This window comes from Heteronotia binoei, chromosome 11 (genome assembly GCF_032191835.1).
Source record: "Heteronotia binoei isolate CCM8104 ecotype False Entrance Well chromosome 11, APGP_CSIRO_Hbin_v1, whole genome shotgun sequence".
NCBI lineage: Eukaryota > Metazoa > Chordata > Lepidosauria > Squamata > Gekkonidae > Heteronotia > Heteronotia binoei.
Window position 1 is genome coordinate 62,473,247 of NC_083233.1, and position 72,089 is coordinate 62,545,335.

Here is a 72,089-nt window from a genome sequence, read left to right on the forward strand (position 1 = left end):
AGTGAGAGGGCAAGCCACAGGAGAAAGGCCCATGGCTCACTGGTAGAGCACATGCTTTGCATGCATGATGTTATTCTAGCAGGACTCTGAAGAGGTGGCATAGAAATCTCCTAAATAAATATAACTTCAGCATTTCTAGTAAAATAATTTTGAGTAGAAAGGCTGGGAAAGATGTCAGCCTTGTACTTGGGAGAGCTGCTGCCAATTCATATATGACCTTGTGGTCACATGTGTGCAGCCTGGTTTGCCTTATGCAGGAGAACTGGCTTCTATTAAAAGGTAAATCAATGCATGAAGTTCAAACGGGACAACTCCTATAAAAGTCATATAACATCTAGCCAGAGAACCCTGTGCAGTAGATGCCTCTTTTCTTGTCTTACCGTCTCCCAACTGTAACCTTGTTGTGGAGCACCCTCTGGTGGCAACTGTCACAAAAATTCTAGCCAAGGACAAGAAACTTAACATACCTCTGCCTGTTTGAGCCAGTCATCTGGGCACAATTTGCTTTCTGTTCTCACATGTTCCTCCCACTTTCCACGTATGGAGGACAACTGAAAGCACCTGGATTGGAAAGCCATGAATCATGCTCCAATTTGCTGCAATGTCCAAATTCATGCGACCAATCAGGACTGTTTCCTTCCCACAAACCAGGATTAATATTGATGAACGCTCAGAATTTACTGGACCAGTCTAATTTTGACCCACATTTAAAAAAATCATTATCGTTTAGAAAAGAACTACCATTACTTGGTGGCAGTGTGAGACTCCTAGTTTGGGAGGAGGTAACATACTCTGATTTGTCCAGAAGGACTTTGAATGAAGGTCTCCCAAACCAGGAACTTAGTCACAATTCAGGCAGGAGAGAAAAAGAGGGAGGATGCAAGCCCAGCAAACAAGCCATATCTGTGCCTGTAAAAAACAAGCAGAATTGTCTGTTCTGATAGCTGAATGTGGTCTCTTTCTAAAGCCAGATAGTTAACACAATTGACTTGGTCAACCTAGATGCTTTGCCAGATACTTCTGTGTTTGTGAGGTGATAGGGAAAGTAGTTCCCCCCCAAAGAGGATGTAAGTTCTCCAAAGTAAAACTGCTTTCCTCTATCTAAACTTTTTGGTTGGGTTTTTTTTTAACACTCAGAATCAGGTGACTTAGCCTTTCTTTTTTTCTATTCAGGGATGGAACAGTCAAAGATGACTTGTGATGGATCTATCAATATCAAAGGAGGTTTCAATACAGCCAGTGTCAAAACTGAATCAGACATTTTGTGAAACACAACAACAGCTCAGTCCCAGAGCCGTGGATGGAACCTTGAGGGATTATTTTTCCTAGTCTGTTTAAAAAAGTGCTTACAAGCTTCAATATAATGGATTTCACCAAACCACCAGTCATACCCATCAGTCAATGGAAGTTTACATCCAGAAGAGCAGCAGATCTTGAAGGTGGTGGATAGTCACAGACAGCTGGCACTTCAATTTGCCTCAAAGGCAGAGAAAAAAATTCTTCCCCATAGACAAATGTTTGAGGACAGAACTATACACAACTTTATCTAAACTAAGAATATTAACTAACCAACTATATACCTGGAGAATGAGGATTGTGTAATTCACCTGCAGGCAAAGCAGGACCTCTGCTACTGAGTCAAAGGCAAATGCCCCTATTCTGCTACTAAACCTTTCCTTAGATAATTAGTCTTTAATTTTAAAAAAAACATAATCTACCCTCTCAATAAATTAGATGGGAAAGTATGAATGAAGTCTTATAATTTTAAAGGTTCTACTTCCATCTAGTGGTGTACTGCAATACTACTTTTAAAAAATTGATTAAATGTTGCTTTATGAAAGGCAGTCTGTATGAATGTATTTCTGGCCAACAACAAATTCCATAGAATATAAGTAAATATTTCCTGTGAATCAAGCTCAAAATCCAGAAGCCCGTTTGTTGTTTAACTTAGTAGAGGATTCCGTAAGAACCACTTTTAGCCACAGTTTAAACTAGAGCACATATGAAACTTAAGTCATTTATGAAAAACTCAAAACAACTCCCCCAAAATAGCAAAATACAAAGCTACACACACCATTCCACACAGGAAAACCTGTCTTGAAGAACAATCAAAAATAGAAATTGAGCAACCTACAGAAATACCAAAAATATCCAGACCAGACCCCAAACAAAATGAGTTGCAATCTGAACATACGTACTTACTAGAAAGTAAGTTTACTGCACTAAGTAAAAGATACTTCTGAGTAATCATGTTTAGGATTGAGCTGTCTTACTGAAACACTAAATAATTATGACTTACTTAATATCCACTGTTTTCATTGCAACTTAACTTTAGTTGAATCAGAGCATGAGCTTGCAGAGAACAGGGGAAAATTCATTTCTGAGGGGAGCAATCTCAGCTAACACATTAGAATCTTCCTTACAGAAACATCTTCTATACATGCAGGAGTAAGGACCATACAGCACCATCCAACAGCTTGGGGATAAAACACTAATAAGAGGCAATTTAAAATGGAAAAGCAGCCAAGGACAGAAGGAAGTGTTTTTCCCCCCTGTATCCGCTGCTTCTCAGTTCCTAAACCACTCCTTTTCCCTTCATAAGATTTAAAATACATGCTTTTAAACAGTAAAGGTATTTGGAACCCCATAAGAAAAAAATGCATTTTGGAGCAGAGAAATGGCAGTTGGGGTTATGAGTTGGATCCAGTGTTTCCACTGGTGATAGTTGGAGATAACACTTTTGACCACCCAACATGACTATGCCGGGGATCTTGGAACCTGTAGGGACAAAAATATGAGTCAGGAGCTTTATTAACAGGGAAAAGTGGAAAAGAATGAACACCAAAAGCTGACTGGATCCAACCCAGCATTTTCAGTTATTCCATTTGTTTTGTTTGACAGATGTCATGGATGTAACATCTTTGTCACTAATATTTTTACTGCAACCAAGAATGTTGTACATTCCCATTTTCAAGGTAGGTTAGTATTATAAAACTGCATATAGTATGTGATAACTCTGATTCCAAGAATCCAGATGTTTTTACTTGTAACTACTCAGGTTTTTCAGACAGAAGACTGAAGCGTTCACAAACTGACATATATTGATTTTCCAGCTCTCACCTGAGTACTTCCAAGTAGCTTCATATTCTTTTTTTCATTGTACTTGCTGCAGTGATATTTATTTATTTATTTTATTGCATTTATATCCTGTCCTCCCCTATGGGGCTCAGGGCGGCTAATAACAGTTAACAATTTGGTAACATTTTTAATTATTACAATAAAACATTATTAAAATATTAAAAGCAATTTTAAATACAGTTTCAGTTTCAAATGGCGTTCTGTCTGGTTCAAAATAATTTATGTTAATGCTATGGGATGGTGGGTACTGTGCACCCCCGTAGATGTTGGGAGCACCTCCAGTTAGTTATTAAATGCCTGCCTAAACAGGTATGTCTTACAGGCCCTGCAGAACTGTGGCAAATCCTGCAGGGCCCTGGTCTCTTCAGGGAGGGCATTCCAGAGGGCAGACGCCGCCATAGAGAAGGCTCTTGCCCTTGTAGTAGTCAGACGGGCATCCTTTAGCCCGGGGATCTTTAACAGATTTAATGAACCTCTTTCTTTCACAGCACTCTGTCTTTCACAGCACTTATACTACAAACTCAGGTGGGTAGCTGTGTTGGTCTGAAGCAGCAGAATAAAATTTTAGTCCAGTGGCACCTTTAGGACCAACGAAGTTATACTCTAGGTATAAACTTTCATGTGCAAGCACACTTCTTCAGATACCAAAAACCACTACATTATGTTCAGATTCTTGCTATTACTACTTTTCTGCAATGTCTTTCATGTTTTAAGTACTTGTTTTAAATTCTCCACTTTGATTTCAAGTTCCTTTGTCAAGTTAACAGAATTTTGATCAACTGCCTGAAGTAGTTTCACCTTTAGCTCAGCATTTTCACTTTCAGTCTTCTTCCCCCACCCACACATATTCCCCCTGAAGATGGCAGTTCTTTTCAGAGTCTAGCATTTTCCCTCAATACACTAAGCTCCATTTCTATCACATCCTATCTGTCTACTCACTTTGTGTTTATGGATTTCATACTGCTTAAGGTTTTTAGCACTTTCCACCCACCCAAAATGATAGTCTGAAGTTGCCTTCAAAGTGCTTTTAAGCCCACCCCCTTCCCTAAAGGCAATACTTCCAGTTCTGTGCCTCTTACAAAGTGCCTAATGTTTTTGTTGTCTCATTTGAGTTCTTTAAATGTATGTCTATGTTGATGCTTCCTGCATACCTTATGAAGTAACATTTGAAGTTCTTTTTGAAGATTAAAAACATTTCCTCTGAATGTTAAATCTATCTTAGAAATCATAGCTGTTTGCGACTTGCAGCAAGAGATGAAAATCACTAATAGTGAGCAAACAGGTGCTATCTTTTGTCTGTAGATAATTAGCCTCATGCTCCTAAACTTTTCTAAGGCTTCTAAGTGCTGATCCTTGGCCAACAGGGCAATGGCTTGCTCACTTAAAACTGCTGCCTGATAACTAGTCTTGCAGCTTCTGCAAAAGGATTTCTTAAAGCACTTTTTGCAGTAAATCTCCAGTAGCTCAGTTTTGGGAATGGAGGCAAACCTGAGCTCTATTACTTGGCTTCATGCTCCATATGAAGGCCGTCTTCTCCAGCTGCTCTATACAGCACTATCAGCAGGGGTAGCAGCAAGGGAGCCTCACATCCACTTAGGCTCCTGTCTAGGAAACAGGGCTTGGAGGCAGAGCTGCTAACAGGCCTGGAAAAGAATGTCCTGTTAAAGATGTTTAGTGTAAGGAAAGTCTGAACTGGATGGCCCAGGCAAACCCAATCTCATCAGGTTTCAGAAGCTAAGCAAGGGACCAGATCTAGTTAGTATTGGATAGAGTTGCCAGGTCTGGGTTGGAAAATACCTGGAGATTTTGGAGGTAAATTCGAGAGAAGGTGGGGTTTGGGGAGGGGAGGGGCATCAGCTTGGTGCTATGCTGTAGAATCTACCCTTCAAAGCAGCCATTTTCTCCAAAGAAGCTGATCTCTGCCAGCAGAAGATCAGTTGTAAAAGCAGATCTCCACGCCCCACCTGGAGGCTGGCAACCCTAGGGGACCACCAGTCCAGGGTTGCTGCACAAACTGCTGAAGCTTCTCATGGCATGGAGGACCAAATGTGCAGTTTTTCTTGCACCATATGTTTTTGGGATGGACCAAGCAGGGATTTCACCCACTGAGGCTTCCGATTGACTGTTGGAGATTTGATTGGGTGTGCAGTTTTTTGGAGGTTTTTTTGTTACTCTGGCAGTAGCCGCCTTCACAAAAGAAGGACCTGCAATGTGTTACTGAACTGAGCTGCGGCAATCATCTTGTGGCTGATTCTGCTTCCTGTGGTATCCATTTTGCTACCCCCTACTATGTCATGTCAGAATTCCAGATGTGCCCACAGGCTCAACAAGGCTGGGGACCCCTGGTTTAGAGGATAAATATCTCTATTAAAAGGGACATTTCCCTCCTCTCTAGGCAGTTAGCAGGTTACAACCATGCTTGAGGTCTCTGAATGTCCAGCAGGTAAACTGGTCCTCTCAAAGCATTCCAGAATATACATGAGGGAACAGACTCCCTTGCAGATGCAGGCAGCCTGGCCTGCATCTTTAAGACCAACCAAGTTTAATTCAGAACGTAAGCTTTAGTGTGCTCTCTAAGCACACTTCATCAGATGAAGGAATCAGGTACAGTGGGCTGAAATACATGCAGTTTGTTAATTAAGAGGGCAAACTGACTGTGATCACATGGTAAAACAGAGTGGCTTGGCCATTTGGATAGCCATAAAAGGTAATAAAGTTTCCTGCCAGTTGGTGTTTCTGCAAATCTAGGTAAATCACAAAAGGACATGTATTTCCTAGTTGTAGTCCACCTAATTTACTTATCAACATCAATCTATACATTATAAACATCATTTTAGTCTGCCATTGAAAAACAAGAATACATAAAATGAAAATGGGTTAAGTATATGTAATGCAATAAATAGCCAATATCTCTTATTTTTATCCCTGGGAAAGTGTTCCAAGTTTCATAATAATTTGTAATTCATCATTTTCTCTCTCCATTCGGTTATTGAAGTTCCTTTGCAGTAAAACAGCTACCTTGAAGTCATCCATTGAATGCTTTGGAAGATTAAAGTGTTCTCCCACAGATTTCTCAGTTCTGTAATTCCTAATGTCAGATTTGTGACATCCTTTGGCGTAGGATTTGTACTATTTGCTCTATGTAGAGAACTGAAGGGCATTGTTGGCATTTAATGGCATATATAATGTTGGAGGATGAACAAGTGAATGAGCCTGAGATGGTGTAGTTAGGTCCAGTGATTGCATTGTCTGGGTGTATGTGACAGCAAAGTTGGCACTTGGGTTTATTGTAAGCTCTGGTACCGGTGTCCATGCTCAAATGAGATGCTGTATTGTTGTGGGGGGCTGTCTGTGTGCAAGAAAAGTTTTACCCCCAGTACTTCTGAAAGAGAGCTGTCATTGTCCAATAGAGGTTGCAAGTTGTTGATACATTGAACTGTTTTAAGTTGAGAGTTGTGTGTGTATACTGACATACTCAAATAAGGGATATTGGCTATTTATCTCATTACATATACTTAACCCATTTTAATTTTATGTATTCTTGTTTTCCAATGGCAGACTAGAATTATGTTTATAATGTATAGATTGACGTTGATAAGTAAATTAGGTGGACTACAATAAGGAAATACATGTCCTTTTGTGATTTACCTAGATTTGCAGAAACACCAACTGGCAGGAAACTTTATTACCTTTTATGGCTAACCAGACCAAATGGCCAAGCCACACTGTTTTACCATGTGATCACAGTCAGTTTGCCCTCTTAATTAACAAACTGCATGTATTTCAGCCCACTGTACCTGATCCCCTAGTCTGATGAAGTGTGCTTAGAGAGCGCGCGAAAGCTTACGTTCTGAATTAAACTTGGTTGGTCTTAAAGGTGCCCCTTGACTCCGGCTTTGTTCAACTGCTTCAGACCAATACGGCTGCCCACTTGGATCTATTCTGAATAAAACTTTGTTGGTCTTAAAGGTGCTACTGGACTCCTACTTTGTTCTACTGCTTCAGATCAATACGGCTGCCCACTTGGATCTATTCTGAATAAAACTTTGTTGGTCTTAAAGGTGCTACTGGACTCCTACTTTGTTCTACTGCTTCAGATCAATACGGCTGCCCACTTGGATCTATTCTGAATAAAACTTTGTTGGTCTTAAAGGTGCTACTGGACTCCTACTTTGTTCTACTGCTTCAGATCAATACGGCTGCACACCTGGATCTATCCGACCTTAACAGTTTGGCTCGCCACGTTGGCCCCCAGCAGCGGCCGCCTCCTCCTCCATCTTCTCAGCGGGGGCCAAGGCTGACCTGCTCCCACACCGCGGGCGAACAAGCGGGCGCTGCGAGTCCTCCCTCGCCTACCACACGGCGGCGTCGCGCTCCCTCACCGGGCAGCCGTTCCCCGGCCGTCCTCGGCTCCGCCTCCTCCCAGCTCAGGAGGCTGCCGGATCTGGCCTTCGTTCCGCTTCCCTTCAGCGGTGGAGCTAAGAGGTCCGCTGTTGCTTGGAGCGCCGTAGCAGGGTCGGTAGTTTTGCGCAGGCCTCCACAGCGCAGCGGTGCCGGGCCTCGAGATCTCACGGGCACTCCGCTTCCCGCTCTGTCCTTTGAGTCTCCGCATCAGCTCCCGCCGGTGGCTTAGGCTCGCCGGCCCGGCCTGAGGAGGGACCGCCCTTGGTGGCGTGTGAGGAGGAGTGGAGCGGCCCGAGCGAGGGAGCGGTGCCCGTCCGCCCGCGCGGGAAATGGCGGGGAAACGGTTGCCGCCAACTGCCGCTATGGAACGTTCGAACCCCTCCACCGTGGCCCTGGCGCGCGCTCGGCCTCAGCAGCACCTGAGGAGGGGCCGCGACTTGCGCCTGTTGTCATCCGCCGGCTCAATCGAAGTCTTGAATCATGGATGTGACTGGAAACATTTCCCATACAAGTGCCGGAGGCGACTTCAGTTGAGCTCGTCAGACGACCGAGTGTTTCAGCTTTACCTCTGTAATAAACTCGTCGCCCTCACAATCTCAGATATCAGCCATAGCACAAGGATAAAGCAGCGAGAAAACACAACATTGCTGTTGTTTGAAACTGGCTCCTAAAAAAAGGAATACTTTCCTCAGCAAGGAGCGCCATGCCAAACGTGGCCCCTCCTCACCGAGGAGAGCCATGGGAAAAAAAATTGAATAGTAGTAAACGTTTATTGCTTGTGGCCAAAGGCGATGACAAAGTTGGCCTAAATAAAAATAGGAAGAATAAAAACAGTCATCAAGTTAAGATTCCACACAAAACAGATTACCCAAGATCTTTTTTAAGTATCAGGCACCACTTTTGCACCCATCATCTTGAAGCCAGAGCATATGGGGATGCCTATATGCAATATGCCTCTAATATCTGCAATAATGAATATTATTTTCTCCTTAGGCAGCTGTACATGCAGTCAGATATGTATATCTGGATTCCTCATGTAGAGGACAAGGCAGCATGTAGTGAAGATGATCTTGAACCTCTCCCTTCCTGCAGACACAGATAACCTGAGCAACATGTTTCCATGAATAGCAGTCTGTTAATGTCACAGCTTGCATGGTTTGGAAGCAAATGGCTGTAAAGTCTGATCTTAGGTTGTAAAACATGTTAGGCAAGTAATGGGCTCTGTCATGACTAGGCTGCACCTGGAGATCTGCTGTTACAATTGATCTCCAGATGGCCAACTGATGTCCTGGTTGCCTAGAGAAAATGGCTGTTGTGGAGGATGGATTATATGGAATTGAATTCTGTCAAGATCCTTCTGCTTTCGAAACCTTCCCAGGCTCCACCCACAAAATTTCCAGGTATTTCCTAAGCCAGACCTGGCAACCCTAGTTGTGACCAATGTGCCATGTAATCCCCCCCCCCCTCTTTAGAGGAGCAATTCACATCCCAAGCAGAATATAACTGCTGTAATGGGCAGTGCAAGGCCCTGCATGACTCCACACTGTTGTTGCGTGGGTCTTCCTCCGTTAATGAGTCGCCACTCACGCAAACTGCTTAGAAGGAACTCTGGTTGTGACCCACTGTCACAAGCAGGGACCAGGGAGGGCCTTTACTGACTGCTACCATTCTGGTATGGGTCGGTTTGAAGGGCCCAGAGCACCCACTCGATGCCTGTCCTCCTTCTCAGCAAGCACCTTTTATCTGTGACCGAAGAGGAGTGCAGACCCAGGCAGTATGACAACAGTAAGTTTATTGTAAGTGCTCAAGAACAAGTGGTTTTAATTATAAGTGCAAGGGTGAAAGTGAAAATGACACAAACAGTAAAGGTGGTACAAAGAGAATAAGAGCCCTGACGTGACTAACTACCGTATATGTTCCCTTCCTTCTTCCAACTGACTCACCACTCCTTGGATGAAGGAACTTTCTTGACTGCCACTTTCTCACCAGCCCAGTCTTTTCAGAGAGAACTCTCCTGACTGCAGCCTCTCCAAAGAGAACAACCATCCTTCTCTAGTTGGACCTTTTATTTTCTTCCTTCCAGGTCCCACCCCTCTGGTCTCCATTGGGCAAGGTTTCCCTCCAAAATTTCTACCCACCCAATCGGAGGAACAGAAGGGATCCTCCTGGGAAATGTAAGCCCTGTAGCTACTCTGATACAGACTTCCTTGGAGCTTGTAGGCCTCACTAGGTCTAGGATCATGACACCCACTTTGAGCCATGTGTACCAGGAAATAATTTGGAGCCTATTATTGTATGCCTATTCACAGAGTTTGGAACTAACCTGAGGAACCCTTCCCCCCCCCCCGCCCGAGTCAACTAGAAAATAGTATAAATTAAGAATACTATTATATCTAGTGAGTGACCCAGGTGCTCTCAATCTGGATAAGGGTGAAACATTGCCTTGAGAGATGGGAGGCTTGGACTTTTATCTGCTTACCCAAAGCAAATTAATTAAATCCACATACCCAAGTTGTTACTGAAGGTAGGGCAAGTGTACATCTTCTGTTATATACAGATTGGCACATACTTAACCACTAGCATATTAGTTGCCTTTGCACTCCAGCAATTGGCAGCCCCAGTAGCTACACCACTGGGACATGTTAACTTGTACACCATAATGGATCTGCTCTGTTGGTGTGTTTTAAGGTTGCCAACCTCCAGATGAGGCCTGTAGTTCTGGAATTAAAGCTAAACTCCAGGGTACAGAAATCACTTCCCCTGGAGGAAAGTACAACTTCAGGGGGTGGACTCTGATTCATGCTGAGCGGCCTCTGCAAGAACCACCTCAAAATCTGCAAGAATTTTCTAAGCTGGAGTTAGCTTAGAACTCCAGTGTAAATGCATGCCACGGAGGCTGTTACAGAATGCTAATGGAGGTATGCATTTTATTTATGGTTGCTTTCATGTTTGCCAGTTTGGGAGGCTATGTTGCCCAACCTGTAAGCAAGTTCTCATTGAGGTACCGTTAGGGCAGGGGCAGACTGGGAAGTAAAAGCAGTTCTGAACAGGGCCTCGCCCTCTGGCTTGTCCTTATCTCCACCAACCCCAAAAGCTTCTGCCAGCCTTGTACAAACCCAGGGCAACCAGCTCCAGCATCGTTGCAGTTTGCCCACTTGGAAACTAAGATGCCAGCTGCCAGATGGGTCCTGGGGATCTTATGGGATTAGAGCTCATCTTCAAACTGCAGAGATCAGTTCCCTGGAGGGGGGGGAGGGATGGATGATTTGGAGGGTGGACTCTGCCACTGTACCCACTGAAATGCTCATCCTTCCCAGCTGCCGGAGTTTCTCAGTCTGGATCTGGCAGCCCTACCCATCCCCAGTCAGTGACTGGGGAGACCAGGCAACCCTACCTGGAACAGGATGATTTCCCACTCCGCCACTTACAGCCATCTGGGTGACCTTGGGTCAGTCACATTTCTGTCACAGCTGTTCCTCTCAAGAGCAGTCCCTGCCAGAGCTGTCTCAGCCCCATCTACCTCACAGGGTGTTTGTTGTGGGGAGGGGGAGGGAAGGAGGTTTTAAACCACTCTGAGATTTGAAGAGCGGGGTATAAATCCAACTCTTCTTCATTGCAGAAGCCCCAAGTAAGGGGAGTGGCCTCTCAGGCTACTGAGATTTTTGTTAATGACCTTAATGGCCAGTCCACCCAAGTGTTTGGGGAGAGCCAGATTAACAATTAGGCCAAGTAGGCACTGGCCTATGGGCCCCACACCTTTAGGGGCCCCTGGATAACTCCCCCCCCCTGTTTTCTTCCAGCTTGCACATGCAGCCAGCAACTGAGCTGGTCCCTGCACAACTTGCTGGGTGTTGTGGCCAGGTTTGCCTCTCTCTGCAGCTTAGTAAAAGGGGCTTTTAAGAAGGTGGCTGCAGGCTGCAGGGGGGGCGTAGGCAGCTCAGACTCTGAGATAATTTCCATGGGGCCCCCCAAGGTTTTGACTGCCTAGGGGCCACCACAGGGTTTAATCCGGCGCTGTGTTTGGGTTACTAACCACTAGTTTGGGGCCTGAAGTTCTCCTGAAATTACAACTGATCTCCATACTCGAGAAACCATTTTCCACGGAGGAGGTTGCAGCTTCAGTGGGCAAACTCTACAGGAGCGGTTCCCAGCCTTTTTGGCACCACGGACGTTTTGTGGAAGACAATTCTTCCACAGACTGGGGGGGGTGTGTGTGCTGGGGGTTTTGCCCTGTCCCTGTTCCCACATGGGAGTCTTTAAATGGGGGGAAACTGAGGTGCTTCTGCTGCCTCCCCTACAAGGGGAGGCAGCCTCTGAGTAAGGCTGTGTTGCCTCTTTTGTCTGCCTAGGTCCTGGGCGGGTGAAAGGAGTGGTGGGGCTGCTCTGCCTCGCTTTGAGGTTAACTTCTCTGCAAGGGGTGGCAGCTTCAGAGCAAGGCTGCACCGCCTCTTTTGTCCCAGGCAGGTGAAGATTTTTAATATTCCTTCTCAGTATATAAAAAAGCATAAAAATAGAAAACAAACAGCAAAGGGAAAGATTCTACCCCCTCTCATTGCTTGTTTTCTTTTAGGAGTTTTTAACATTGGGGAAATGAAGAAAGTCCACTGGTGGTACCTCAAAGACTAAAATTTTTCTGGCATAACTTCCATTAAGTGAGGACTTACTTCATCAGCTGCATGGAGTGTACATGCTTAGCAGTTACCAAATGCCACTGGAAATCTTTTAGATTTTGTTACAACAGATTAACAGTACTCCTCCTTTAGAACATTTTAAATATATGGAATCATTCAAAAAGATGTGTTATCCTGCTTGCTTATCTGCAGTCTGAAGTGATACAGATTGTTCTAACACCTCTGGTCTCTTCAAATTCATTGCTGTCTCATTTCCTTGCATACATGAGCCATGTCTAAGACCTCTGTTATCTTTTTTTATTTATTTAAAATATTATTATGTTTTATGGATAGGTTATTGTGAAGTGCTTTAAATTTGAAGGAAAAGGAAAGGTCCCCTGTGCAAGCACCAGTCGTTTCCAACTCTGGGGTTATGTTGCTTTCACAATGTTTTCATGGCAGACTTTTTACGGGGTGGTTTGCCATTGCCTTCCCCAGTCATCTACACTTTCCCCCCAGCAAGCTGGGTACTCATTTTACTGACCTTGGAAGGCTGAGTCAACCTCGAGCCAGCTACCTGACAACCCAGCTTCCACCGGGGATTGAACGCAGGTCATGAGCAGAGCTTAGGACTGCAGTACTGCAGCTTTAACACTTTGCACCACGAGGCTCTTTTTAAATGCTTAGTTGTAGCAATAGTATTCCAGAAAAGTAGCTGCAGCAGCCCAAATAGCAGTCTTGTTTTAAAAATGAACACATTTGCTGTGGAACAAGTTTTCATGATCCAAACTTTGTCAGATACTGCAAGTTTATTAGTCTTCAAGGTGTAATTATTATTACCTTTTTTATATAGTTTTTCTCCTTTTCTTTATTAAGTTACAAATCCTCAGAGCAGAAAGACCAGTGTTTTAGCCTGTTTGAGTCTCCTGGTGATACTATACCAAAGGTATCAAACTTTGTTATGAGGGCTGGATCTGACATAAATGAGATTTTGTTGGGCCCAGCCAAGTGTGTCATAAAATGTAATGCCACATAGTGGAGATATAAGCTTTATGAAGGGCACAGACAAACACTAAGATTTCTTAAAATAAGACATGCTCACAACACCAAGCTTGCAATATTTTGTTTAACAGTCTCTGATAACTGACACCTCTTGCTCTCAATTATTGCATCAAAATTTGGAGACAATCTTTGTGCTGTAACAATCTTGAGTATGTTGTTCAGGTATGTATCTGTAAGTTACAAACCTATTTTTGATGTATTGACATTCATTACAGAAAATGCTTTGAGCCTCAGAGGAAAACATGAAATGGCTGGGCATTGTGAGCTTTTGTACATAAGTTGCTTTTTGTGTGGTGCTCAAGAACATGTGAAGGCACCATGACACGGACTGAGGTCTATGTGCTTATTTACAAAACTATAGCATTCCCCAGAAAAACAACTGCAACTCCTAAGAGGCAGTGCAAGAATAGAGAGACAGCAATGTATAGTGGTCAGTATCAGCCTACTATCTGGGAAGCATAGGTTCAAAATCCCCAGTCTCCAAAGGAAATGCGCTGGATGCACACTCTCAGCCTAATCCACCTCACTGGCTTGTTGTTATTCTTCATCTAAATAGTTCACATTGCTTTTCTATTGAGAAAGACTAGATCATTAGCACATGAATACAGTGAAAAGGGAAAGGGACTCCAGTTGTGGCTTGGCAAAAGGAGCTTAACACACACGCGCGTGCACACACACACTGTAGCAAGGCAAAAAGCTCTTTTCTTTCATAAAACTCTGTTGGTCTTAAAGGTGCTTTTTGTATTTCTCCTGTGTGATTGAGACAGCTGAGTAAAGCAACCTCTCACTCTTTTCCTCTCCCCCCCCCTTCCCCAAGAGAGGAGAAACAACCTACTTCTTCACCCAAAGGATGATTAACGTGGAATTCACTGCCACAGGAGGTGGTGGCGGCCACAAGTATAGCCACCTTCAAGAGGGGTTTAGATAAAAATATGGAGCACAGGTCCATCAGTGGCTATTAGCCACAGTGTGTGTGTATATATAAATTTTTTTGCCACTGTGTGACACAGAGTGTTGGACTGGATGGGCCGTTGGCCTGATCCAACATGGCTTCTCTTATGTTCTTATGTAGCTAATGGAGGAGCTTGACTCTAGCTCTGCTGTGTGATTGAGAAATACAAAAAACACTGGCAAAACAAGCTGCGATGAAGAAAGCAGGAGAGAGGGAGAACAAAACAGACCACAGTCAGTTGCTTGTGGGCCTGTGGGGGCCGGATGCAGCCCATGGATCACACATCTGACACCCTTGCACTATACAAATATTTACTAACATTTATATATCATTGCTAATGTCCACAATGCTCTAATACAAGAGGGGAAAGTTCCTGTCTTGAGGAGTTTATAATCTAAAACTCAACATGAAAAAAACAACAAACCTCCATCTTCATCTACCTGATGTCAAATGTATTTTAAATTTTATAAAATAACATAACGTTCAACAGAAGGGAAACAAAGAGAGTGGATGAAGACTGTGGTGGGGATAAATAGCAATTATGAGTTCTTTTCCCACCATGTCTCTGACACATGGGCTTTAGTATCATGAAATAATGCTCTAAAAATGTGTTTAAGGTACCACAAAAGCCCTGTTTATTTTTGCTGCTATCGGTCAGTTTTATCCCCGACTTCCTCCAAGGAGCTCAGTAGTCATGTTTCCTCAATTTTATCCTGACAACAACCCTGTGAGGTAGGCAATTCTGAGGGTGACTAGCTTAACTTCAGCCAGTGAACTTCATGGCTGGATGGGGGCGGTGTTGAACCCAGGTGTCCGAACCCAGAATTTTTCAGGTCTGATTTCCATGTCCTGCTTTTCAGAGGACAGTCCTCTCATTTGAAGCCTGTGCTTTGAAATGTCTGGTTTTTGCTTCTACACAGTAAAACTGACTGAAATGGAGTCCCCCCCCCCAGCATTTTAGTTGTTTTTCATAAACAATTGAGTGACAGGCTGTCACCATTCCTTAGCTCTATCTGCTGCCTCAGATAGAGCTGGCATTATGATTGTATTCCTTTTCTCTTTAAAAGATTAACAGAAAACAGAGGGTGGCTATGGTGGTTTTCATTCAGAACAGCTAGATTCAAGTCCAGTAGCACCTTCGAGATCAACAAGACTGTTGGAGTTAAGCTTTTGTCACAGAAAATATATACATGCATACACACACACCAGTTTAATTTACGACAAACATCTTGCTATAAGAATAGATTCAGCTGGGTAGCTGTGTTAGTCTGAAGCAGTAGAATAAAGTTAAGAGTCCAGTGCTTGCACATGAAAGCTCGTATCTTGAAGAAAACTTTGTTGGTCTTAAAGGTGTCACTGGACACTATTGCTGTAAGAATGCATGTTTACATCATACGTGTTATTCTTATTTTAAAACATAGTAATTTTATGTACATTTGCATTTGGGAATGTTAGCATCTGAAAAGTTTATCCTCCTTTTTTGAGCATGATCCTCTCTTTTAATTTGGGTCATTCACATATGTGGCCACCGCTGGTTGCCAATTCTGAGTTGGGGAATTCCTGGAGATTTGGGAGTGCACTCTGGGGCAGAGCGAGTTTGGGGGAGGGACCTCAGCAGAGTAATAATGCCACAGTTCGAAGTACTCATTTTCTCCAAGGAAACTGATCTTTGTGGTCTAAAGATCAGTGGTAGTTCCAGACGCTCTTCAGACACCCCCGCCCCTCCCGGAGGCTGGCAGCCCAGCATATACTTTGTATTGCAAACACCTGAAGGCAGAAATTTGTTTTCTTGTCCTTCCGTACATCACCGCGCACATGTAGATAGCATCGTTACTTTTAAAAGTGATTTGGTACTCGACCGAGAACCTCCTCGCCTCCCCCCTTTTCCCACAAGCAACTTTACCCCCGCTCCCCCACCCAGGACAGAGGCCTCCGAAGCCAAGAACATCTCCTTCCCCCCCCCGCCCTCCCCACATCAGGGCCTCCTCCTTGCAGCCCCTTCCCCTCGCTCCTCTTCCCCCCACCCCCCGGCGAGGGGCACCGGCCGCTGCTTCCCCTCCCCCTCGGCGTGTGTCAGCTCCAGGAAGCGCGCAGGGACTATGTAGCCGCCTCGCCCGCAGCCGCCGCCGCCATGCATTGTGGGGCAGCGGCAGCAGATCCAAGATGGCGGCCAGCAGGAGGCTGATGAAGGTAACATCCAGGCTTGCAGCCGGGCAGGGCCGGGGAAAGGCGAGGGGAGCGGCCCAGGAGGGTTTTCTTTTCCCTTCGTCTCGGGGGGCTCCCCTTCTTCGTCGGCAGCCGGTTCCTCGCCGCCGGCTTGGGGCAGCCGAGCCGTTTCCGCTCGGCGCTTTGGGGCCGCCCCGCCGGCGCCTGAGGGAAGGAGGCAGCGCATAGGCCGCGACGGAGAGTGGCTCTTCCTCCGGACCGGCCCTCGAATGGGGTCGCCGGGCTGGAGTGTGGAGCCTTAGAAAGGCCCGGAGCCGGTCCTAGGAGAAGCGAGGGAAGGAGTCAAGCCGTCCGGTCGCCTTTTGCCAAAAAGGGGTTTCCCGCGGTGACTAAGCAAAGGTGGATCGGGGGCGGCCGCCGCCTGAGACTCTGGCCCGTCCGCCCCCGGAGTTGTGGGTGTGCGTGCGTAAAGAAAGGCGGTGCAGGAATGACCTGCTCACCTGCGAGGCCGTGAGGAACAGGGCGAGGTGTCAGCGCCCCTGGCCCACTGGTGGATGGGCGGAGTGTTTGGGTGGGTGGTGTCTTCCTTGCACCACAAAAGAGCCGAAAACGGCCTTGGTGGAACTGAAAATTAAAGGAGGGAGAAGAGGGAGCTCTCCCTCTCTGAGGAAGATCTCTTTCCCTTTAAAATGTGGTAGTTGAAATACCGAAAGTGGGTTCAAAAGTCGCTTCAGGTGGGACGGATTGAAATATGTATACACACTTCCTGTCTTCCTAAGCTGACTTGAGGTGCAGTTTCTATTTAGAAAGCAATAGATATGTTTAAATAAAGTGTGATAATAATAATGAAGCTCTGGGATTAGGTAAAGAGAAGATTGATTGAAACTCATTCACACCTTCTTTCTCAAATCCAGGAAGTGCTGAACATTCTCAGAGGTGCACAGTTCACTTGCTTCTCCTTACCTGCCAGCAGCAAAAGCTGCACTGTGAACTTGACTTCAGTTTCTGTCTTTCTGTAAAAGCACCTACCAGGTTTTGTTTCTAGACGCCAGTCTGTATGGTTAGCGCTGTCCAGGTACAGCTTTTGCAACTGCCATATTCAGCCAGTGTTATTATAGTTGCAGTGTACTAAATAGTAATATTTGAAATTAATTTATGTCATAATTTGAATGTTCAGAGTGGTTTTATGTTCACTATTGTTACATTCCACTCAGTAAAACTGATAGGTAGGCTAGTATTATGCCCATATTGTTGATGCAGTTGTGATGTTTTGAAGCTGAGACAATGTCTTGTCCAGGGCCACCTAGTGCGTTTGTGACAGGTAAGATTTGAACTAGTCTCTATTCTCCTAGTCATTATGCTATACCAGCTCATAGACTAATCAGTAACAACAGTCACATGAACCAAAAAGGTATTCTGTTCAATTAGAAAACAGGTTCTTTACAAAAAACAACAACCTGTAAATGCAAATACTTGCTGCAACAACTGTAGGTGGTAACTGCCATCTTAGAAGACTCATTCCCTCTTCTCTGTCACACTGAAGGGAATGCCTTCTTTAAGATGCATGCTATAATGTGCATGTCATCTAAAACAAAGTGTGCTTTTTTGCTAGTGAATAAATCAGTAAAAATATTCTATTGAAACTTGTATAGGAAATCAGCTATAATCAGGAGACAGCCCTTGGTCTAAACTTAAGGTGTGCATTATTTAAAATCTTACATCAGATTGTCTTGCCATATTCAGCAAGTTTGTAGATGTTTCAGTAATGGTGTTGTTTGATATTGATTCTTCTTAAGTGAAGCCTGCTGCCCGTTGATGCAAGAGCAACTGCAGTGGTTTGCTGAAGACTCTGGTTCTTCCACCTTTTGTAGAAGAACAGTCCTCTCTCATTTGAAGCCAGTTTTAGGGTTTGAAAGGGTTTTACTTCATATGGGTATAGTATTTTGTAAGTTTAAAAACCCAGATGATTGGGATGGAATTCTATTGCAAGATAATCTGTTATCTTGATATATTGATTTTTTTAAAAAAAGATTTGGCTCTTAATTCTTTTATTGTGGCCACCAGTTGTGATGCTGCTATGTAAAAGTGGTAGTTCTGCTGTTCCCGATATGGAGCAGGTTTTTTTTTTCATTAAATAGAGAGCACAGGTAGATGGACTGGTTTACAAAAGGCTATGCAATATCATTTATTAGGATCCATCAAAATATTACAGAAAGCTGTAATATTTTATTCTAATTCTCCATAACTCTTTCTGGGTGATCCTAATAAAAGGTAAAGATATCATATGCCTTCATTTTTTAGAAAAATGAGGTTCACCTTTAGAGACTGCTGAAGGGAGGTTTGACTCTTGAAAGCTTATATTGTGGAAATCTTGTAGGTTGTTAGGGTGCTACTGGACTGGAATCTTGTTCTTTTACCCTCCTTTGGTTTTTAGATTTTTCATTAACTGAAGCTGTCTACTGTTCTCAAGTCTCATTCACTGATAGTGCCCAAAATTTGAATATGCTTTTCATGAGGACTGTTACAGTAGTGCACATGTACTGTTATGTCTGCACTATCAAGTGTTTCAGTCTGGAGAGTCCCAGAAAGTTACATAATGAATGGTAAATGAGCTGTTCAGAGAATCACAGGATAATTTCTGCAATTCTCAAGATTATGGTTCCATTGCTATGGGAGTAGGCTATCACTAATATTGGTAACTTCAGGAGGTTGCCTGTCACATGATATTCAAAATGCTGCCACAGCATATGTGTGTTAATCTTCCCTCACCGCCCATGTACATCTGCTTGTTATTGCGACGGAGGCGGTGTGACCGTCATTTGCTTTCTGGAGTGAATCAGGAAGAGGCACCACTCTGTATTAAAAAAGAAAGTGAAACATATGTCTCTTTTATCCTGATAGTTCCTAACAGCTGAAATATTCTTCCCCAGAGTCTGGTGTAATTAGCAGTTTTATAATATCTACTGATCGGGCACGAATGAAAAATCCAGTTTTAACATAACTGCCTTTAGGTTAAATGCAGTTTTAACCTCATGGCCTGCTATTGTTTTGCTGCTGGTTATATTGCTCATTGGTGCTAAAGGCTTAAGCGTGTCTCACTTTTGCCATTTGTTGGCTTGTATGTGGTGGTGCCAAGTGCCCTCAAGTCACAGCTGGCTTATGGCCAGCTCTGTGGGGTTTTCAAGACAAGAGACATTGAGAGGTGGTTTGCCATTGCCTGCCTCCACACCATGACGCTGATATTCCTTAGAGGTCTCCCATTCAGATACTAGCCAGGGCTGACCCAACTTAGTTTCTGAGATCAGACAAGATCGGACTAGCCTGGGCTATCCAGGTCAGGGTGGGTTGTATACAGGCCTCTAGCTAACCAGGGGCCCATGGGGCCTGGCCCTCTGACAGTTTGGGGGGCCCCCTCACCCCCAAACTGCCCCTCACCCTCCTGTACAATTTAAATCATATGGGAGGGGCACCCAGGAGCAGCCACTGCCCTTCCCATGCCATTTAAAGGGTCCACAAATCAGCTGATTGGTGGGGTCCAAATCATGAGGGAGGGGCGGCAGGAGCAGTCACCAGCCTCCTGCATGATTTAAAGGGCCCCCTCCCCCACAGCCCCATGGCTACGGGGCTGGTTGTATAGAAGTTGCATATAATGTTTAGCTGCAGATCTAGCAGTTAGTATCTGCCATGGACAAGCTTCACCCAAGCAGAACTTCTGTCACCTTGACTAGATTTGGTGGGAGTTAGGGTTTTGATCTAAAAGAACCTTCTACAAAAAAATTCACATTGAATCTAGCAAAGCAAAGAGGGATGCTTCACTATATGGAATAGCTGCTGTCACTTGACATTGGCCTCATTGACTTAAGCCTGATTCTAGATACAAATTAGGATGCTACGGTAGAGATGTGTAGAATCTGAGAGAAAACTCAAATCTTGCATTCAAGCTTCAGAGCCAGTGGTTAAATGCAGGGTGTAATTGAAGTAAATAAACACAGTTACAGTACTTAGGTTCCACCTGTTGCATGGGAAATTGTAAAGTGTTCCCTTTTATAGTGCTTTTAAATAAATAGCCTTTTTCTAGAAATTCAGTAGTTGTAATCTTCTTAAGTACTCCTTAAGTGCAGGAAATTTGAAGTAGTTAGAATTAGTTCTATGTTATAAAGCAAGGGTTCTCAAACCGTGTCATAGTAAGCTTCTCTATGTCACAACGTAAGACTCTAAAGAAGTGTGAAAAACAGTGAAATTAAATGTTAGCCTTTCTAACCTGAGGGTTTAACCTAATTTTGAGGTTTTGGTGCGATTAAAGGCATGTCTGTTATCCATTGTTTGCAAGCAATGTGGACATTTTCCTTAAGGATCATACTTGCATTGAGAGTTGTTTCGTATTCCTAGCTGGGAACGAATTGCATTTTTATATCTAGGAAATTGCTATCAGCATCATTCTCATCCCTCCCTAGCTAGGCAATAAGTTCATCCTCTGCTGTTGCAATTGCCATGTGGAATGTGACTGACTGCCTATGTGTCATGTGCACCTGTTGGATGATGCCTGTGATGCGAGCAGTGACAACCAACGCAAGTGTTCACCCCCACGCTTGTGCGGTTTGGGGGATTTTTTCTTCATGTTTATTTTTCTTAAATGCTTTTGTCACTGAGCATTCCTACACTGTATCACTCCAGTGTAGGAGTGCTCACCTAGCCTTTTTGTTTGTTTGTTTGTTTAAGTGCCAACCAAAGCTATTGTGCCTACCTACCCTTTGCAGCGAAGATGTGCCATTTGGTAAAGATACTGTTTTTATGTTGGGTGTTTTTCAGTTGATACTGCTGCTTTGGAAAGTAATGCCAACTTTTGCAGGGTCGCTTAGGCAACCATTTTGCCTTTGCTTTTTAAAACATTCCCGTATTTTATCTAGCTCTCTAATGTGCATCCTTTCCCAACCTGTGGCATACAAATGATTGTTTAAAGGGGCGGGGTGTTGAATGGAGCAAATTGTGGTTCTCCGCAGATATGTTACATTTGGACAAGAGATATGTTGTCAGCAAGGCTATTGTACAAGAAGCAAGGTGTGTTTGGGAATTGCAATCTTTGATTGTCTGGATGAGCATTAATTCTTCTGCATTATACAGTGTACTTTGTATGCAATGTCTGTCCTCTCCCCTCCCCCCCCCATTGCATTCTTTGTATTTTTTCTATTCTTGGGTGTGCCTAGAAATCTGGGCCTCAACAATGGCATGTAATGTGTCATGTCCGCATCATACAAGCTGAAGTTGCCCAAACATACTGGCAACAGAGCATGGACTGAAGCGCAGGCTGCCTCATGCTGTGTTTTCAAAAAATGCCAGCCCTGTCTCTGTCATAAGGCAGTAGCTTTTCCCTCTCCTGTTCCAGTGCTGGAGAACAGCTCCAACACAGGAAGTTTTTGAAGAGGGAAGGAAGTCTGCAGAGCAGGGTAGGGTCCACACTGACCAATTGTGGCACATCCTAACAGCAACCAGAGCTGTGATGGCAAGAATGAATCATATTTCAGGAAAAATGGGGCAGAATTAGCTTGCACTGCTGTTTGTTGCTTTGGCAGGTAGGAAAAGGAACACTAACTCCCAGAATTGTATACCAGAGACCATGGAGCTAGGGTTTTGTGTTTTCTGTGTATTTGTATATCAGTGTAAGAATGGAAAAAAAATATAGCAACATAATTGTGTGTAATCTCACTACTGATTTTTTTTGTGTCTTAAAACATATTGTTCTATAATGTGTTCTGTTCTTTAAATGGAAATATACATGTGATAGTTAATACCTGTAAAAGTTGTGTATAACCAGCTGTATGAACGATGTAGTGATTTCCACAGGAATAAACAGCTTTAAAGGGAGATAAGATTAGAAAGATTCATGTAGGACAGCTGTATCAGTGGCTACTAGCCATGGTGACTGAGGGAAACCTTCACATTCAGAGGCACTAAATCTCTGAATCCCAGAGCCAAGAGGCAACATCAGGGGAAGACCTTGGTCTTTATGCCCTGTTGTTGGCCTTCCAGAGGAAATGGTTAGGTATTGTGTGACAAACAAGAGAAGTCATGGTAAAGTGATATGACTTAAACCAAAGGTACCATTCCTATCCACTAATTGTACAACGACTCACAATAAAAATCCATATATCATTCATTGGCATCAAAATGCTACATAATAATAAACCATTACCATACATCAATAATTTCCAGCAGACTTCCATCATGCTTTTTAAAATGTTCCTTCCGTCCTTGTGCTGCCTTAAAGACCAGCAAAGTTACTGCCTAGACAGCAGCTCATAGAATTGTGTCACTGAGATGCATACTTCATGGCATGGGGCTAGTGCAAGCATGTGGTATTCCATCATCTAAACATCTGTAGGGGGGCCATTGGGTTTGTGTGGAGGTGCTGTTTTTATGTACCAGAGGCTGCACATGGTTCCTCTAGATGTAAACATTCCAGCACAGCTTGTACATGTAAACTGCCTGTGTTGAGGCTGCTGGTTTGCACAGAATTCCTCATGTGATGGTTATTCATGACACCCTTGAACCAGTCTATAAAATTATTGTTTCCTTTTCTGTTCTTCCCCCTGCCCCAAGTCGCTTTAGGATCAAGATATTATTGAATATTGAAATATTGAGACAAAGTTTGGTGAGAGAACATGCAATTGTATGAAAGCTGCTGTGTTATATGAAACCTTTCACATTACCAGGATCAGTTAATCCAGTAAAGGATGCTCTCTTATTTGTGTGACACATCATTTTTGGTATTAATATTCGCTATCGGTTTGACACTATCTCCTTTGAGAGATAAGTGATTGCTGAAGTATCAAGTGGTATGATTTAATCAGGATTTTGTAAGCACTTGAAAAAATTTTTCTTCAAGTCACAACTATATTTGAAATGCTAAAAGCAGCTTGTGTTTGAATTTCTGCCCCAAAATAATGCATAGAACTAGGAAACAGCAAGCAGGCCAGTTTATTTTAACAGCATTTTTGTTACATCCTTGAACTGCATCATTGTTTACTCAACAGCTGCTCTTGTGCATATATTAAACACTCTAGCCACACCCATGTTACTAACATTAGTGGTATGCGTTTGTAATCATACCATTGTAAATAGTGTGTCAACTCAACGGTGAGATTTTTCTGCTTTCGCCTAGTAATTCAGTGAAGGTCACTCAAGCCTGTTTGGCTTGAGCATGTTTGTTTCTGGGTTGCTGAGCTCAGATTGGCGCTGCTGTCCTCCCTGCAGCTCTGCCCAGGTTCACTCTGTAGAATAGAGGAGCACATCTGACTAGAAAGTAATAAAATGCCTACTTTCTAGAATGAGTTGTCCCCTACATATATATTTTTTAAAACCCTAAAGATGTCAAATTATAAAGTCTGGCTCTTGAGGGCTCAGACTTATGAAAGTGACAGTTCTGCTGTCAAAGTTAATTCTGACTAATGTGTTTAGAACTAGGTGTTAAAGAGAGGCCAACAGTTGCTCTTGAAGTTCAGGTGCAAAAGACTCCAAAAATGAAAAAAATGATCATGGCTCATGTAAACTAGTCTTAGAGGCAAGTGCTTAGTTTGCTTTTCCTGTCGTTTGAAACAAGCAATAGATTTGCTTTAGCTCAGCCATCATATTAGCCAGTGTGCAATTTTTAAAATTGCGCATCAGCATGAATTAACATTCAGATTTATGCAAAGTGAGGTGGGTGTATCTGTGTGTGTGTTTCCCGTTTGGAATGCCCGTGATGGCTGGCATGGAAATGGAGGGTGTGCATATGCATGGAAGAGTTTACATATATGTTCTAAATCAGGCATGTCAAACGTGCAGCCCAATAGCTGGATGAGGCCCCGGAAGGTTCATATCAGGCCTGCAAGCAACTCACTGTCAACTGCTTCCTCCTTTCTCTTCCTTCCTTCTGCATCACAGCTTGCTTTGCCAGGCTTGTTCAATCAAGCTACAGAGCAAAGACTCTATTTTCTCCATTGGCTGACCAGCATATGAAACAACATGTACAAAAGCTCAAAATGCCCAGCCAGTTCATGTTTTCCCCTGGGTCTTAGGCTCAGAGCATTGACCATGAGATTTCTGTAATGAATCAATGTCAAAAGTAGGTTTGCAACTTACAGACACACACCTGAACAACATACTCAGGATTGCTACAACACCTAGATTTTGATGCAGTATTTCAGAGCAAGGTGTCAGTTATCAGAAACTGTTAAATAAACAAAATATTGCAGAAGTGTTAATCTTTTAAGCATGTTTTATTTTAAGGTTGTTTTTTTAAAAAAAAAATTATGTTTGTCTGTGTCCTTTATTAAGTTTATATCTCTGCTACCTAGCATTACATTTTATGACGCACATGACCCAGCCCGACAAGGTCCCATTTAGGTCAGATCCAGCCCTCATAACAAATGAGTTGGACACCCCTGTTCTAAATGCTTGTCACAGTGTTGGCTGCCATCATATGTAAAACTGATAACTTCAGAATTGGAAGTGAAAATGCAGAGCAGCCTCCCCCCTCCCCCAGTAGAGAGCCAGTTTGGTGTAGCGGTTAAGTGTGTGGACTCTTTATCCGGGAGAACCGGGTTTGATTCCCCACTCCTCCACTTGCAGCTGCTGGAATGGCCTTGGGTCAGCCATATCTCTCGCTGAGTTGTCCTTGAAAGGGCAGCTTCTGGAGAGCTCTCTCAGCCCCGCCCACCTCACAGGGTGTCTGTTGTGGGGGAGGAAGATACAGGAGATTGTAAGCCGCTCTGAGTCTCTGATCCAGAGAGAAGGGTGGGGTATAAATCTGCAATTCTTCTTCTTCTAAAATAGATAGGACTCTTCACCTCTATTTAACAAAAATTTGATCATTTCTTAACTCTCATTTTTTTGGCTGGAATTCCTGATTCGCATTTCTAGCTAGGAGTGGCAAAACCTGACCCGCAAGCACAAAGAGCTTCCAGTAATTTTTGTATGTCGCAGCAGGTCTGCTTTTCCCTTTTCCAGGAAATATATACCTTGTGGTTGTAGCGCAAAATGATTATGATTGTATTCAGTGTGATGGTACTCAGGGCTGCGGAACAAGAAAACCAGTGAGAATATCACTTTAAATAAATCTAAGATAATCTGTGAAAATCTGAAGTATAGCAGTCACTTCATTTGATGGGTGGAGATTCATGATTTGCTGAATGTGTTTCCTGAAAAGGAAATGACAGGCAAAGTGCAGAGTGAGAGATGTATGACTGATGTGAGCAATTGAGGCTGAGAGGTTTTCATGGTAAAGATAACTGACAACAGTATATGCCTGTTTTCCCCGTCTCAATATTATCACCCAAGTATGTTTGAACTGCTGTTTTGTCTTGCATGAGAAATTTCACAAACAACAAGCTGCATTCCAATGCTCACATCCATAGTTGACTCTTGACAACCTTCTGGTACATGATATGTTTGCCCTGTGATCTTTTCTGAAGAACCAGTTGCACATTCTGAAGTCGAGCAAGGAGCGGAAGAGCATAGCAGGCATTGTGAAGCAGGGATGAAAATACTTCAGAGTTGCTCATTAAAGTAGGCAGTCGGTTTAAGGCAGGCAAAAGGGATGTATTTCCTTTCCTAATGTGAAGTTAAGCTGTGGAGGTCATTTCCACATGATTTTGTGTTTTTTAACATAAGCTGATTTAGAATAAATAGAATTACATGAATAAATGTTGGGCAGATCTGTTGGTCCTACTAGAGACACAGACAAGTAGTGCAACCTCCATACGGAGTTAGGTTGTACTTCAGAATGCTAGATAATGGGATTAATGACCAGGGTAGACATACTTTCATTATGCTTGTTTGTATGTTCTCATAAAGTTTATCTCTTGTGTCCTTCCTTCCTTCCTTCCTTCCTTCCTTCCTTCCTTCCTTCCTTCCTTCCTTCCTTCCTTCCTTCCTTCCTTCCGTCCGTCCGTCCGTCAAGTCACAGTTGATTTATGTTCACCCTGTAGGGTTTTCAAGGCAGAGAGGTGGTTTACCATTACCAGCCTTCGCATCATGACCTTGGTATTCCTTGGAGGTCTTCCATCCAAATACTAGCCAGGGCTGACCTACTTAGCTTCTGAGATCTGACAGGATCAGGCTGTCCTGGGCTATCCAGGCCAGGGCATTGTGTTTGTTTTCTGCTGTCAAGTCACTTCTGATTTACAGCAGCCCTATGAATTAATGACCTCCAAAACATCACTGACAGCCCTGCTCAGGTCTTGCAAAATGAAGGCTGTGGCTTCCTTTATTGCGTTCATCTATCACTCATCTTAGGAGACAAAATGTTGACCTAGATGGACCTTTGGTCTGACACAGCACAGATAGTTTTATTTGTAGGTAGAGCACATTTATGAAATTCATGAAATTTTCCTGAATGAATTGGTAGGCATCTGTTTTGCAATAAAATCTCTGTTGAAAGAGCATGGATGGAAGGCCACTAATAACTTATATTTTACGTTGTGTGGTAGGACTCTTTCATAGACAGATGCCAACTTGATAGACTGGACTTACACTGAAATTATTGTTCAATGTAAGAAGAGATTGGATTTATACCCCACCTTTCACTACCTCAAGGAGTTTTGGAGTGGCTCACACTCTCCTTTCCTTTCTCTTCCCACAACAGACAGCCTGTGAGATAGGTGGGGCTGAGAGAGCTCTTTTGACAACAGCTCCAAGAGAACTGTGGCTTGCTCAAGGTCACCCAGCAGCTGCATGTGGAGCAGTGGTGAATCAAACCCCAGATTAGAGTCCGTGCTCCTAACCACTACACCAAACAAGGACATCAAACTGAAGTGAGATAAAGGACTGAGTTTTCCACAACAGGTGGCCTGGATGCGGCACACACAGTTTTTCAATGAAAATTTTCTCCATTTTGGCTGAGGGAAGAAGCCAGGGACAGCACAAGTGGTTAACTTCTAAAAATAGTCCTCGCTATCTAATTCTGCTATGCCTTCCTTCTCCTTTATCTACAGCATCTGACCCACTTTCCCATATGTCACTCTTCGCCTTCCAAAATTTTATCTAATGAGAAGGTGGCCGTCGCTGTCAGCCAAGTCTCATTCTCCACCAGCAAATTCTAAACCTGTGCCACTAATCTAAATGGGACAGTGAAAAGGCTGATGTTGGTAGTGGTTGGTCCATTTTCTTCTCCTTATCATAAAGGTATTGCTGCCTAGTGTGAAGACAATTCTGTAATTTATGTGGAGCATTGGCAGGAATGCTGGGGGTCACATAGAGAGCCAGCTTGGTGTAGTGGTTAAGTGTGCAGACTCTTAACTGGGAGAACCAGCTTTGATTCCCCACTCCTCCAGTTACAGCTATTGGAATGGCCTTAGGTTAGCCATAGTTCTCACAAGAGTTGTCCTTGAAAGGGCAGCTGCTGTGAGAACTCTCTCAGCCCCACCCACCTCACAGGGTGTCTGTTGTGGGGGGAGAAGATATAGGAGATTGTAAGCCACTCTGAGTCTCTGATTCAGAGAGAAGGGTGGCGTATAAATCTGCAGTCTCCTCCTCCTCCTCATAGAGCCTGATGAAAGTATATTGGCAAAATACTGGGAGTGTGAGGTATATAAACTGCTCCCAGGCAGCCAGAACTGTTGCTGAGACTTCTCTTTGCAGTTTTTCAGTATGAATCTGGACTTATGAAGAAGAAGAAACCTGTTACATGAGCCCCGTCTAGCACTGAAGGAGCTTCTGGTATGCATGCGAGAATGACAGAGATAGTATACCTGCACTTAAAGACCTTCTGGGGCTGCTTTTTGTGTTACCTTCTGAGACCCTGTAGTTGTCTGAGCCAGGCTGCTTATTTGCAGTAGCCTGTTTACTGCCTAGGCGAGGACTTCTTTTATTACATAGTGCCTCAGGCTAGACTCTGCATGTAAGCGCTGCTTTGGTAAGTTTGTGATGATATATAGTATCTGAGCACATAATGTTGACTTTTATCTCCTTCATGTTAGGAAAGTAGTGTATTGTACCACGTATGTGCAAATGCTTATGTGTTAGCTGTTTTTGATCATCAGGAAGTCCTTTAGCTGAGATTGGTGTACCTATTTTGCTTTATGCGGATGATGCTTTGATTTTGTCCCAAACCAGGGTCAGACTGAAAAGGACCTTGCGGTCTTTCTCTAGTTATTGTTGTCAAGAAAGCCTGGTGATTGACTACCCAAAATCTAAGATCCTAGTTTTCACCAAGAGCAGAAAATGGAATCTGATTTAATGTTCTATCAATGGTTCCAATATTGAGCAAGTCAAGGCCTTCTCCTATTTCGGGATTCTGTTCTCGGCAGACCTATCTCGGCCCCCCCAATTTTGAACAGCGCTTAATAAAACAAACACTTGTGCAAACACCATAAATAGATTTCTCCACAATAAGGGAGGAAAGTATATTCCTGGAGCAGTGCAAGCCTTTAATTTGAAAACGATTCCTGTCATTCTTTATGGTTCAGCTGTTTGGATTAAAGCGTTCTCTGATAATATTGACCAACCGCTAGGCCATTTCTTAAGGAAAATATTGAATATTCCCTGTTTTGTGTCAAGCATCATATTACGAGCAGATATTTGGGCAGATATCCTTGGAAGCAAGAGCATGGCTTTTTGCCTTCAAACTGACATTAAAAGAGCTCTTTGCTGAAGATGGTTTTGTTAGCTGCTTTAAAAAGGGATACCCACAGATCAACTTATACCCAGAATTAAACTTAGTTGATTATGAGAAACTGATGAAAGAATACTGATTGATGATATTTTTGAGATGGGCAAAGCCGAAGCATTTTCTCTGCTAAAAAAGCGAGTCCTGAAAATTGACTATGGTAGTTTGAACCTGAGAGCCTGCAGAGGATGCTCACCCCTGTTTCTTGGTCTGTCTTACCCCAAACCTTTTCTCCCCTATATGTGCTATCTTACCATTCCATGTTATTGCGGAGCTTTTTTCTTTGCAAGACTGAGCATTATACCTACAGTGGTTTTGCAAGGGGGATTTTTGTATAGGCCCTACACTGATAGAATCTGCCCTTGTGGCCTTAACAGGATTGATACATCCTTCCACACTCTACTGGAATGCAGATTGTTCGAGGTTATGAGGAATTACTATATTAAGCCTTTATTCAACCAGTCATCCTCCAATACTCTGGAAACCCTGGCTCTTTTGCTCAGTGATAAGGATCTTGAGATCGCTCTAGCAATTGCAAAATTTGTCTCAGTCCTTTTAGCCCTTGCATCAAAAAATAAAAATAAATGTCTTCTGCTTCTCAAGAATCATGAATCAATGAGCTTCTAAGGGAACAAAAGGAAAGGATTTAGAATTGCTCATTGGTTTATGATTAGGAGAGTAGGTACACAGCTACAGATGTGATAAGGCACAGCAAGAGAAAGATTCAACAGAAACTCAAAGCCTAAGGTTTGCATTTCAGTGACCATTGTCTGTCTGTCTGTTTTTGAGCGTATTTGCATTTATTCATGGAGGGACAGGTCCATCAAGTAATTACTAGCCATGGTGACTAAAGGGAACCTCCATGTTCAGAGACAGAAAAACCAGTACTAGGAGGCAGCATTGGGGGGGGAGACCTTGGCCTCTTTGCTCTGTTGTTAGCCCTTCATGGTAACAGATAGCTACTGTGTAAGAGAAAGTGCTCGCTCGTTCATTCAATTTTAAAGTGGTCAGCGACCAGCACAAATCAGAAAAAATTTACAAACGCTAAAATACTTACCAAATATCTGTACATCACATAAGGTAACAGTGAGAAGTTATATAAAATAGCAATTAAAATTTGGCTTCAGAACATAATATATCATTGCGAACTTTACATGCAGTTGAAAAGAACCTTGCACAAGGACCTGTAATCTGTGGGCTCACTCCCATAAGAGACTTCCTAGTGATCTCAAAATTAGAAAGACTGGAATGGCCCTGAAATCGACTTATTAAGGGACCACATCTGGAGAGTCGTAAAAGCGCTCTTATAAACTTTGATTGCACTAATTCCAGGGGAGCGAAGCAAGAGGATGATGGGTCTAATTAACCTTGCCCATATCTCCTGGTAATATTGGCATGAAAGGAGAACATGTTCAACTGTTTCGATGGCCCCTACTCTGTAAGGGCAGACCCTGTCACTCTTAGGGATCTTTCTGTATCTCCCCTCTAAAACTGCAGAGGGGAGTGCATGGCATCTAGCTAGGGAAAAGGCTCTACAGTGAACAGGGGATTCCAGGGATGAGAGATAGGCTGCTGGTGCTACAGTGTATCTAGAATTATCTGGTGCCAGAAAATTTGGCACTTCACTGAGATCTCGTTGCCATTCGGTATCGAGCACCTTCTGTCTGGTGAAGGCTTTTACCTGGTCTAAATCTATATGTAGGAGAGAGTGTGGGAAAAGACCTAGGCTCATCAATTTATTGTAGACTGCTATTAACCGAGAAGATTGAAAGCCATCCTGAAGGACTAATGATGACAATCCTTGGGGGCAATAATTTAGCATAAGCCAAAAATTAATAGAGGCTAGGGTTACCCTGGCTTCTATTTTAATCAAGCCAGATTCCAAGCTTAAGTTTGCATTGGAAACACATCTGGGGGAGTCGTAAAAGCGCTCTTATAAACTTTGATTGCACTAATTCCAGGGGAGCGAAGCAAGAGGATGATGGGTCTAATATTGTACTGTATAAGAGCTGGGCTAGGGTTTTAGCCTGGTATAGCTTGAGTGCAGCGGGAACAAATTACCCTCCGCTAGTTTGGAAAAATGATATTAAGGCCTGGGAAGAGAAGGTGCTGGACTAGATGGACCACTAGTCAGATCCAGCAGAGTTCTGCTTATGTTCTTATTTCCACAGGTCTGTGTGGGATTAATGAGCTATTTAAACATTGCCACCTCAGACTTTCGTACGGTATTTGGTTGCACATTCTAGCTGATCAATTGGCGTTTTGTATGTAACCCTTCATTGAGCCATACACTGGATTTCCATTTGTGTGCCTCTTTTCACTCTGCTCTTCTCTGATGATGCAGCGAAAGACTAATATGAAAAAAACTATTTTGTTATTGGTTGTATACATTGTGACAGCAGACATCAGTGGGAAGACCAGACTGACAAGGTATTTTTAGTTCTAACCTCTAATCTTGTATTGGCTAGTGACTGCTGTGGTCTAATTAAGTTAGGTCTTCCCGTAAAAGAGCTCTCAAACCGTGAGATGGGAATTGTTAGAGCTGTGTTGCCTGTAGCCAGAAGGAGAAGAGATTCTTGACCATATAGATGCAACTGGAGAACAAAAAACACTGTGTATATATGGTCGGTGCTTGGGTTAGTTTGGGGTGGCCAAACTATGGTTTGGGAGCCACATGTGGCTCTTTCACACACATTGTGTGGCTCTCAAAGCTCCCACTACCGCATCGGCTGGCTTGAAGACTTTTGTCTCTTTAAATCATTTCTCCAAGCCAAGCAAACTGGCAACTTGGAGAATGAATTTAAAGTTAAAGTTGCTTTCTTTCTACCTCTGCCTCCCCCATGTATTTTTTCCGCCATTCCCTCCTTTCCTCCTGGTCTCAACCATCTGATGTTCATGTCTTGTGGCTCTCAAATCTCTTACTTTTATTCTTTGTGGCTCTTACGTTAAGCAAGTTTGGCCACCCCTGGGTTAGATGGACAGGAACATCAGTGGAGCAGAACTGTGGGCAAAGCTGTTTTCTCTGTCTAGTTATCTTCTCACATTATTGATGAGCAGGCCTCTTGGTAGAGGAAGAACGCATGCTCCCAGGTGAAGCATGGGATAGCCTTGGTGTGGTGAATCTCTCAGTACTTGTTAGTGCTCGTTGAATAACATCTTTTATACCACACATCCATGATGAGAATTTATATACTATACATGCAAGTTTAGATGTTTTTCCAGGTATACCATCCTATAAAAGAGAGAGTCATTTTACATTTGCATATAATTTACAGTTATATCCATTAATTTTTTAAAAAATGTATATAACTTGGTGTTTGTGGGGTATCATCTTTCCTTCAGAGTCATCTTCCTTTCAAGTCAATACAGTATTTTTGTTTGGCAGCTGTGGATCCAAATAGTGAAGCCACTGTGCTTCCTGCGATGTGCACTTGGTGAACATACGGAACCTTCCGATTACAGAATTGGCAGCCTTTTCATGGTCATTGTATTCAGGAACTTGGCTTCTCTAAACAGGCCTGTGAAAAGCTCATCTTTTTGCCTAGGGCTTTTGTATGTGATTTATTGTTGTTTTAGTTGGGTGTGGTATAGTTCTATCTTTCTCTTTGCCTGGTATTGGTTGAATTAATACCCCATCTTGAGAATCATTATGCCGAAAGATGGACTTTGTGGGTGATATGTCAACAGGGCATGTGATATAAGACAACAGGTGTGTGTATGTAAGTGATCTTGCTTCATATCTCACATAAGTACAGAGAACTGAAGAGAAATCTGCCTCTAAGCAGAAACAACACTTCAGTGCAAAAAGTTGTTTTTAGGGGTGGCCCAGCTACTGAAGTCAGAAAGTGCTGGAAATTTCCTGTGCTGGCCAGGGTTGCCACAACTAGAAAGGGTTCTAAGTACCCCAACAATACATCTTTGAGGAGGACTTAGTGGAAGGATATGATCACCTTCAGGCCCTAGCTAATCATTCTCATAGTGCCAGCAATAGATTTCTCTCTGCTCAGATGGCAGTCCAGTACACGTTTGGTTCAATGCTGAAATGTTTACAATGCAACCACAAACAAAAGTTTTCCTCAGAAGCATTTAATGATATTTATTTGTAAAGGGGTAGAGAGGAAGGAACGTAAAACCCAAGCCAACATCCCCTTTTTTTTGTCGCAGCATCTTGTAATTTGCTGTTGTGTCTAACCAAGCCATTGAGCCAAAGACTGCTTTCTATGTAATAGAGAGAACAATAGGAAAAGGTACTTGAACTTTGTTTGTGTTGTGATTGTGCTGCATTTTTATTATTGTGCACTTCTCATGAAACCCATTTACTAGCAAGTCACCAGATGTGCAGAGATCCAAGAGATGCCACCAACATCTTTCACTGAGCCTGTATAGATGAATGTTTAGCCCTGTTATACTGACCGGTATGTTCAGTTTAAAATTATAAATGTTTATAACTCTGCCAATCGAGCTGCGTGGACATTGGCTTGCCATCGCCAGAAAACCCTATTTGCCTAGCAGTGAGGAGCTCTTGCTTCTGAGAAGTTCTGGACACTAATAGTCTTATCCTGTGCAGGTTGACTTGAAAATAAATTCTGTTTTGTTCAATGAGACTTCATAATAGGTGTGCATACAATCATAGTCTTAAGTAAGTGATCTTCTTATCCTCACACAAGTTCCGAGAACTAAAGCAAAATCTGCCCTGTAAGCAGAAACACCTCTGTAGTGCAAAATGTCTTGTGACCAGAAGTTTTGGATTATGTTCCTGGGTTGTATCATATTTGCAAACCAGTGTTTTGGTTTGTTATAGCAACCGGTTAGTATGTGTGCTTGTCTGGGAGATACTTGCATTTCAGAATGAGAAGTTTAATGTAAGTAGATGCTTAAATTGATCTCTTTGTTTCCGCATTATTTTTATTCTTTATTTAAAACCTTTGTACCCTATTCATTTGGTTGCAAGCGGCTCTCTCTCTCTCTCTCCATCTCAGCTTCACATTTGCAATCTGGGGATGGTAACCCTGACCTGGTTTACATGGTTGCTGTAGTGATTGCTAAGATAATGTTCATGGTGTACTATTTATTTAGTGCTATCTAAATGCAAAAGGCACCAGCCAACCAGACTGCAACACTTTCTAGTCCCATCTCTATCACCACTTTGCATCAGTCTCTCTGGATGAAATCAGTTGGGCTTGAAAGTGTTCAACTTTGGGTTGACCTGTTGTTTTTATCATTTTGCATCTGGCAGAAAAGAGTATAAGGGAAATGTAAATAAAATCAGTTTGAGCATTTGTGCGTATTATAGTCAAGTGCTCCTGGTAGCTAGGAAACACAAGCTAAAGATGAACTTGCTACATTTGGTCATGCGCTAGTAATATCCGGATTGGATGATTATGGTGTACTCTTCGGATTGTTGCCTTTGAAACTGCAGTTGGTTCAAATGAATAGATTATTGACTGAAAGTCACCAGACAGCGCATAAAATGTTGATGTTCTAATGGCACTTGGCTTCCTGTTTGTTTCCAGACCCAGTTCAAAGTTCTGGTCTTGACTTTTAATGCTCTGAATGGTCTGGTTTGTCATAAGGGCTGTCTCCATCCATAAGTTGTAAGGATCATCTCCATCTGTATGACCTGACCTCTTGGGGCAACATCTGAGGTCTGCAGTGTGTTCCTTCACCATCAGAAATCTGAGTGACAGGGCTTCTTCTGCTGTGGCACTGCACTTGTTAAATACTTTTCCTGGAGAAACTCACTGGTCCCCCTCCCTTACTTGTCCTCCAACAGACAGTGAAAGCCTGACATTTTTGAAAGGCTTCTGCATCTTCTTTGAGCTCAGTTAACAATTGTCACTTCTCCTGTGAGTGAGAATGTTGCTATATTTTAAGTTTCTTGTTATTCACTTTGGTGGCTGACTTTTTAATGCTGCTTTCAAGCCTGCTGCCAGCAGGTTGAATTGGGAAAAAACAGCCCAGGACACAATGTTTTAATCATATCCAAAAGTTGTATTTTTAGCAGCTGACTCACTCTTTATTCAATATGAAAAGAAGAACTCAGATGGACACTTGAGGTTTCCTGGGGACTGTAACAAAACCATTTTGCCAGCTGTTCTCCCTAACTTAGCCTTCTGCTTTGTTTGATTTACAGGAGCTTGAAGAAATCCGCAAATGTGGAATGAAGAACTTCCGTAATATCCAAGTTGACGAAGCTAACTTATTGACTTGGCAAGGGCTTATTGTTCCTGTGAGTATGAAAGCAGCTTGTTAAGTGTTTTGAAATGCAAGATCATCTGTACATGGTGATGAATTTGCCAAAGAATCATTCAAGATGTGTAGACTATCAGTTACAACACCACAGTTGGGCTAATTAATAGGTATTGTTAGCATAAAACAGTGCTGTGGCAGTATTTGTAGAAAGAAACCTGACCCAGTGAGTTAGTTCAACTGAGAAAATGATGTGAATAAATAATGTAGGATTATTTCTAGCACCCTCTGGAGTCTCCATCATTTATTACCTCTTCAGGTATTAACATCCAAGGAACACAAGGAGGCTTATGTGGTGGTCTCTTCTGCCCCCCCCCCCCCAATTTTATCCTATTCACAACTTTGTGAGGGAAGCTACAATGAGAATTACTAGCCCAAAGTCAACCAGAAAACTGCCATGACCTGGATAGCCCAGGCTAGCATGACCTTGTCAGATCTTGGAAGCTAAGCAGGGTCGGCCTTGCCTAGTATTTGGAAGGGAGACCAGCAAGGAATGCCAGGATTGCAAGACTGGGGCAGGCAATGGCAAACTACCTCTGAAACCAATCGTGCCTTCAAAACTGGTCTAACGCCATCTAGTGGTGCATAATGCTAAAAGAGCTAGAACTTCTGGCTGCCTGACAATCTTCAGATCTGGCTATATTACACACCAAATGTCTTACAATAATAATAATAACCAGAAAACTTCATGACTGTAAAAGGAATTTGAGCTTGATCCTAGTCTTACATTAACCATTACACCGGCTCTTGAGAGATGGATGTGTCAAAGCAAGGTCATGTGTTTTCCTGGACAAGTTTCTGTAAACACCTACACACTATAGGATAATCGTGGTATTTTCCTAAAATAGTTTTGTGCAAGCAAGGCTTGTACTAACAGTAAAGAGCGGGGTTAAATAGATTGATTTGTGAACCCTGTACATAATGTAGTTCATAAAAGGAGTAGACAGTAGAGTCAAAGTTGTTTTAAAAAATAAACAAAAAAACCTAGTATGCCTGGCTACAATTGGAAAAAAATTTAAATCTGCCTAGCTACAATAAGGGAGCTGTTAACAATAGGCCATTTGGGAGGTTGTTAATTCATAGGGCTGCCATAAGCTGGAAACTACTACTCCCCCCCCCCCCCCAATTTTAACATTTTATTTGAACAAGAGAAAATACAAAGAAATAGAACAATTCAAACAAAGAAAAGACTGAAAATATACAAAAAAGTGATAGACTTGTCAGATCAGAAGCCAAAAGTCACAGACAAGATAAGATCGTGTCAGATGACTATCAAGTACAGAAAAAGTTCAGTAAAAATCAATGTTTTGATATTGCTTTGGTACCTTACAATAATCCTTACTCAAGTGCTCTACATAATCAAAAAAAGAAAACCATTTTTCAACAGAATTTTCTTTTGTCTGTGGCACTTCCATCTGGAAACTATTTGATGGCATTTAACAAACACGCACACAGTCGGAAAGAATACTTTGTAGAACCCATGTTTGGTATGGTTTTTTTCCCCCCTAGTTGATGATTCTGGTTTTCAAAAGTCTTTATACTTGCAGCAGCTCCCTCAGTTGTGTCTTAGGAACAGGTAGGGGTTGCAGCCAAGCACCCAGCCAGGTTCTTCTTGCATGGATGCAGAATCAGGACAGCAGCACTTAAAGCCTCCATGTAAAGGTGGCAATTCTCAAGAAATTGAGCCCTTGGGCACTCAATAAGGGCCACACCACAAGAGCAAACTGATCCAAACGGTTTCTAGCATCAGTCTCAGAGCAGCGGCATTCTGTGCTTTGAGCTTTTGAATGAACATGGAAGGGCTGTAGTTGAAGGAAGAATGGAATAGATGCTCTAGTCTTTCAAGCCTAATCAGGGAGCATGGGCAGACTCATTGGTTGAGAAGGATCTGTCCCCTTTATCTTACTGTAAAATTTGAGAGAAGGAGGTGATTTTTAGAATGGGGTGCCTCAGGAAACAGCTTCTCCCATATGAAGCTTCCCCTCCTTCTCCAGGGAGGCCTGGTCAGGGCAGCATCACTTGTGGATGTCCCTCTGAAGCAGCCCCTTTTCAGCCGTTGCTTCCTCAGGAGGCTCAGGAAAGTCCCAGCATTTATATCCTTTTGGAGGAAGGTGGAAATATTTTTGTTTTGACTGGTCTTTTAATTGGAACTGTGGTTTTGAGTTTTATTGCCATCCTGTCTTGTTAAGATTATAACGGTTCTAAATGCATTTTCATTCTGGTGTTCTCTTGGGTGTTGTTGAATCCCTTTGGAAGACCAGTTAAAACAATCTGTTTAAAAATGACCGATCAATGCCAGAGTTGTTCTTTTATTTAGGCTTTCCAGAAGGCTTTAGGTGCTGGTGCTTGCTAATGTCACTGGTGCAGGCCAAGGTCTAGAGGCTGGCTCCACCATGACAGAGATGAGTTCTGGGCATGGGCAGAACCTTCAGTTTGTCAACAGTGAAGTGCTTTAGAGGACACAGGCTTCTCCTAAGTCACAGCTTGTGTCTAGGGCCCTTCATCATGGGTGGAAAACTGTTCTGTAATGTTTATGGACTTTCCCCAGATGGTTTTCTGGGGTGGGACTACTTCAGTTCACTGGTCTTGACTGCAGTCCCAACAGGTAAGTCAAGTTTGGTTGAGGGAGGTAGGATGGGTCTCTTGGACAGGCATTCCATTTGATGATCGGTCTTGGAATGTCTTTGGCGCTGGAGGTATCATTGGTCACAGGGGACTGCAATTTAGTAGTAGAGCCCATCTTTGGCATGCAAGGAGTCCTACATTCACTGGCATTTGCACTATGGAAAAATTGATGTTTTAATAGCAGGATTCAGGGTGGGAGGAGAGCCTTTGCTTGAGTCCTTGACAGTAGCTCTCCAATTAGTAGATAGAACTGGACTAGTCTAGAATACCCAGTAATGTGGAGGATTGGGCCATTGCATTGAGCTAGTACACCATTCCTTCCCCAGTGCTTTTTTTGTAGCAGGAACTCCTTTGCATCTTAGGCCACACACCCCTGATGTGGCCAATCCTCCAGGAGCTTACAGGGCTCATAGTACAGGGCCTACTGTGAGCTCCAGGAGGATTGGCTACATCAGGGATATGTGGCCTAAGATGCAAAGGAGTTCCTGCTACAAAAAAAGCACTGGTGATAACTATGATTTTACTGTGTTATGAGAATCAGGCACATTGTTTAGTGCTGACTTCCAAAGCATGGTTTAGAAAACTAATGGTAACTCAGCTGAAGTATTGGGGCAAATTCTGGTTATGGGTTTTAAATGTTTGTGTATCACTGTTCAAAGAGGAGTAATAGGCAGCTTGCCCTGAACTGGATAGCCCAGGCTAGCCCAGTCTTGTCAGATCTCAGAAGCTACGGAGGGTTGGCCCTGGCTAGTGCTTGAATGGGAGATCACCAGGGAAGCCCAGGGTTGGACTTTCCTCTTAAAATCCCCTCGAGAGGGTTGCCATAAGTTGGCTGTGACTTGACAGCACTTTCTACCAATAAGCAGCTCAGACAGTAATGGCAACGTTTTGATTGGGGGGGACTAAGAGGGGAATATTTGAACCAAGCTAAGTGTAATAGAATGCGAACTTCTGAGTTGCATAGAAATGCTCATTAGGTAGATGAATCATATTCTGAGTGCTTAAGCAATTTGATCAGGCGCTGCAGCATGGGTCCAATGACCAATTTGTATTCAAGATTCTACCTGTTTTGTGTTTTGATGCATTGCTATGGCTACTTGAAGACACTTGATATCAATCTTCTTTGTTCTTGGGGTTTCCTTTTATCAGAAGACAAAATTCTAGCACCCAAGGAGGTATGCATCAGTGGAATTTATGCAATTTTCATGATGCGCCATATCACACTTGTAATTCTGCACTTGGCTTGAATGTTCAATAGACATATTCCTATGCAAAGTAGGGGGTGGAGTGGACTGAGTTGCTGATAGCTGTCCAACCTTGTTGGTTATCACAAGAAATCAGGGCATTGTTTTATCTTGGAAGACTTTGGACTTTACAACAGAAGCTGTTCCATCTGATTCATTGGCATTGAGAGGTATTGGAACATGCATACTGGTTGTTTATGGCTTGCAGCATTTACACATCCAAGAAAGCCAGTGTTGCATAGCAAGTAGATGGTTCAATGAAGATTTGGGAGATCCAGGGTTCAATTCTGCTCTCAGCCACGAAAGTTATTAGTCACTTGGCCTCTCCCATCCTTACCATGTCTCACTTGATGGTTATGAAAAAGTGGAGGAAGAGAGAATCATCTAGACCAGCTGGAGCTTCTTGGAAGGAGGGTGGAATTAAAACATAGCAGCAAGATAGAATGCTGTCCGTTCCTTTAATACAAGCAAGTCGTAGGCATTAAATGGTTGTTCAGTTAAGAGACTTCAGTGAAGTTTCCATTGTAGAAATCTCATCTCTTGCATTGTTGGACCTGCTTTTATGAGCAAAAAGCTTTTGTGATCAGAACTTTGAAATTTGAGAGTTTTCACAAATATAGGGGCCTGGGGTGGGGGGACTGGTTGTTGCACTTTCTTTCACATAGTATCCTCTTTGCTTTTCCTGGTAGCAAGAAGCTTAATCATACAGTTTTGTGGGAAGAATGTTCCCATCATATCCCTGAGCCATTCTGTCGCTCTGTTCTAAGCCCTTTCCCAGAACTCAGTCTGAGGTTGAATAACATGCACACAAAACCTTATACTCCGAATCAGGGCCTTGTTTGTAGAAAAAGTCCAGCAGGAACTCATTTGATTATTAGGCCACACCCCTGATGTGACCATTGTTTCCACATGGGACTTTTTTGTAGAAAAAGCCCAGCAGGAACTTATTTGCATATTGGACCACACCCCCTGACACCAAGCCAGCCAGAACGGCATTCCTGTGCGTTCCTGTTCAAAAAAACACCTTGTCCAGAATTAAACTTAGTTGCTCTTCAAGGTGCCACTGGACTCAACTTTGCTCTGGAACAGTTTAGGTTACTGAAGCGTAGGGCATGCAAGTAACAAATCCAGAGAGGATCTTTTTCTTAACCCTTTTTTCCCTTTGAGCCACCTCCTGCTTCCATATCACAGAACGCCCTTTGAAACGACATCTGGTTGGCGAGTGAGTGACCAGTCAGGACTTACAAACACAAAGCCCCCTTGGGTGTGTGGAATTAGTTGTCTGGTTCTTTGGCTCCTAACCACTTGACTTACATGCACAGGAAGATGTTCCGCATAATTTTTAAATCCATTCTTTAATGATATCAAACGGTGTCTGCTGTTTTGATACTTGCACTCACTGTTTCCATGGATTCATCTGTTCCTTTGTTCTTAGGGGGTTTTCTTATGTTAATATGCTCTTGCGTGCATGTTTAATGTATGGTATTTATCTAATTTATAAACCAAATGGGAGTAAATGTAAGGTTTCAAGCTCTTTACCTAGTGAAAATGAAAGTTGAATTTTGGTCATTCAGGGCCAAAGCATCTCACACCAAGCCTCTTCCTCCTTCTCCAATGCTTTGATTTTCCCCAGATTGGTGGGGAGACACAGAGCCTGAGAAAGGGGGGGGGGGGAACCAGAAAGAGTTAAGATTGATGCCTTGCCAAGGATTTGGAACAATGGATAGTGGTAGCTGTGTGACAGAAAGTGCACATAGAACGTAATGCTGTTATGCAGGAGTTTGTCATTAATCTGTTTGGGTCATCTTTGAATGGATTCTTGCATTAGTAGCCAGGAATGTGAATCCGAAAGTGGAGTGAGTTATGTATATGACAGAATGGAGAGATGTGAGAATTTCTATTTGCACGCTTTAACAAGCCTCAGACTGAAAGGAGGACTATCTCAGTGGCTTAGGGATGCCAACCTCCAGGTGGGACCCGGGGATCCCCTGGAATTACAACCAGGCCCGTAGCCATGGGGGGGGGTGGCCTCTCCACCCAACCCCCCCTCCGACCTTTATGGCCTCTCCTTTCCCTGCCACTTTGGTGGCCCCTGCTCTCTCCACCGCTCTGGCAGCCCCCTCTGCAGTGCCCCCACCTCCCTCCCTCCCACCCATCCGGTGAAGTGCCGGCTCCTGGGGCTCTTTCAAGGCACCCCCTCCCCGCCGATCAGCTGATTTTTTTCTGTGGGCCCTCCCACCTAAAATTTTCTGGCTACGGGCCTGATTACGGCTCATCTTTAAACTGCAGAGATCAGTTCCCACTGTAGGAAATGGATGCTTTGGAGGGTGGACTGCGTGGCATTGTAATCCATTGAGGTCCCTGTCCTTCCCAGGCTCCACTCCCAAATCTACAGGAGTTGCCCGACCTGGAGCTGGCAACCCTACAGCGATCCCTTTTCCCCTCCCCAATGTTTTAACTGTTGTTTTTATCTTTGTGCTCTGGTTTTAACTTACTTTACTGATGTTTCTGTGTCTTGGTTTTAGTGGCTTTTAAGAAGAGGTTTTAATCGGCATGTTAGCTGCCCAGGAGGCCCTGCGAAGGGCAGAAAGGCAGGATAAAAATCCTGTTCATAAATAATAAATGTTCACACTTGCAGAATGCCAGCCATATTTAATAGTGAACAGTACAGTTTTTTCTTTGATTAAATCTGGGCTCTTTATAATGCCATTAATCTTAACAAAAGAATAATAAGAAAAGTGTCCCCTTGAGCTGTGTCTTATGACTGACTCATAGTAGTTCTGTTAACCTGCTGTTGCAGGAGAGATGTTCATTCAAATAAGCCACAGCAGACATAATAGCAGCATAAGATACCCTTCCAGGTTCGGGTCACCTGTTCAATTTATGTATTTTTACCCATTGTTGTACCTCGCTTAGAGCCTGGCTTTGGCCAGGATGGGATGATTCATCAAATATCATCATCATCATCATCATTATTTATTATTTCTCCAAGTGCTTCCCAACACAGTCCTAACAGAGTATATTCCTCCTTATCAGCCAGTTGTATTTTTTCCGCAAATCATGCAAGTTAACTTTCTAGCAGATCATTTTAAAACTGTAGGCATGTAAAAATTATTAGGCCTTCATAGAGAGAATGTGGTTATTACAGGAATCTTCACAGTTCTGAATTAACATGTTCCATAGATGAGTGCTTCTGAACTTCTAGGTTGTGAAGCCTTTGGAAGTGGGTCCTAAGCCATTTTTATTGATTTATGCAGACTCCTCCTTTTAGGTGGATCACTCACCGCCATACCAAGAAAACTTGGAGTTGTGGGTCCCCAAACCAAAAGGCTGGGAGCTGCTGCCATAGTTGATCCCTCCAAGTTTTACTTTCCTCAGTATAGTGCAGTTCTTACCATCTTATCTTCTCTTTGCAGGACAATCCACCGTATGATAAGGGTGCATTCAGAATCGAAATCAACTTTCCAGCAGAGTATCCATTCAAACCTCCTAAGATTACATTTAAAACAAAGATCTATCACCCTAACATCGATGAAAAGGGCCAGGTTTGTCTGCCAGTAATTAGTGCTGAAAACTGGAAGCCAGCCACCAAAACCGATCAAGGTAAGACTTGGTGGGGGGCAACCACGCTTCCTTGCACTAAGCTGAATTTTAGTTAGAACTGAATGGGTTTAAATGCCCGAGATTGCTTGTGTGATGTGTAATGAACCATTTTGGTCTTTACCAATGGAATGACAGGAAATGCAAAAAGTCATGATTCTCCTAGTTCTTAAATATGAAGCCTGCACTGAGAAAAATCAGTTGGCGAATATCATCAGCACTGTCATTCTCCAAGCAGCTCTGCTTTGCTGGCTTCCAAAGTACTGAGCTGGGCGGGGTGGGAAATACTTGCCACGACGTGGCCTATTTGTCACATAAAAGAAACAAAATAGATTTCCCCCTCCTTCCATATGACTCATAAAGTTGTTTTAAGGAATGTGAACTTGTGCACGCTTGGACCCATTACAAGTTTATATGAGGTCCAGAGAAATTGTTGAGGCAGTTCCATGCACAATATAGTATAATTTAACAGATTAACTTGCCCTGCAATCCTCAACAGCACTGCACCTTTCAAAGTCCACTGAAGCCAGTATTCTTAAGATTGTACAGCAATTAAAGCTGTCAGCCCTGACACTACTTACTAATTGAACAGAATTGTATGTCCTCAATTTCACTGCGTTAAAAAAAAAAATTACTGATAATATTTGTTTCCATGTGCTTTTTGTAATGCGCAATAAAGAAAAGCATCATTTTTCCTCGGCACTATACTAGAAGTTTGTACAACCTTCAAAAAAAAAGGGAGATACACAAACCTAACCCAGTGTTAAAGTTACTTTCATGATGGGAATCTGAGATGGCCTTTCGTCAGGTTTCAAGTCTCCTATCTGATCTCTGGTGGAGTCTTGGAGCTGTTGCCAAGGCTCTTAACGCACTTCTGGCAGCACTTTGGTGCGTCATGATCACTGATTCAGCATGTTGCAAACAAACCGAGAGATAATCCTGATAACAGTTTTTGAGCAGAATAGTGACTGCTGTTTCTCCTGGCTTCTCCTGTGTAGTTGTTTCTCTTCCCACCCCCTTTCATGTGACGTCATTTAATAAAGTAAATGAACAGCAGTGTTGGCACCAAAGCCAAGCAGCAATATAGCCACGGGCATAACTGTCTGACAGCTGTAGTACAAGAGCCGGCGATGAGATGCCTGCACCAGCCGCCTCTTAACTCATGAAGCTTTTTTGGCGCTAAGAAAACCTTTGAGCAAATCATAAGACCCTTCATTCATACTTGAATTCTTTGCTTCAACACATTAGAGAATTCTTGCTCCCATTTTTTACCCTACAAGTTTCTTAGACAGGGAAGCAACAAGCATTTCAGCAAGATGGCCTGTGAGTTCGATAAAGCAACTAGCTGTACATCTGAAATGGACTAAAGTGATAGCTGTGAAGCAAATTAATTGGCTCATAGGCTTTGTGAGCTTCTGCATTGCACAGAACTCTTTGGCTGGGCATGCTGCAAGTTGTCGGACTGAAACAGAAGGAAGCAAAAGGGCAACGCATGGTACTTCCTTCAAAAGATCAGCTGAAGTCCTAGCCAAATAACCAGAGGCTATCTAGGAGTCTCTTGCAACACAGGTTAAAGGGCACTAGGCAATTCATTCCAAACAGGCCTGACACGCTGATTCTCAGGTAGCCTCAGTCTAACCATTTTCCGTACTCAAGCTCACTGTCCTCACAGAACACTTCTTCACAAAGGCTTCCCCCGTAAATGTCATGGAGGAGAAAGATTAACGTATCTGTTTGTTTGACTTGTGATGTATTCCATGAATATCCTGTATAATTGGACCACATTCTGATCTCCAAATGGGCGTGATTTGTATGGAGGTCAGCCCCACATCAGGAGGGAAGGCAGCATGGTAGTTGGAAGGGACACCTCCAAGGAAGATTCTGCAGAGGAAGGCAATGACAAACCACCTCTGCTTCTCACTTGTCTTGCCAGTGTCACCATAAGTTGACTGCAACTTGAAGGCAGTTGACACACAAACACAGGCCCCACAGCACTTTGGAACTTATTTATTACACCTGATCCCATCTGTGAAGCTTGGCAACTTGTTCCTCCTGTTTATTTACAACTACTCTGAGATAGGTCAGGCAGAATGCAAGAAAGCCGGTGGCTTCAGATCACACTGTGCCTATCCTAGCTGAGTAGGGGTTTGAACCTAAGGTTTCCTGATTCAGGTCCAACGCTTCTTTCTGACACCGCACCAGATTTAGGATTGCAGTTTAAATGTTCATTTGTTTCCCTGTTGTGTTTATGCCACACCATATTCTTGAAGGACTAAATTCTTCCATGTGAACCAGATGGACCTTGATAAGAGCAGCTTCAGAGGCCCTCCTGCTGCTGCCCCCACCTTTAGGAATTGGGCTCTTTCCATGGAGGCACCCTGTACCCAAACACTCTCCGCAGGGAAGATTAAAGAGGAGCTCAGTGGCATGTAAGCTTACAAAGATGCTTTGGAAGAAATGAGCTCTGACTTGCAAAAGCTTGTGCCGGAATAATATGATGCTTCTGGGCTCCTGTTTCATTTTGCTGCAAGAGGCTCATAGGCTACTCATCTGGACTCATCAGACAAAACTTGTGAGAGCGCCAGCTTTACCTTCCAGGGCAATCAGTCAGTATATTTAAAAAATTCAAACCCCAAGTGCTATCAGGAGGTCCACCAGCAGGGTCAGAACTCCAGAAGCCCTCCCACTCTTGGCCCCCCCTCCCAAGCACCAAGAAGACAGAGCATCACTGCCCCAGACATAAGAGAAACCATGCTGGATCAGGCCAATGGCCCATTCAGTTCAACACTCTGTGTCACACGGGCCAAATCCCAGGTGCCATCAGGAGGTCCACCAGCAGGGCCAGAACTCCAGAAGCGCTCCCACTGTGCCCTCCCCCAAACATCAAGAATACAAAGCATCACTGCTCCAGACTTAGGGAAAGTCCCCTTACTGGTTGTGGGGGGTGGGCTGGCAACCCCAGACTCCACTCATGTTCTTCTTTGGAATGTCTGTGTCACTTGGGCAGCTTATAAGGCAGACAATCCCACCCCAACATATACTTTTAAATGAATACATAGTGGTTAGATTTTATTTTTGTGGAAACACCCTCCCTGCCCCCCCCCCTGCTTTAAGTATCATGTTGCAAGGACCATTAATTTTGTCCCCTCCTCGCTAACAGCTTCTGTGCTTCTTTTGACAGTAATCCAGTCCCTCATCGCACTGGTGAACGATCCCCAACCTGAGCACCCACTTCGGGCTGACCTAGCCGAAGAATACTCTAAGGACCGTAAAAAATTCTGTAAGAACGCTGAAGAGTTTACAAAGAAATATGGTGAAAAGCGACCAGTGGACTAAGCTCTGGCACAGTTGATGTCAGCAGTGCGCGACGGAAGATCTGGAGCAGTGCATTTCAGACCACCCCACAAAGCAGGACTCTCTGGAAAATTGACAAGTGCCACCTTTCGGTGTTAACTTGTGGCTGTTACTAACTTTCTACAGTTTCTTAATCAAAAGTGGTCTAGGCAACCTCTAAAGAAAGGATTAAAAATTTAAAGATGTTCTAGTTCTGCTTTCTTTGTTTAAAATCACTGCTTCAATATACTTTAAAGGATGCCGTTTCTTTTTTTTTCCTTGTCAGAATTTATGAAAAATATCTTAGACTTATAATCTGCCCTTAAAAATTCAGAAGGTTGTGGCTGTTATTTCTTATTTTTCCCCTTGCGGTTCTTTTTTTTTTTCCCCTTTCATTTTTTCCTCCTTCCCCCACCCTCCAAAAGGAGAAAAACCACCATCACATTGATGTCTTAGCAAAATTATATTGTTGCCCTGGCAAAAAAAAAGAAAAAGAAAGAATGTTTGGCCGTTTGCTTCTTTTATTTCCCTCTCTTAAATGTTGCGCTGCACTTCATGAAACTTGATCCCAGGTTTCTCTTACCTTCATTTTGTAACATAATAGAAATTGCCACATGTACACTGCAAAATAATCAGAACCAAAAACCCAGATCTTATGTAAATTTGGCTGATGTTACCACAATAATGTTTATTAAATGGGGAACTCCAAGCTTCTGTGTGCGCGAGTGAATTAAAATATGACTTTTATGTCCTGCTTTTTGGAAAGTTTGACACAGGATTTTCTGTAGCAAAAGAATAGTGGAATGTGGGTTTTTTTGTTCACTTTTCTTCTTAATATCTATGCAGACTACCTGTTAGAAAGAATGGCTGAGGACAGTGTTACCAACTAGCTTGGAAGAATTTCAGATGAGGGACCAAGAGGTACCAAAGTTGTTTAAAAAGAAAAAACATGAGGCCTCCTCTGTCCCAGCCCCTTGGGGGTGGGCGTTCAGAGGGAGTGCTTCTTCAAATCTGAATATTTTAAGGGGAGGAACTGAGTGCATCTTTCCATAATATTACCTCTCTGCTATGGAACGGTCAATGGAACTTTCCCCTCCTACTGGCTTGTCTGTTTCTGTTGCAAATTGCAGCGTGGAATTCCCATTAAGCAATAAGTGGCCAATAGTCAGAGACAGAAGCTACTCTCCCTTCTTAGAAGAGCTTGTATGAAATACGCCATTCTAGAACTAGATGATTTAATCTTCCTTATTGCTGGAAAGGATTTATTTGTTTTCCCTCTCTAATCTCAGTCGTTCATCCCACCCTTTCCATTTGTTCTTAATATTTTAGGGCATGTTAAAAAGCGATTGAGCTGGGTGACCTCTCAGCCACTGTCTTGGAGCACCTGGTTTAAGAAAGCATTTCTCTCCTTTCCTGGGGGTACCTTAGCAGAGAGTAGGAAGCACATATCATTTCTGTTTTGCAGGAACTTGCATTAGTGCAAACCAGAGTTTGTCAGTAGTCTTTGCCACAGCAGCCTTCCAGGGCTAGTAAGTGTCAGGGGAGCAGTAGAATAACCTGTTTTCTATATATCCTTTCTCTTTCCCTCCCTCCTTCCAACTTTGATTTAAAAACTTAAGAAGATTGACAGCCAAGTACCTCTGTTGAAGAGTAAAAAAAATTTTTTTTTCTTTATAAGTTTGGGTATGAAGCATCTCTGTTTTTAAGTGTTCTTAGACAAATTCTTTGGTAGGTGATTAAAGTAAACAAAAACTACCTTTACTTACGGACACTTGCCATTTCCTAAGTGTGTGTGTTCAGGCTTGGTGATCAGCACTGTCTTATTACCAAAATTTCCACAATTTTTGTGTCTTCATTTGCAGAAAGTTGGTACTGACTTTGTTTCATTCACGCTCACGCAGATTCAAAAATAAACATAAAATGCCAAATTTTATCTGTCAAACTGAAGTGTATGTAACTCCTGCATTGCATCACCTCCTCAGCAAGCCATGTTTGTCTTCACCTGTTGGATGCATCCCTTCACTTGCTAGCCTCTCACGCACGATCCTGCTGTTGATTTATCACTCTTGTTACTTTGCTAATGAGAAATCTCTTTTTCAATTGTAAATCTCTCAGGTCGAACTGCATTATATGTGAACCGGTTCTCTCTTGCAAAGAGAACCAAAGAGCTTGGGTAATTCAAGGAACTGCAGTTCAGAATTCACACCTGTCTTTGTTCTGCTGCTTCTTTCACTTGAACCTGACAAAGTGCAGTGGAGGAAAAACTTATTTCTCTGCCCCCACCCAGTTCCATAAACTAAAACAATAAGCCAAATAAAGGAGGGGGGGCGATTTTTACTTCTGAGGGGCTGGTTCTCCGTTAGGCACATCCTGACCCAGGCTGCCTTTGTGCAGAGAATGTAGTACTTGAGCTACAGATAAGGCCTTAGTCTGCTGTCACCTTTGCTTGTAGGTACTGTAGATGGCTTCTGCTAGACTGTGGCTGTATCTGTGAAGGAGCCAACGCTAGTCTTCAGGGCTGCATTTGAGGGGCGATCTGAATGCATCAATGTCTCCTCCTTTATGAGGAGGGGTCTCAAAACCCCATGGATTGCCCAGAAGTGAGAGTTTCAGAGTGCACGAGTCAGCAGGCCTTGTGGGAAGTCAGGGCAATGTTCACAACAAAAATCCAAAGCACCCTCTTGGATGGATTGCTTTGTGATGGATGCTTCTCTGCAGCTATTCCTGAGGCAAAATGCTTCCGTATTGTACACTGTCAAGAGATTGCTTCCTACCCACCAGTGGTGAGATTGGGAGCAGACCTTGAGTAGCCACACTGTAGAAAAAAGAGTCCATGTAGTGATTTTCACTTCTGCATGAGGTGATGCAACCTGGGCAAGGTGACAGTGGAAGTATGAGAGCGCAGATTCGGTTCTGGGCAGCCCTAGAAGAAGGTGTTGCTGGGAGTCCTGGTTGAACTGGCTCTCGAGTGCAATATCATTGAGGCATGTGCAAATGCAGAGCACCCCAGTTGAGGCAATGACCTCAGGCATTCAGATGGCTTCTTCCTGTCTCTCAGTTCTGTCAGGTTTCCTAAATGAGGCTGAATTCTAAACGTGTAGTTTGAGATCCAAGTCTACAAAACCTACTTGTACTGGCATAGGCTTTCTTGCAATTCCGTTCTACCCTGAATAAAAATACTCTCAAATGCTTTGTGGCATGGCTTACTTCCCTTGGGTGTTTTTTTAAAAACATATTTCTTAGTATTTTGGTGTTTGTGTAGGTTTGTTGAAGTCTATTTTTCATCGTCGATCTGTGCAGTACCACGTGGGGACTGCGCATGAGCAGGCCTGCCATTGGATAGGTTGTTACAGCTAAAAGCTTCCAGGGGCACTGCATGCTGGAGCCAGATGGTTGTTTCTGCCCAGGGACCACATGCTCATGTGCGTCTCAGTTTCTCTTTGGCCACTGAAAGAGAAGATTGGGTGTGTGTTTGTTTTTTTAGTCTCTAGCTACAGTCAAGAGGATTTCATCCAGATCCGTTGAAGCTACATTGACTTCTGAGTTCCTTCCATGGCTCAGAAGGCCCTTTTCAAGAAGTGCTCTCAATGTGGAGCAAAGATGACTCAAACTGACAAACATAACCTTTGTCCTGTTTGGGTGAAGGGCAAATGGCCACGGTTCCGTGGTCTCAGCCACAACCACCTAGGTGGTGGCCTTCGCATCCCTACATGATGTCTCTGGGATATATGAAGGAATGGGGTGACAACTTCACAAGCCCCAGGAATATGAGTTGTATCATTACCCTCATCAGGTGTTGTCATATCTGCCTTCAGTAACCATCTCATGAAGGCCATGTCCTCCTATTCCTGCAGTGAGAGGAGAAGAAACAGCTATTGAATCCAGCAGATCCAACACAAGATGAGATCCAAGCCCAGATGAGAGGGCAGGCAAGTCATCTTCAGCGTCTCCCACAGAGGATCTCCGAATGTTTGGAGGACAGATTATTCATACACCCTAATATTTCAAGATAGAAGTTGTTACCTCAGAACACAAACCCAAAGATAAGATTCTGAGTCGCCTCCATTCAGAGTCTCCCAGAATTATTGCTTTCCTGATGTTGGAGGGCCTTGAGGACCTCACACACGAACTGTGGCAAAAACCTGCTTCTCTCCAGCCTACCTCAAGAAGGGTAGAACATTTTTATAAGATCAAGAAGGAGCCATTTAACTATTTTGACAACTCATCCTCCGCCATTTCCTTGTTTATGGAGAGGAGATGCAACTGAAGGCCTGTCAGGCCTACCCACTCTGCTTCCACAGAGAGGGAAGGGAGAAAACTGGATGTCCTGGGTTAAAAATTATCTTCTTCAGCAGCATTCAATTTCAAACTATGAAACCATGGCGGGTTATCAATTATTCAGTTCTGTTTTTGTTCTAATTTTAAAACGAATGTAATTTCACAACATTCTCAAAGTTGTTATAGCAAGGAAACATAAATATCCATCAGTGTATGTCCCCACAATTAAACCCACCCCCAAAATACAAATTAATTATAAACATGCCTAGGCCCAATATATTTCATACCTATTGTCTAAATCTATATCAAATACATTATGTAACTGCAGTCATAATCATGCATCTCCTTTACAACCAAAGTAATCGAACCACATGAGGATTGCACTAAGTGATATTTGTATACAGCCAAAGAAGCAGTGACCATGGCAGAGGGCTCTTCTTATGTGAGAGGATTCTTCTATTCCTGAAACTCCTGCAAGAAGATAAGCAGCCTTTGCTAAAGGTCTGCATACGGAGGCCATTAATCTTTCAAAGCAGCAAATTAACACAGGACGCCATTGTGTTTCAGCTGTGTGGGGCCATGACAGGCTCCGTCATACTTAAGCGCCATACTTGGTTAAGATCAACGACTTTGCCTATGGAGACGAGGCTTAAAGTTGAGTTACCTTTTGAAGGTTCCACTTTCTTCTCTTCCAAGACAGACAAGATGCTACCTTCTGTGGCCTCAGAAGGCAGGACCAGAACTAACGGATTGAAATTAAATCAAAAGAGTTTCCGGCTCAACATTAGGAAGAACTTCCTGACCATTAGAGCGATTCCTCAGTGGAACAGGCTTCCTCGGGAGGTGGTGGGCTCTCCTTCCTTGGAGGTTTTTAAACAGAGGCTAGATGGCCATCTGACAGCAATGGAGATCCTGTGAATTTAGGGGGAGTTTCCTGCATTGTGCAGGGGGTTTGACTAGATGAACCTTTCAACTCTATGATTCTATTATTTCCCTGATAAAGAAGAACAAACCGACAGCTGACTCCCTTGGAGTTTCACATTTGCTTACATCCCAGTTTAAGCAGCGATCATTTGTGAGGCAGCCCTGGCATCAGTATCAAAGGGACCACTGCTTTTCTGGCCTCTTGGGGTCTCGGTATCCTTCTCCTAAACCATTTATCCCAACAACAGGGTTATCATAGGCATACGGTCAAATCAGCAACCATCCTCTTCCAGAGAGACAACTTCATTCCAGGAATGATCCTTCTAACTAGGATCGTTGCTAGGCCTTGTTAAGTTAGGGGACAGGCTAGCTCTGTTTGCTACAGCCTGGGAGGCTATTACCTCCGACAAGTGGTTTTGTCCATAGTTAGATTTGGTTACAGATTAGAATTGAAGTCTATTCCCCCTTGTTCTTTACATTTAAGGGGATCCAGCCAAGCAGCTTTTGGTCTGGCCCAGGCTTTGGCCTCTGTAATTGACAAAGGTGCCATCGATGAAGTTACAGTTTCTTTGGGGGGGGTTTCTTCTCTTGTATGTTTCTAGTGAAAAAGAAAGCCAGGAGAGTTAGACCCATTTTAGACTTCAGAAAATTAAATGTTTTCTTTGTGTTTCAAAGTTCCATATGGTGTCCGTTCCTTCATTTGAGGAACAAGTTTTTCATATTCTTTGGTATGGCCACTGTGCCCAAGGTCTTAAGTGTTTAGCCCCAGTTATTGCTCACCTCTGTATGTGGGGTTGCCATGTATTCCCTTACTTAGATGATTGGTTACTTGTGGCGGATTCCAAGGACTGATTGTTGAGTCATTGCATCTTGTCTTGGAGACCTGTCCAGGACTAGGACTTCTGGTCAACTGGAATAAATCACAATTTGTTCCATTTCAGAGGGTACAATTTATCAGAGCTGTACTAGATTCCCTAGTGGGGAAGGGGTTTCTACCTCCCAAGAGGGTACAGGCTGTCTTTGCCAATTAATTGGTTTGGAAAATTCTGTGCCTTTTGGGATATATAGCTTCTACCACTGTGGTCCTGCCTATGGCTAGGTTACATATGTGACCCTTGCAGCTCTTGTGTCTATCTTGTTATAGAGCTGGGGTTCATGTCCTATGGTACAGATCAGGGGTGGCCAAGCCATGGCTCGGGAGCCACGTGTGGTTCTTTCACACATTGTGTGGTTCTTGAAGCCCCCACTGCCTTGTTGGCCAGCTTGGAGAAGGCATTTCTCTCTTTAAATCACTTCTCCAAGCCAAGTCAGCTGGTAGCTTGGGAAATGCATTTAAAGTTGCTTTCTTTCCACCTTTTCCTCCTCCCTCTCCCATCTATTTGCCTGCCTGCCTTCTTTCCTTTCTTCCAATGTTCATGGCAGCTCTCAAACATCTGATGCTTATTCTACATGGCTCTTATGTTAAGCAAGTTTAGCCACCCCTGGTACAGATTCTCTTTTCAGAGACCTGTCATATGTTTTTATTGTGGTGGTCTGAACATGGGATAGTCCTTGCTACAGACGCTTTGTTCTTGAGTTGAGGCACCCACTGTGAGGGATTGTCAGCCAGGGGTACTTCATTAAAACATGAGAAGCTGCTGCACATTAACATTTTAGAAATGTGAGCATTCATTATGGCCTTAGTTGTTTCTCCATTATCCTTCGGAACCAATCCATTCATGTCCAGATGGACATTACAGTGACTATGTTTTATTTAAACAAGCAAGGGGGTCCAGAGATCTATGTCAGGAAGCTACCCTTGCATAGGACGGGGTAGTGAAGCCCAATGCTTCTCTTCAAGCTATCCATATCCCTGGGACTTTAAACATGGACGCTAACAGATTGAGCAGGGCTGGGGCACTCTCCCAGGAGTGATCCATAAAGGCCATTTACCTGGAACCAATGTTCCCTCAAAGCTGAGTTAGTGTGAGCTAGCTCACAGTTTTTTTAGCCTCTGGCTCACACATTTTTGTCTTGATGGCCCCAGAGCACATTAATTTATGCAGTAGCTCACAACTTTATTGCCAGTAGCTCATGAACTAGAATTTTTGCTCACAAGACTCTATAGCTTGGAGGGAACATTGCCTGTAATGACTTTTTACCCTCTGGAGGGTTCCAGACACTGATCTTTTTGTGATATGAGAAAACAAGACTGTAAGTTTCTGCTCATCAGCAGGAATTGGTTGCCAAGGGGGATGCGCTTCAGCAGTGTTGGCAGCAAGTTCTGTTTTACGCATTCCCTCTCCTTATCAGGGTAATAGAGAAAGCCAAGAGGGAGAGATGGGACATGATCCTGGTAGCACTCTTTTGATCCTTTTGGAGATCTGGGACCAGTTCCTCCCCCTGCGAAACTGACCAGATTTGATCAGCATCAACCAGCATCACGATCTGATCCGCCTCATCGGCTTGGAGGCTTCAGACAGAGACCTAGCATTTTCTAAGGTCCATGACAGTCTGCAGTCATGTAAGCCTAATGCTAGGAAATCCCCACATGTATAAATGGAGGCAAATTTTCCCTCTGGAGTAGTGAGAAGGACATGTTGTGGGTGGTGCCCCGTTGCAGGTCATATTTGATTATTTCTTATACCAGAAAACTAAGGGCCTGGCGCTTTCTTCTTCAAGGTTCACCTGGCTATCTCTTGCTATCACAGAGGAATTGGGGAGGATCAGTTTTCTCCAATCATTTGTCTAAGAGGTTTCTTTAGTATCTGCCGACCCCAGGATCCTTTAGTGTCCCAATGGTCTCTATTTGTTGGGTTAGCACAGTTAATGCTTAAGCCTTTTGAACCCTTTGCGATGTGTTCTTTGGCAGAACTTTCCATGAAGTATGTTTCTTGGTAGCTGTTTCCTCAGCCGGGAGGGTGAGTGAGGTAGCAGCTCTTCGTAAAGATCAGGGGTGACCAAACTGTGGCTCGGGAACCACATGTGGCTCTTTCACACATATTATGTGGCTCTCGAAGCCCTCACTGGTCAGCTTGGAGAAGGCATTTGTCTCTTTAAATCACTTCTCCAACCCAGCCAGCCGTTTGGAGAATGCATTTAAAGTTGCTTTCTTTCCACATCTCCCTCCCCCATCTATCTTCCTTCCTTCCCTCACATTCATGTCTTGTGGTTCTCAAACATCTGACATTTATTCTATGGCTATTAAGCAAATTCTATGTCTATTAAGCAAATTTATACCTGATGTAACCAGTCCTCCAAGAGCATACAGGGCTTAATGTAAGCTCCAGGCTACAGCAGGAGTGTGTGGCCTAATATGCAAAGAAGTTCCTGCTACAAAAAAAGCCCTACAAGCTGCCATTTCTCTGTGCATAGCACAGTAATCTGAGTATTGTGCCTGTTCATAACACTAATAATTGGTGTTAATACAACCTTCCTGGTTGGACTGTGCAGGTGTCAAATTAGTACTAGAAAACTAGAAAGGTGTTTTATCGCTAATGTCCCAATTTGTGAGATGAGCACTGCAGAAGCCGAGTCCCATTTGGGACAAGGGCCCAAAGTATCCGTGGGATGATACTTGTATTGGAATGGACACAATGTCACCAAATAGCAAGCTCTCAAGGTGTTTTCACTACTGTGAGACATGTTTGTCCAATCTTTTCAAATGTGTTGTTCTGCTGTTGCAGAGCCCCCTTGCTGTGTTGTGTATGTTTTTGAATTTTGCACAGAAATCATACAGAGGAGACTGAGCTAATGAGATGTTTGGGAGGGGGTGTGTGCCCTAATATGTTATTTTAACCTCAAGAAGTACCTGGGGCACCTGATACATATTAAGGCTGCAGCAGTGGGGGAGAGTGGGGTTAACTCCCCCCATGTCCTTCCCCCACTCAAAATAGGGCCCGTTCCAGGCTGCTTTTAGCCCCACTAGAATGGATACCTGTCTCTTTGTTCTTATGGAAGAGTTTTTTTCAACCTTTTCCCAAGCAACTTTTATGCTACATTTCAATTTAAGACCCCCCCAAATCCCACCTTTCTAACATAATGTATACGTTGGTACCAGTGTTCCCTCTAAGCATGGAGTCTTGTGAGCAAAAGTTCTACTTTGTGAGCTGCTGGCATTAAAGTTGTGAGCTACTGTATAAATTAGTTTGCTCTGGGCTATTTTTCCTGAACTAAGACAAAAATGTAGGAGCTTGAGGCCAAAAATCTGTGAGCTAGCTCACGCTAACTCAGCTTAGAGGAAACACTGGTTGGTACTTGGCCATTTTCACTTCCCCAAGTGTTTGGCCCCACTCTTCTCTTCTTCCGCAGCTGAAATTTGCCAGTTGAGGATGTACCTGATGAAGTTAGTTTTGATTCACAAAAACATCTGCCCTAAGAAAGTGGACGAAGCCCTATTCACAAGTTACAGTGAACACAACCATTATTCACTTGATCATCCACTTGATTCTGTAGTATACTGTTAGTCCAGAGGAGACCAAGCAAAAGGATAGTACATGTCCTCTGACTAATGAAGCAGGATCAAAACACTGCTTTGGATTAGCAAGCAATCATCTGCAAGGACAAAACAAAGATTAAAAATCGGCATAGAAGACAAGTGAATGATCTGTAAATGCTAAGGGATTCAACTTCCATGACCTTCCACAGTGTTCCTGTATAGGTTTGAACTGGCTTCAAACTGAAGATGGTATTGTATATCCTGATGAGCATGTACCGCTTCTCTTCTCCTTTATGGTGACTTACAGCATATTCCACAAAGGCACAGGAGAAGCACAGAATGTGGACACTGAGTGCATGCTTCAATTTAAGAAGTTTCTAGTTTTCATGGTTGTGAAGACAGCTTTAGAACAAGTACAGGTGGGTACAAAGTCTATTCCTTGTGCTTACAGAAATGTACTAAGTGCTGCCAAATAAACATGCTGAGTATAATCCATTTTCTTTTATGCAAGACCCAGCTAGAACCCAATCTTCAACTCAACTCTCACTATCCCCAAGCAGATTAATCTGGACAATCATAGCAAATCTTGTAGGTTTAGGGAAGTAGCCATCCAATTGGGGAGAATGTACTGCCTTCCTGATTGACATATTCAATTTCCAACTATAATGCAGCAGAATTATTTAGGGTTCCCATTAGCCCACTTAGGGCAGGAGACCTTCAGGTGATTGTGGTCATCGCCCACTGATGCTCACCTGGTTGGCAGGCAGAAACAGGGGGGAGGGTCCATCCTCACACCTGGAAGTCACAGTATTGCACCAGGGACAATACTCTAGTACTTGGCCAAAAACTTTATGGAAACCATGTCTGGTAGCACTTGTGTTACCATGATCTTAAAAACACCTTGGCTTGGCAACCTGCAGGAGATGGGAGGAGGCAGAAACTTAACAAGGAGTGGGTACCCTGAACAGCCATTCCATGATGAGAGGCAGAGCCAGGACGTTGCTCTGCAACCTATCATCCCATTTAAAATAATAATCTCGGCTAAAGGGATGGAAAGATGGGGACATTTCTCATAAAAGACCATCATCAGAATGAACCAATGGATGTTACCACCTTCCCTCCCCCCCCCCCCCCCAAATCTACATTATGGTCTCATAGTTTGCTACCTCAGCATCATTTCACAAAGATATCACTGATAACACCAGTGATATTCCTGTAACAGTACATTATGATGATATGGTAATATTATGGGATACAACCGAGGAGACAATCTCAGCTACACTGGGCTCTAAGCTGCTTCATAGGATGAAAAGTGCTACTTCCTTATGCCCACAATACAATAATGAATGCTTGCAAAGTGTACAGGGAGCTATGCTCCACAGCAGTGGGTGCTTTTTGTCCATACAAGCCCTGTGTTCTCTGCCTGATACTTCCAGCAGAAAATGATTTTAGACAACTGGACCTGGAAAGACCATTCGCTATCTGTGACCCTGAAGAGCTTGCTGCCAATTAGGGTACACAGTACTGAGCCAGATGGACCAATGGGCTGACCTGATATAAAGCAGTTTCACGTATTCAAGGAGGCACCTTAGCTTTGGTGGTGAAGCACATGCTTTGCCAGGCAGAAAGTCCCTGATTCAGTCAACAACATCTCCTGTTAAAAATACTTAAGATAGTTGGAACTGGAAAAGACCTTTTTGCTGCTTAAGAAGTTGGAGAACTGCAGTTGATCAAAGACAATACTGATCCTGTCTAGGGCAGCTTCAAATACAGGACACATAGGAACCATAGACAACTGTCCATAACTTTTACAGGGGGTAGAATTCAGCTTTTATTGGCATGGAATCTGGGTCATCTTGGTACAGAATTCTGCTTTTTCTATGTGTGTACAGCTCTGCCTCTTCTGTCCTTACGTCAGAATTCCCATTCAATCTGAAGGTTGTAGAAACCAAATGTTTTGATATTCTCCAACTCATAAAACAGGATTTTCTGTGCCCACAAGAGGAAAGTCCAACATGACAGATCCATGAAAACCACACCCAGTTTCTCCGCCTCCTTTCCTGCTTCTAAAATATTTCATTTTATGGATAGTTTTCTTTTAATGCAGACCATCCTGCTGATGTTTTCACATTTCTTCTTGCAGAATTACAGCCTGTAGTCCCCTTTTTTGTAAGGAGGAGCTCTGAGATACAACAACCAGAATGGAAGCACACTCCATCATAGCAAATTCTTCTACAGGTGTTACCACTGCCTTCCATTTGTGTGGGGTCTTCCGCTTGTCATTTAATTAGTATCACACTGAATCCAGCCCTGTCTCTCTAGTAAAAACATTCTGCAGCCATTCATATTTAAAGGTTTTCAAACGCACACAGCTGAATGTCCCTTGTTTTGTAATGGCTCTGCAGCTCTGGGTTCTTCAGTGTCTCAAGTTCATGTAAGCGTTCCCATGACTGAGAGAAATCATCTGGTCCCTCGCCACAGCCCCCAGCTGGTGGAACACTGGGGTATCCTGGATGTGTCATCAGTTCAATGGTTACAGTTCTGACTTCTTGATCTGGGCATGAGGGTGAGCTCGAAGGAATGGAGGAATCTGTTTTTGCCAGGAAATCCGCAGTAGCATTATCAATGGCTCTGAGGATGTTGCTAGCAGACATGTTTTTCCCCATGGTGCTCAAGCCTATATATATATCTGGCCACCTGTGAGGTAAAAAAGGGTGACAATTTTAAAAGTTTGCTGCTGGAAAACTTATAGAGCAAGCAGTTGCTTCCTTCACAAATGGTGTCATGTAATCTCTGTGACAAGATTACATACACTCATGCATCTGCCTATTACTAAATCAGAACTTGGTCCATCAAAGTCAATAGTGTCCACTGAGACTAGCTGTGACTCACCAATGTCTCAGAGGTCTTTCACATCACCTGCTACTTGATCCCTTTTAACTGGAGATGCTGGGAATTGAAACTGAGACCTGGGGATTGAAACTGAGAGCCAGTTTGGTGTAGTGGTTACGTGTGCGGACTCTTATCTGGGAGAACCGGGTTTGATTCCCCACTCCTCCACTTGCATCTGCTAGCATGGCCTTGGGTCAGCCATATCTTTCATAGGAGTTGTCCTTGAAAGGGCAGCTGCTGTGAGAGCCCTCTCCAGCCCCACCCACCTCACAAGGTGTCTGTTGTGGGGGAGGAAGGTAAAGGAGATTGTGAGCCGCTCTGAGACTCTTCAGAGTGGAGGGCAGGATATAAATCCAATATCTTCATTTACCTCACAGGGTGTCTGTTGTGGGGGGGGGGGAGGTAAAGGAGATTGTGAGCCGCTCTGAGACTCTTCAGAGTGGAGGGCGGGATATAAATCCAATATCATCTTCTTCTTCTTCTACATGTCAAGCAGACAGTTTACCATTGAGCTGTGGCCTCTCTTCTTTATTGGTAATGTTTTTGAGATCACAGTAAAGCCAATGCTACCAAGCCTTTAAGTGGTATTGCTTGGTTTTCCAATTGAGGATTACCCTAGATGGGGGAAAAACTTAGTAATCTTTTACTAACAGGACTTTGTGTTCTTATGTGCCAATTTCAGCATGTGAAACAGAATCTTTTTCTTTTTAAGAAAGCAAGATGCTAGTCCATATGGGTGAAAAGAATGCTATGTGTAGATCAGTGGCTGCTGAAATCTTAAAAAGCGGTCTGAGTAGGGCCCTCAGTGGACTGGAGTGTATCAGCATCAGCATCCTACATTTCTCCCCTTCCCTAAGAAGCAGATATAGAACAATTTGTGCAAAATAGGCAAATATATTCAAATCTGTACAACTAAACAGGTTACAGAATTTAGTTTTTCTTATATCATTAAGGGATAAACTGCTGCAAAGTTTCAGTTAACAGAGCTCACACACTCCTGAATTATTGGGAACTGTTAAATATATATTAGTTTATCTCTGTAAAACATCAGCTATAGAAATGGGAAATGCTTGGGTTTAGAAGAAGAAGAAGAAGAATTGCAGATTTATACCTCGCCCGTCTCTCTGAATCAGAGACTCAGAGCGGCTTACAATCTCCTATATCTTCTTCCCCCACAACAGACACCCTGTTTGGTAGGTGGGGCTTCGAGAGCTCTTACAGCAGCTACCCTTTCAAGGACAACTCCTACAAGAGCTATGACTGACCCAAGGCCATTCCAGCAGGTGCAAGTGAAGGAGTGGGGAATCAAACCCGGTTCTCCCAGATAAGAGTCCGCACACTTAACTACTACACCAAACTGGCTTTAATTGTTATCAACAAACCCTAAAATCTTATGTTTGCTGTTTAATTTTAAAGTCACAATACTAAGTATCTGGTTGCTACACTGAATTCAATCTTCTGTTCAATTTTTCTTCTAATCAGCCCCTTCCTGCTTTATTCAGCCTCCAAAGAGAAAGCGAGAAAGAGGTTGTTTCAATCCACAGCAGAGCTCTGCCCCCCAGCAAGAGGTCAGGTACTCAGCCCCTTCCCCTATGCCTCCTCTTTGGCTGCTCCACAATCCAAGTCAGGTAAGCCAATCACCACATGGCCCATAAAAATTAAAGTATACATTCACGTTTTTGCTGGAAATTCAAACTTTTTTTTTTTAACAACCAGGTGTTCCCAGGCAGGAAAACAAATGCCCGTCAAACTGATGACTCTGACAATGACTGTTCCCATTTTTAACAATAGGAACCCACCATTGCAATAATTCCTGCTAATGCCTATTTTGTAACTGTATCGCTCCAGTACACACATCCCCAAGTCAGTCTGTAATTGTCTGCAATTGTCGACTCAATTTTCTGATTTTTGGCTATCATGGTTATTCATTACCCAGCAAATCTGAAAGTCAGTGGCTTGCATCCACTGGAAGGTTCACATGGATGGAACAGAATTTGAGTCCACACTGCACAACTTCCCCAGAAATGCTGCTTGGGGGCCAGGGTGACCCCAGAAACTGAATGATAAAAACTACCCTCTTCCTCCTTTATGGCAATACAAATTCTCACATGGATCTGAGCCAATAAATGCATGGAGGAGATTTTTTAAAAATTGGGGAGAATTCCCTCCACCCCTCTCAAGTTTCTAGTTACTACAGCTCAATATGTTTATGGGTTGCCTTTTTTGGATTCTTTCACGATGTTGAATGTATTGTCTAGTGTTCTTTTTATTGGAGGCTGCCTCAAAAATCTCCACTCTGAGAGGTGGGATATAAATATCTCCAATAGTGACAAGCTCTGAGCTCATCCAATGTATTTTCAATAGAAATATAGTCCCAAATGTCTAATACAGCCAACCATCTTCTAGAATGCAATGTTCTCTGGTCAGGCTCAAAAGGGATAATGTTTTCTTCTCTGCAGAGCATTCCACCCTGAGACAGACAAACAGCTTTGATCAAAATGACAAATCTGTTCAATCTGGCGGGGGGGGGGGGGCGGTGTTCAAAAACTGGTGAGGATGAGAGGTATTTCCAAATAATGTGGTCCTCACCTTATTCCGTGCTTTGTGAAAACATCCACTGTGTCAAGTGAATCCTTTTCCACACCCAGATAAAAGTCCATTAAGTGTGGATCTATCCAGCTGCAATGAGGAAGGTCTGGTTCTATAGGGACACGCGTATGTCTGATTCCATATTCCTCTAGTACCTGTGCAAAAACATGTCTGATCTCTGGAAGACAATTATACATAATAATAGTACCAAGTATTTAGATAGTGCCTTAATGCCTTAAGTTTTCAAAGCACTTCACTTCCTTACAAAAGCCCTGGCTGTAAAATAGGCCAATATTGTCCCTATTGCAGGCAGAGATGAAATGGACACAAACACACCTTGTGCTTGCACACTCCTATTACCTCCCCCCCCCCCCCCAGTTCACAGAGCACAGCTAAGAACTTCTTGGTTCAGGAAGCCTTTGACCAAGCTCTAACGGAATTGCAGGCACTTGGGCAAACCAGAGTTTGTTTCCTCTCCATGAACTGCAGCTCTGAACAGCAACTTAATCACTGTCTAAATTCCTAATTTGTGGGGAGGAAACAAAGGACTATCTGCCAAGCAGTCGCCGGAACTTCTCAGCTGAGCTTTATGCTCAAGGGCCGGTGGGAGGGTATGCATCGGCATGAGCACAGCAACACCTTACCTTCCAATTTAAAAATGACTTTTAATGGTCCTGAGATAGTCCAAAAATGAAGAGGGACTTATTTAATCAATAAATTGTCCTTCTTGTGAAGTATTTTTTAGGCTCAGATCAGAGCTGATGTATTTTAAACTGGGACTGATTATTTTATTTATTTATTTATTTATTTTATTTCATGGACTTATATCCCGCCCTTCTCACCGAAGTGTCTCTTTATACTTTACAGTGTGTAATATTTGTACCACTGAGGAAAGCCATTAGGCTGAAATGCATCTGGTTTTAATGGAAATTTTTTACTATTTACTATGTATTAAAGTTGTGCTAATGTTTTATATTATGAAAGCCCATTATTATTATTTTTGTTATTAGGCCTTGTCTTAACCTTGGATCCCTTGCTGTACCAGCTTCCAAAAGAAGCTGGGAGGACGTTTCCAGAAAGTCAGCCCCAGTGAACAAAAGAAAAAAGGGCTTTCTTTCATTCCAAACATACCTTGGGTATTGCCAAATGGGTTATTTGCCTCAAGTCCAGTGCTGTTGGGAAGCAGGGTCCTCCCATCCTGTTTTTCCACAGCATCATGGTGCATTTTTACACCACCCAGGGCTTCCCTGGCTTTTCTCCAATCTCTCTCAAACTTGCTTTGTTCCAAAGTTTTGAGAAAGATAGCAGAAAATACTGGACAAGCAACTACAGAGATGGGAAAGTTTGGATTTTCCCCACAATGGCCATTTTCTCTCCCCGTGACTGGGGTGTTTTTTTTTTTAAAAAAAAAAAATCAGTGTTTGAATACTGAGTGTTACATCACTATACCGTTAAAGCAATATCTGCATCAGATCCCATGAATTCTCAGCTTTCATTTTTAAAAAGTAAGTCTCTATCCCTTTTCATTACAGATATACAGGGCTTTTTATGAGCAGGAACGCAGTTCTGGCTGGCTTGGTGTCAGGGGGTGTGGCTCACTATGCAAATAGGTTCCTGTTGGGTTTTTTCTACAAAAAGCCCTGTGCAAAACAATGGTGACATCACGGGGAGTGACCAAATATGCAAATGAGTTCTGGCTGGGCTTTTCCTACTAAAAAAGCTCAGCAGATATATAAAGGAGAAGATGTATCTCTGCAAGGAAAGGGAATAGAGACTTTTTACAAGATTATAACTGATAATTCAGAGAAACAGATACATATTTTGTTATAACGGTATATTGCTATAATGCTTCTAAATTGCTTTCTAAAAAACAGGGAAACCTGCTGTGTGGCAGCCGTGTTACAGCTGCTCTGTATTAGGTGCTGCAGTAGCAACAGGAAACCATACCAGCCTGTCTGTCTATAAACAAGTAGCTTAAATCCCAGGGGTGGCTCAGTGGCAGAGGCTGTGCTTTGCAAGCAGAAGATCTCAAGATGAGAGTGCCCTGCTAAAAATTATCGATGGGCAGCAGGCTTTGCAATACTTCTCCCTGCCTGAGAGAGAGGCATGGCCAAACCAGATGTGTGGATTTTTAAAGAAACGGCTACAGGTTCCCCGCATTTAAAAGGCAGAAGGATGATACTTCTTTTGAGTTAAAAAATTATCCTGGAAAATAAACAAGGTGAGCAAAGCTGTGAACATCACTAAGAGCAAAAGGAAGTCCAGGTAGGCAAATGCAGAGACACCCTTACCTGGAAGAACATGGACATGCTGGTGTCCATCCATGTGATGAGGCACATGGCCTGTGAGTTCACAGAACAATTCCACTTGCGCTATCAGTTCCTGCTTCACCTAAGAAAAAGAAGGAATGCTGGGAAACAGTGGCATTTCTGTGAATGGATCTATGCAAACAACCATTTCTACCCACAAACATTTGGAAGGTGCTCATGTGTTTATTTCTGGCATTTGTTTTGGACTGGCTTTTCCCACTGAAGGCAAGAGCATTCTTTAGCTGGCTCCCTCAGTCTGGCATGTGAGAGTTATGCTGGTCCCACATTTTGGGAAGTTCACAGACTGAATGCTCTCAGCACCCGTCCCCTTACAGCTGCTGTTATGTGTGCTTTGAATTGCAATGTTGGCATAAGATGCCCTTTAAAGAACTTCTCTCCACCCCTATCTACATTGGTGAGTAACAGCTTTTGCTTCCAAGCATAGCCTCCTGGGCGGCAAAGCTGGCACAATCACTACCAAAAAAGGGTGTGTGTGTGACACCACAAAATATTAAAACACTGAATACCATGTACACAAGATGGTAAAATGCAAGCTTCTGGATAATACACTTGAATCTTCCTTAGATGTAACTTTGTTATTAAACAAGAGTTGTGATGAGAATCCCTGTTCAAACATACAATATGAATATTAGGTTGACGTCTGTAAATCACTCATATTTAGCTGCCGCAAACCCAGAATGAGTCTCCCGGCTAGCATAAGTTGGAAAATAGCATCCGCACACAAGACTCCTTAGATCTGGTCCAATAATTATTATACTGGATGTCTACTTCCCAAATCGTGGAGGGAAAATCAGGAAAGAGGTAGAACATCTCTTGGCGGTTGTAATCTGGTGTCCACCTTGGCATTAAGATGATATCCAATGTAAGATTGTGGGGGGGCAGGGTGAATTAAAAGATGCTCACTGGCTTTGTCCGCCACAGCTTATCAAACGTCTGCAAGTGGCCCTTCTGCAATGCTGGGACTCCTCCTCTGTGCCACCACCCCTCACCAAGAAGTTGGCAGTGATGAAGCCAGAAGGCAAGACAGCACAAGGAGCCTTTCCTTGGATTGCCAGCGCTCATCCGCTTCCCCTCCCACCAGCCAGAGGGAGAGGGTGAGCGAGGCAGCAGCACTGAGGAGGAGGTGTGAGCTCTTGGCCCCTGCTGGAGTGTGCTTGGCAAGTGCCTGGCTATGCCAACCCCTAGCCCCAGCCCTGTAACAAAGGGAGGGAGCTCCTTCATCGTGGGGTAGCCTGGTTTATTGAATGCTGGTCTGGATCCAAAGAAGCATGACCGAAAGGTAAGTAACTGCCACTTTCCTGCAGATGTGTATGCAAAAGTAGGCTCAGAATTATGACTCTGATAGGATAAGCAGCTCCTATGGCTGTTCTCATGGGCGAGTGGAAAAAACATATTGGGATCCAGCTTCACTTATTTCACACAATGCTCTAGCACAATGTCTAGAATAGTCCCTCCATAAGCAGAAAGGGCACCTTTGGACCAATTTTTTTTACCCCATTTGCTACCTTAACTAACAAGGTACCCAAAGTGGCAGAAAGTTTAATTGCTTTAATACAATTTTTTTTTACCATTACCCCCTCCCTTTTCTGACCTCATGACCCATGAGCTTGGACCTGATCTCATCAGATCTCGGAAGCTGAGCAGGGTCAGCCCCGGAAGGAAGTACTTGGACAGGAGGCCACCCAAGGAGTCCAGGGCTGCAATGTAGAGGCCATTTGTCTCTTGCCTTGAAAACCTTACAGGGTCACCATAAGTCAGTTGTGACTTGACAGCACTTTTTACCAGCAACTTGTGATCCCCCTGGCTTGACATCAGCTGAGGCTAAAGATCCAATCTGCTGCTACTGGGGGAGGCAGGCAGGCAGGCAAGCAAATAACTTCATTTCTTTCAGTCTGGGCAGTTTATTGCTAGAGGAAGTCCTTCCTCTATAACAGAGGTGGCCAAACTTGCTTAATATAAGAGCCACACAGAATAAACATCAGATGTTTGAGAGCTGCAAGACATGAATGTCAGATGAGGGAGGGAGGGAGGGGGAGAGGTGGAAAGAAAATAACTTTAACTTTAAAAGCATTCTCCAAGCTGCCAGCTGGCTTGGCTTGGAAATGTGATTTAAAGGGAGAAATGCCTTCTCCAAGCTGGCTGATGGGGCAGTGAGGGCTTTGAAAGCCACCCAATATGTGTGAAAGAGCCACATGTGGCTCCTGAGCCACATTTTGGCCACCCCTGCTCTATAACTTGCAATATGTCTGCCCATCTCTGGCCTATGATACTGGTTGCCATCTTGCCTACTTCCCAGCTACTTTCCCACCCTCAGCTAGAGCACACAGTAAACCAAACATAGTGTCTCCCTCCAGCAGTCTGGAAAGGATGACTGGGCTGAATATATATATTTCTTCCTCCCACCTCAGACATCTTAAGGAGACCTTCCGCTAACACCGTCCTGATCCCCATCTTTCCATGGAAGAACCCTTCTTTGTTGAGTAGCGAGGATTCCTCTTTCAGTGCTGGGCAAACAGGTGAGCCTTCAGAAAGGTTGGCATGGAGTCCTATTGGAATGTGGTACCTAGAGAATAAATATTTTAAAACACCCATTAACTTCTGACCTCCTACTTTCACCAATAAACAACACAGTGAGATGGATTTAGGAGGATTTTGTTGGATCTTTGGCCATGAAAAGTTCACTGGATCTTAAACCTTCTGGGAAGCACAGCATACCCTCCAGGGTTTTGTAGACAAAAACAGGGATCTTGTAATATCCCAACTCCCATACCAAGGCTCACTGAATTTTCTACTGTGCCTTTTGTATGCTGTATTCATTCACTCTGCAGCCACCTGCCTTCCCCTGATTTAAAAGGTAGAAGCGCAACACTCCCTTGGGTTAACAGTTATCCTACAAAAACACAACTGACCAGCAATACGTTATCAGCAATTCAAAACAGACCTCAGCAGTAGCAATATGTGAATTGGCAGGCAATGCACTGCGTGGACCCTTAGGATACATTAGGAGGGGGAATGGTTTTGAGATGATACAATTGTGCACTTTATTTCTATTAGTTTGGTGTGGTGGTTAAGTGTGCGGACTCTTTATTTGGGAGAACCGTGTTTGATTCCCCACTTCTCCACTTGCAGCTGCTGGAATGATCTTGGGTCAGCCATAGCTCTGGCAGAGTTGTCCTTGAAAGGGCAGCTTCTGTGAGAGCTCTCTCAGCCCCACCCACTCACAGGTTATCTGTTGTGGGGGAGGAAAGGAAAGGAGGTTGTGAGCCACTGAGACTCTGAAATTTGGAGTGGAGAGCAGGATATAAATCCAATGTCGTCGTCTTATTATTATTACTACTACATTGTAATATATAATGAAATAATTATACAACTTACGGCCTGGTTGCTAACAGGCCACGGACCAGGACAGTGGACAGGGGGTTGGGGATCCCTGCTCTAATACAAAGTGAATGGACCTGAAGATCCTTCTGCCAAAGGACGATCTTCCATTCAAAGGGATTACCTGCAGGCATACCTGTTAGTGGAACTGCAAACTGTCAGGTGTTAAAAAGAAAATAGGTTGCAAAGATTGTCACTGGACTTATTTTCTCAGGAAACCATTACCAGATGCTCCAACACACTTTAAAAGAAAAACAAACACTTGCATTCCATTCCAAAGATAAGAATGGAAAGTTGCAGAAGGTCTGTGTTCTTGAGATTGCCTAGAACTGATGATAGAATACATCCAGGTGGGCAGCTGTGTTGGTCTGAAGCAATAGAACAAAGTTTGGAGTTCAGTAGCACTTTTAAGACCAGCAAAGTTTTATTGAGAATGTAAACTTTTGTGTGCTAAAGCATACTTCATCACACTTTAAAGCACACTTTAGAACACAGAGGTTTACATTGTCAATAAAACTTCGTTGGTCTTAAAGGCGCTATTGAACTCCAACTTTGTTCTGATGATAGAACAGACAGTGAAGCTGCTGGTAAAAATACTCTGACCTGGATTTAGAGAAGCCATTTCAAGCTCCAGTCAAATGGCCTAGTTTCCAAACACAGATGAGTACATCATCAGAAATTAGGTCAGGTGGCTTTGATCACAACAAAGCAAAAAAACTCGGGAATTCTGATGAGAGAAGCCGATACTTAGGGCTTAAACACTTCCATGGCACATCTGTAAAGGGGTGAATGGATGGCATATTTTTTATGTAGCAAAGGGTCATATAGCTCCTATAAAAAGCTCACATATTTACTGTGGCATAAGATTTTGTGAGCCAAAGCCATCATCTGAACAAACTGAAACTCTTTAAGGTGACTCTGCTATTTTGGTTGCAGCTGATTAAAATGCCCCCCACGCTAGAATTTAAAAAAAATGCAGCACTATGGGCCTAGTTTCCATTATTCCCTAGCACTATGGGAATAATGAAACAGAAATAGGGGAGGGACGGCGGCTCAGTGGTAGAGCATCTGCTTGGTAAGCAGAAAGTCCCAGGTTCAATCCCTGGCATCTCCAAAAAAGGGTCCAGGCAAATAGGCATGAAAATCCTCAGCTTGAGACCCTGGAGAGCCGCTGCCAGTCTGAGAAGACAATACTGACTTTGATGGACTGAGGGTCTGATTCAGTATAAGGCAGCTTCATATGTTCATGTTCAAATAAGTGTCACTTATATACTCAGTTCTATTTTCTCCCCGCAAAGTTTGAGCAATAAATGCCAACTGTTTGTGGTTCCCTGGCTTTACCTTCCACCTGACACAGTCATTGCTTCCTATTTCTTGGTAAACAGTCATTTACCACAGTGTGTGAACTGGCAAATACAACTGCCATTTTGTCCAGTTCGTTCTAATGACAAATGCTGGCTTGCTAAGCAATAGGGAAGGAAAGAAGCCATTGCAGATAGCAAGGGGGGAAGGGTAGTAGAAGGAGCACGTCAGAATGCAGCGCTTTCATGACTGTTCCAAATGATTGTCTGGAAGACAGAATAGATGCCTGAACTAACCCTGCGCAGTCTCCACGCCATCAGGCTCTTTTGAACCAAGCATCTCTCCATGTTTGATTTCCAAAATTAACCTTCCTTTTCACCAGGGGTTTTTTTTGTAGAAAAAGCCCAGCAGAAATTTATTTGCATATTAGGCCACACCCCGCCACCAAGCCAGCCGGAACTGCATTCCTGTGTGTTCCTGCTTTTAAAAAAAAAAATAGCCCTGCTTTTAACGAAAAGCAAATTTTAGTTGTTGGGTGAACCTCACATAAATGTTGTTTGAAACAGAAATTCTCCTGTGCATATTTGTCTTTATTTACTTCATTTATATCCGGCTTTTCTTCCCGATGGGGACCCAAAGAGGCTTGCATCATTTGTTTCACATGTGACCTTGCTCCCTGCTAGGAGTGCTTCAGATTGCAGCAATTGTGTGAAGTGCCCTTGAAAGAACGTACCTCCACCCACATGTAACCACACTCACTTCTGAATGTTATTTCCTGGATGGCAAAGCTAACATAATGCCATAAAGTTGTGAAATGGCATCTTCTACACAGGGCAATCTTTGAGTCCAGCCCTAAACAATCATTTACATGCCAAAGCCATCATGTCTTCCTGTTAGGCTTCTTTCGAGAATTTCAGGGCTTTTTGGTTCTTCCCTTTGTATTCTCACAATGACTACCTTATAACCACGTGACCACTTTTTAGGGTCATGTAACACACCTGGACATGAGTTTCAGTCACTCAAGTCCAGTGTCATGTATGACAGTCACACTCTTGAGAGCCAGTTTGTGTAGTGGTTAACTGTGTGGACTCTTATCTGGGAGAACCAGGTCTGATTCCCCTCTCCCCCACTTGCAGCTGCTGGAATGGCCTTGGGTCAGCCATAGCTTTCACAGAGCTGTCCTTGAAAGAGCAGCACCTGAGAGAGCTCTCTCAGCCCCACCTACCTTACAGGGTGTCTGTTCTGGGGGAGGACAGTAAAGGAGATTGTGAGCTGCTCTGAGACTCTGAGATTCAGAGTAACAGGCGGGGTATAAATCCAACATCTTCTTTTAACCTACCTCACAGGATTTTTGAGAGGATAAAATGGAGGAGAGGAGAATTAGATAAGCCACTTTTTGGGTCCCCATTGGGGAGAAAAACGGGGTGCGAAATAAATCTTAAAAATAGTATTTGTCTGGTCATAATTTACAAATGCACAAAAACCAAACCTTCATTTCATTCTTAACGTTGCTTGATTCAATGGAGTGGACATTCCAAGAAGTACATTTCTCACCACCCTCTCTGACCACAGGGTTTTCTTTTTGTTCAATCATTTGCCTAGCTTGAGAAAAGAAAGGTTGTGTCCTGCTTCCTTACATGCATGTAAGAAGGCTGCTTGCATGACAGGTGTAGCCAGGGGTGGAATTCTAGCAGGAGCTCCTTTGCATATTAGATAGATAGATAGATGAATTTATTGTCATTGTTCTCAACAAAAAGAGAGCAACGAAATGAGGTGCTCTTCCACAAACATACCAACACATCAAACACACATATTCATAAACCATTTAAATACATCTGAAACCATTAAACCATTTAAACCATTAAAACCATTTAAATACATCTAAAACGGATAAACATTCATAAAACCATTAAAACCATTTAAACCATTAAATAAACATTCATAAAACCATTAAACATTCATAAAACCATTAAAACCATTTAAACCATTAAATACATCTAAAACAGATAAGCCTTCATAACCCTGCATTTAACCTAACCACAGCACTTGGATAGAAACTGTCCTTAAATCTGTTTGTCCTAGCCTTCAACACTCTATATCGTCTACCTGACGGTAAGATCTCAAAAAGCAAATGGCCCAGATGTGTATGGTCCCTTAGGATCATTTGTATCTTCCTTTTACATGCCATATTATACAGATCCACCAATGAGGGGAGAGAACATCCACAAATCTTTTGTGCTCTTCTCGTCACTCTTTGGAGCACCCTTCTCTCTGCTTCCGTGCAGCTCCCAAACCACGCGCAGAGGCAATAAGATAAAATGCTCTCAATGGAACTACGATAAAAGGCAACCAGCAGACTCCCTGACAGTTGTAGTGATCTTAAGAGTCTTAAGTAGTATAGTCGTTGCTGGGCCTTTTTCTCTAGAGCTAAAGTATTTGCCCCCCATGTTAGATCCTGTTTCATGGTAATTCCCAGAAACTTCCATTCTGTCACCTGTTCTACCATAACACCATCAATAAACAACGGCTGGGTGTCCAAACTACTCTTCCTGTAATCCACTATAATTTCCTTCGTCTTATTTATATTTAAAATAAGATTATTTACTTTACACCAAAGGGACAGCTGTTGAACTTCCCTCCTGTACGCAGACTCATCATCCTCAGAGATGAGCCCTACCAACGTTGTATCATCTGCATACTTAATGATTTTGTTACTCAGACTGCTGGAAACACAATCAGATGTGTAAATAGTGAAAAGAAGTGGACTCAAGACACATCCCTGAGGGGTGCCAGTATTTAAGATCTTCACGGAGGAAATATATCCATCCATTTTAACCCTTTGTGAACGACCTGACAAAAAATTCAAAATCCACTCACATATAGAGTCCGACAGCTTCAAATCTTCAAATCTTCAAATACCCCTGATGTAGCCAATCCTCCAAGGTAAGGGTTTGTAGAATCTTTCGGGCTCAAGTGCTGTGTTCTACTGGAGAAAGTTTTTCTTCCAGACGTTTCGTTCTCAGCTGTGGAGAACATCCTCAGTAGCGTTGCAGCCGGAGCAGGCGCTCTGACCTTCTTGGCTGCTGTGCATTGAGTGAGACCAGACACTTCGTTCTCAGCTGTGGAGAACATCATCAGTGGCGTTGCAGCCGGAGCAGGCGCTCTGACCTTCTTGGCTGCTGTGCATTGAGTGAGTCACTCAATGCACAGCAGCCAAGAAGGTCAGAGCGCCTGCTCCGGCTGCAACGCCACTGACGATGTTCTCCACAGCTGAGAACGAAACGTCTGGAAGAAAAACTTTCTCTACTAAACATGGCACTTGAGCCCGAAAGATTCTACAAACCCTAATGATGTTACCAGCCGTGAAAACCAGAAATCTTTGATAATCCTCCAAGGGCTTACAAAAAAGAGCCTTTAAGCTCTTGGAGGATTGGCTACCTCAGGGGTGTGTGGCCTAATATGCAAAAGAGCTCCTGCTAGAATGCCACCCCTGGGTGTAGTCACGTAACTTGTTCTTCAGGAAGCATTAACGATCAGAACAGGGAGCTGACGAAAACTCAGAAGAGGATTCTAAGAATTTGAGATGCGTGCGATGGCAGTTCTTCCAAACTACCTGTGATGTTGGTGGAGGTGGAAAGTGCCATCAAGTCACATTAAGAGGTGGTTTGCCATTTCCTGCCTCTGTGTGGTGACCCCGAATTTCCTTGGTCATCTCCAATTAAAATACTAACCAGATCCATCCTGCTTAGGTTCTGAGATCTGACGAGATGGGGCTAACCTGGGCCATCCAGGTCAAAGTTTGTCTGATGTTAGGCACTGTGATAGAATCCCCTGGTCTGCGGTTCAGCTGCAAAAAGCAACATGTTTGTAGCTAGGGTTGCCAATCCCCAGGTGGGGGCAGGGGATCCCCCCGTTTGGAGACCCTCCCCCCGCTTCAGGGTCGTCAGAAAGCG

General features: G+C 43.3%; 2 protein-coding genes across 2 annotated transcripts in view; one reads left to right on the plus strand and one right to left on the minus strand.

Annotated features, from left to right (window-relative positions):
* Positions 1-16,231: 16,231 nt before the first annotated feature.
* UBE2L3 (ubiquitin conjugating enzyme E2 L3) lies at positions 16,232-47,954 on the plus strand. Its single transcript, XM_060250306.1, has 4 exons — positions 16,232-16,356; positions 35,109-35,204; positions 42,510-42,696; positions 45,875-47,954. Exons 1-4 carry the CDS (start codon positions 16,330-16,332, stop codon positions 46,027-46,029), a joined length of 465 nt encoding a protein of 154 aa, XP_060106289.1. The 5' UTR covers positions 16,232-16,329; the 3' UTR covers positions 46,030-47,954.
* A 9,504-nt stretch (positions 47,955-57,458) lies between these two features.
* Positions 57,459-72,089, minus strand: part of YDJC (YdjC chitooligosaccharide deacetylase homolog) — a 23,456-nt gene continuing 8,825 nt past the window's right edge. The window contains exons 3-6 of the mRNA XM_060249952.1: positions 65,860-66,019; positions 63,418-63,517; positions 61,127-61,304; positions 57,459-58,342 (exon numbers count right to left, since the gene is read on the minus strand). Coding sequence (XP_060105935.1) covers positions 57,994-58,342; positions 61,127-61,304; positions 63,418-63,517; positions 65,860-66,019 — 787 coding nt within the window. The 3' untranslated portion in view covers positions 57,459-57,993. The remainder of the gene's footprint in view (positions 58,343-61,126; positions 61,305-63,417; positions 63,518-65,859; positions 66,020-72,089) is intronic.

Coding starts and splice junctions, on each gene's coding strand:
- UBE2L3 (XM_060250306.1), top strand. CDS start 16,330: ATGGCGGCCAGCAGGAGGCTGATGAAG. Junction 35,205..42,509: donor GGCAAGGGCTTATTGTTCCT/GTGAGTATGAAA, acceptor TTCTCTTTGCAG/GACAATCCACCGTATGATAA. Junction 42,697..45,874: donor AGCCACCAAAACCGATCAAG/GTAAGACTTGGT, acceptor TTCTTTTGACAG/TAATCCAGTCCCTCATCGCA.